The sequence below is a fragment of the Podarcis vaucheri genome, assembly GCF_965113315.1.
Source record: "Podarcis vaucheri genome assembly, chromosome: 5".
NCBI classification, from domain to species: Eukaryota; Metazoa; Chordata; class Lepidosauria; order Squamata; family Lacertidae; genus Podarcis; species Podarcis vaucheri.
In genome coordinates this window covers 2,556,088-2,628,176 of record NC_138763.1, presented here as the reverse complement: position 1 = coordinate 2,628,176, position 72,089 = coordinate 2,556,088, and the positions used below count along the sequence as shown (strand labels likewise).

The 72,089-nt window shown below is 46.4% G+C and overlaps 1 long non-coding RNA gene across 1 annotated transcript; it reads left to right on the top strand.

The window, feature by feature from the left end:
* Positions 1–37,877: 37,877 nt before the first annotated feature.
* On the top strand, positions 37,878–68,297 carry LOC309533347. Its single transcript, XR_014220150.1, has 3 exons — positions 37,878–38,488; positions 65,524–65,655; positions 68,171–68,297. It is a non-coding gene; the product is annotated as an uncharacterized lncRNA (long non-coding RNA).
* Positions 68,298–72,089: the final 3,792 nt, after the last annotated feature.

The following is a 72,089-nucleotide window of genomic DNA, read 5'->3' as shown; positions in this document are numbered from 1 at the left end:
TAAAGCGGGATATCAAATCCAAACTCCTCTTCTTCTAGTTGTGTTGCAGAGAGTTGGCCATGTTAAGGAGCTTGCGTCATTTGTAGCCTGCAAATGCACCCCACATTTGTAAGAAATCAATATTTTAGTATGGCAGCACCTGCACCTTGGAACTCCCTGCCCATTGACATCAGGCAGGTGTCTTCCCTGTACGCTTTCTGACGTCTGCTAAGAACATGTTCGCTTCGACAAGCCTGCCTGGATGCTTAGAAAGCTGAGACTAGTCACTGCCTCTCAGCTTAATTTATCCCACAGGGTTCTTGTGGGGATTAAATGGAATGGAAGAGAACCATTTGCAGCACCCTGACCTCCTTGGAGAAAAAGATGGGATTGAAAAGATGGGAAAAGAAATAAGCAACACCCAATGGGATATTCTTGTTTTATTTTCTCATAAACTGCTTGGATTTTTATTTTATTTTTTAAAAAAGGACTGTATACATTTTATGAAACAAGTTTTCGCAAGAGGAGCACATCAGAGCCAGGAGGGGAAAGCTACGCTGATTTTCCTAGGGAGAAACTGCTGTGCAGTGGTACCTCTGGTTGAGAACGGGATCCATTCCAGAGGCCTGTTCGCAACATGAAAAGAGTGCAACCCACTGTGGCACGTCTGCGCACTCGCCACTTCTGTGCATACGCATGACATCATTTTGCGCTTCTGCGCATGTGGCAAAGCCCGGAGGTAACCCTTTCCAGTACTTCCGGGTTGCCGCGGGACGTAACCTGAAAGAACGTAACATGAGGCAAACGTAACATGAGGTATGACTGTACTCAGGACTTGCAGAATAAAACTGTGTCCAAGATTCACTATGCAATTCATTCTCTATGAGGATGTAGCTGTGGATTTTGTTAATCAAACAGCTAACCAGAGGAAAGGCCCCCAACACTACTTTGCAGGCCTTTTTTGCACACGATATCCTAAGCGTTGCTTTGCATTTTGCGGATACAGACTGCAGCTGGAGCAAACTGACTCCCACCTCCCTGCAGAAGAATGATAATCATAAAGGGACAAAGAGAGAGAGAGTCACGGAACGGCATTTTCCCAAGGAAATAAGAAGAGGCAGAGCGAGAGAGGGAAGGCGATATAAATCCGTTAACGGTTGTGCAATCAAGTAATTAATTCTCCACGGGCGTAGTCACATGCCATTCCTCTGGCTTTAGATTTAATTAAGCAAAAGGGCTGATTAGGACTGAGAGGAAGAAGGCAGAGAAATTTAGAACACTTGCAACAAACATTCCCTTCTGCTTATATATCTCCGTTCGTCCAAGCCAGTGCAGTGGGGAATGAAAGCCAAGCTACAGGGAACAACTGGGTGTGTTTTCTGCTGAAGTGCCTGTGTTTCCATAGGATTCTGGAGTTGGAACAGAAGGGACCCCCAAAGACCATCCAGTCCAACCCCCTGCAATGCGGGAATCACAGCCAAGAATCCCTGACAGACAGCTTTAAAATTTCCAAGGATGGAGAGTCCACCACCTTCCAAGGTTATCTTAACACTCAGAAAGTTCTTCCTAATCTCATTCGTTTGTTTGTTTTGAATTTTATTTATAAATCTCAAAGGTTTGCACGTTTAATACATCTTGATAGTTTTCAATTAACACGTGACTTTCCCTCCACTCCTCCCTGGTTTCCCCATAATTTCTAATACTGCTCCACATTAATCCCCAATGCTTATTTTACTGCTGCTCATTATTCAAATCCTACTTGGGTTTTAACGTATTTACAATAACTCTCTATATATTCTGCAAAAATAAAATAAAAATCCGATCCTCCTTAAACCAGGACATGTGACAGTTCTTCAGATATAGGAAGACGGCTCTCAGCCTTCTCTTCTCTGACTCCCTTCACTATTTCGCTTTAGTTTCTTTCTTTGCAGCTGCGGGGGTGCAGATATGGATCAGGACCCTGGCGTGTGGGTCAGGGCTGTGGGGCGATCTCCTTCCTCCGTGCTGTGGTCACAATGGAACTGCCACCGCAGCTACAATTTCCCCCAAGTGGCCTTTTGAACCAAGTCCCAAATGCCTTGGCCGGCTCTCGGTGCATCTGCTCTGCGTTGCTTATCAAGATGATGCTCTTATGGTCCCTTACTGTTTATCTTGATTTACGAAGGCCGGATTGCAGCAATGAAAGGTGCAGCTGCCCTGGGCACCGTCAGCTGCTTGCTTCTCCAAGGCCAGAGGTGTCCGCTCCAGCTGGTGACAGCTCTCCAAGGCCTCAGGCTGAGAAGGGGGTCAATTTCCAAGATTCTTGTAACTGGAGAATGAATGCAGGGCCAGCATTCGGAATACGGAGAGATGCACACAGCTTCCAGGGTGCAACGTGGAGGCAGTGTTGTTTGGCGCTGTCACGGTCCAGTCTACGGGCGATCAAAGTCCCAGCAGAGGACGTCAGGACCGGGGGCAAGACGGCGGGGTGGGAGCAGGAATGAGAGTCCAGAAGCCAGGGGTCCGAGAGTCAGGAAGCAGGGAGTCACGAAGTCAACTGAGGGCTGAGAAGCAAGAAGTCAAGAAGCCGAGGTCTGAGGATGAGGAAGCAAGAAGCCAAACAGAGCAAGGAGGAAATGAGTTGCTATGGCAGAGCCAAAGGGAAAGACTGACCTTATATCCCTTCCTGGCTTTTGCCACCAGGTGCAGTGAGTTACCAAGCAGCCTCACCTGTGCGGCCGCACCTTGCCTCTCCAGAACAAACTTAGGAAGGCCCCAGGCCTGCAAAGCCCTACTGGTCACAGGGCCTGGCTCCTGCACACACTCCTGACAGGCGCTCCCGCTGAAACCTCAATGGTGACCCGGAAACTACAACTAATCCAGAATGCGGCAGCTAGACTGGTGACTGGGAGCGGCTGCCGAGACCACATAACACCAGTCCTGAAAGACGTACATTCAGTGGCGTAGCGTGGGGGGTGCCAGGGGTGCCGGCTGCACCGGGCGCAACATCTGGGGGGGGCGCGCTCGCTGCCTCCGGAGTCGCCGAAGAGCCTCCGGCGCAGGCTGTAGCAGAGCCCCATGTCTCGCGGAACCGACGAGCTGTGCGCGCGCCCGGGCTGAAGGTGTCCGGCAGGCAGCGGCTCTCAGCCCCGCGCGTCAGGGCCGCGGAGGACGCGCCAGGCAGCCCCTCCTCACAGCCCCGCCTCCGCCGCTGCTGCTGCAGCGGCTGGGCCATGTTGCATTTTCCTCGCCTCTCTGCCCCCCTCCTCCTCCGGGCAAGCGGCGTGGTTTGGGCGGCAGCGCCAGCGGCAACTCGCCTCAGATCGGCAGGTTAGGGGTTAGGGGGGGCGCAAATTACTTGCCTTGCCCCGGGTGCTGACAACTCATGCTACGCCGCTGCCTACATTGGCTCCCAGTACGTTTCCGGGCACAATTCAAAGTGTTGGTGCTGACCTTTAAAGCCCCAAACAGCCTCGGCCCAGTAGACCTGAAGGAGCTTCTCCATCCCCATCGTTCTACCCGGACACTGAGGTCCAGCTCTGAGGGCCTTCTGGCAGTTCCCTCCCTGTGAGAAGTCAAGTTACAGGGAACCAGGCAGAGGACCTTCTCGGTAGTGGCACCCGCCCTGTGTCACGCCCTCCCACCAGATGTTAACGAGAAAAACAGCTACCAGACTTTTAGAAGACATCTGAAGGCAGCCCTTTTTAGGGAAGCTTGTAATGTTTGATGGATTATTGTATTTTAATATTTTGTTGGAAGCTGCCCAGATGGCTGGGGAAGCCCAGCCAGATGGGCGGGGTATAAATAAATTATTATTATTATTATTATTATTATTATTATTATTATTATTATTAGCGGGTTGCGAAACCACTATTCTGAGCCATGCTTTTTTACAGGGTTGGGGGTGTTGGGGTGAGCTTATGCAACCTAGGAAGCGGGGGCCAGGAAAAGTTTGGGGACCACTGATTTCATAGAAGTGATTGAACTGTAGAGTTGGAAGGGACCTTGAGGATCATTTAGTTCAAGCCTCTACAAGGCAGGATTTTGCAGCTACCTTATGTGGGGATCTAACCTGCGATCTTGGCACCCTAACCAACTTATCAGGATATTTAAGGTGGCTTGCAAAGACTTAGAAATGCGGGTTTGTTTCCGGGGATATGACATTGTGCACTGATGACAGCCCTTCCCCTTTCTCCCTCTCTCCCTCCCCATTAAGGGCACAGAGCTCTTGCTGCTTACTCAGTGTCTGGGCTCGGCCGAGGTCACTTGGATGCGAGGAAGTCAACTGGGGCTGAATCCATAACAAGAACAAGAGGTGCTTTTAGTGGGCTGGCCTTCCGACTTGGGAGAGAATAAAAGGCATGTCCATCACAGCTGAGAGGTCCAGACAGGCCCAAGAATGTTAGGAGATTCTGGACAAAGAGGAGTATTTCTTCACACGGCGCAGTGTGAAACTATGGAACTCATTGCCACTGGAGGCAGTGGAGAACACAAACCTGGATGACTTGAAAAGAGGATTGGACCAGTTCATGGAGAAGGCTTGGGATGGCTGCTGGCCAAGATGACTCTGCCCCGCTTCCAAGGTTGGGGGTAGCAATGATTCTGAATATCACTTGCTGGAAACTGTAGGAGGGGAGAAGGCTCTGATGCTTGGATCCTGCTTCCAGGTTTCCCATTAAGGCATATGGGTAACCACTGGGAGAACAGGATGCCGGACTAGATGGGCTTGATCCAGCAGCCAGAGACGTTCATGGCTGGGAGTCCTTGAAGACCTGCTCCCTGCCTTGCAGGCCTTTTCCACCTGACCTGGGAGGGCGGGGCCTGGACTGACTCCAGCTACAAAAGCAGAAGCTGTTGAACAGATTCCTGGACTAGAGTATTTTTTCAGAGGTTTCGTTGGGGGCTTTTGTTGCTGCTCTTTTCACACCTGATCTCCGTGGAAACTGTTCAGTTTGGTTGTGTACTTTCGTTGTGTTTTATTTGTTGTTTACGATTACTTTTGTTATGCTTGTAAACGTTTAAACTCTTTTCATCTTGTAAGTCTCCCTGAACAGGGCTTTAACTACGGAAAAGTGGCAGACAGATAATATGAAGATAGTAAATTCCATTGCTCAGGCCGGAGTTTCAGAACATCATGTGCCAATCATTAGAGAAAAAGCAATAAATCATTGAATCATAGAACTGGCCTCAACCAGAGCCAGGGCTTTTTCGGTCGTGGGCCCGATCTGGTGGAATGCTCTGTCACATGAGACTAGGGCCCTGTGGGACTTGACATCTTTCCGCAGGGCCTGCAAGATGGAGCTGTTCCACCAGGCCTTTGGCCAAGGCACAGTCTGACCCCCTCTCTCCTTCTGTAATCCTCATAGACCTCTAGCCTAATGGTTGCCACTGAATTGATTTTAGAAGGAATTGATTTTGGAATGTATTTCAATTCATTGTTTGTGATTTTATGTAAACTGTGTTACTTTTACTGTTGTTAGCGGCTTCAGCTGGGGAGGGCGGAATATAAATAAATTATTATTATTATTATTATTAACTGTAGAGTTGGGAGGGATCCCCTGGGGTCATCTAGTCCAACCCTCCGCAATGCAGGGATCTCAAAGCATCCATGGCAAATGGCCGCCCAACCTCTGCTTAAAATCTACAATGGAGGTGAGTCCACCACCTGTATTGGCCACCTGAGCGATCCTAACCAGTTAGAGATCTCGCTAAAACTGGGCATCTCTGAGCCTCTTTGCAATGCCCCCTCTCCCGCCCCGACCTGGCCACAGTGATCCATGCGACTGTCATCTCCAGTCTTGATTACTGTAATTCACTCTACGCGGGGCTGCCCTTGAAGCTGTCCCTGAAACTCCAGCGGGTGCAGAATGCTGCAGCGAGGCTCCTCACGGGGTCTCTGCCATGGGAGCATATTCACCCAGCGCTTTTCCAGCTGCACTGGCTCCCGGTGGAGGACAGGGTCAGATTTAAGGTGCTGGTTTTGACCTTTAAAGCCCTTCACGGCCTAGGACCCTCGTACCTACGGGACCGCCTCTCCCGGTCTGCCCCACGGAGAGCCTCAAGGTCCATAAATAGCAACACCCTCGAGGTCCCGGGCCCTAAGGAAGTCAGATTAGCCTCAACCAGAGCCAGGGCCTTTTCGACACTGGCTCCAGCCTGGTGGAACGCTCTGCCTCATGAGACCAGGGCCCTGCAGGATCTGATTTCTTTCCGCAGGGCCTGTAAGACAGAGTTGTTCCGCCTGGCCTTTGGCTTAGAGCCAATTTGATTCCCTCCCTCTCTTTCTTTTTTCTTTTCCTTCTCCTGCGATGAGGCTACATTTTAATATTGTAATGTTTCAATATTTTAATACTGTATTTTAATTTTGTCTTTAAGTTGTAATCATTCAAATTGTTTTTATTATTGCTTGTAAGCCGCTCTGAGCCCGGCCTTGGCTGGGGAGGGCGGGGTATAAATAAAAAATATTATTATTATTATGCCTCACTGAGGGGAGATTGTTGTCTGTAAGCGCTATGAAAGCGCATTGCAATGTAGGTGCACTGAATCGGAAAGTGCTTTCCAATCGGAATCAGATGCCTGTTGCAAATGTAAAGAAAAAGAAGGTACTTTATCCACATGTGGTGGCTATGTAAGACAGTAAAAGCTTTCTGGGAAATGATTTAAAATGAGTTGGGGGAAAAGGGATGAAGATAACTTTTGTAAAAAAAAGCAGAAGCTTTGCTTTTATGTATAATTGCTGGAGAAGCAGCTACTGAACAGGAAAAAATATGTTTATGTATGCACCATGGTTCCTCAATTGATTTATACCCAAAGATGGAAGGAAGAAACAGTTCCGACAAAGGAAGATTGGCAATTAAAATTAACGGAATATGTAGAAACGGCGAAACTCACCAGAAGAATAAGAAATCAAGAAGAGAGACTTTTTAAAATAGAATGGGGAATATTTATTGACTATTTGAAGACACATTGCACACAAATTGAAGCATTAGTGGGACTGATATAAAGATAAGGGGAAATTTGTAAACATATTCGAATTGGATATGCAGTAATAAAAAGATATGAAGTAAATAACCACAGAAAGGAGGGGAGGGAAGTTGAGGGGAAGGTAAATTAGATTTGCACAGGTTTTGCTTTTCTCGTTAAAATATTTGTAAAAGTGGGAAATGAAAAATAAAATTTTACATGTATATATAAAGAAAGAAACTGATTTCCAAGTAGCAGCAGACTGGGTGTTGGTCCAGGGATCAGAGTGATCCCCTGTGAGATCTCCCCTTTCAGCTCCAAGAACCACCCAGTCCCACAAAGCTCCTGGATCAAAAGAGAGCGGCTGGAATGCTTTCTGCTCTAAGTCTAACTCATCCTGCACGCTGCCTGGAGCAACGCAGCAACTGCTTAGTCTGCACTCTTCCCTCCTCGCTCTGCATCAGACCCTCGTATCCCCAGGGCGCGCGCAGAGGGTGATTCCACCCTCCTCCCAGGTGTTGCGCTCTCACACTCAGCCACCGGCTCCCAATGTGCCTAATTTGCAAAAGATGAAACAACAGAGAAATATCCCAAACCACGCCTGGCTGCCTGAGACCGCCTTGCTCAGTGCTGCAAAATGGTTTTCTAAGGTGTCCAACCGAACATCAAAGCCACACAGATTCTGACCCCAAAGGATGTTGAACCGGCGATGGGAGTGACTCCCCTGTGCAGAAATGCTGCAGCGTTTAGGAAAAAGGGGAAGAGAAATTTATAAAACTATTCACGGCATAGAGAAAGCGCATGGGGTGAAAAACATCACTCCTAATGGTAGAACATGTGAACACACCAATGAAGCCAGATTCAGGTAGGTAGCCTGAATCTGCGTGTTGGTCTGGCGCAGTCAAAATAAATAAAAAAATTGTCCAGTAGCACATTTGTTATTGTTGTTTAGTCGTTTAGTCGTGTCCGCCTCTTCGTGACCCCCTGGACCAGAGCACGCCAGGCACTCCTGTCTTCCACTGCCTCTCGCAGTTGGTCAAACTCATGCTGGTAGCTTCCAGAACACTGTCCAACCATCTCGTCCTCCGTCGTCCCCTTCTCCTTGTGCCCCCCATCTTTCCCAACATCAGGGTCTTTTCCAGGGAGTCTTCTCTTCTCATGAGGTGGCCAAAGTCTTGGAGCCTCAGCTTCAGGATCTGTCCTTCCAGTGAGCACTCAGGGCTGATTTCCTGAAGAATGGATAGGTTTGTTCTTCTTGGAGTCCATGGGACTCTCAAGAAAGTCAAATCTCTCACTGCCTCCACGGACAAAGACAACAGGCATATAAAAATAGCACCTTAGAGACCAACTAAGTTTGATAATAATAATAATAATAATAATAATAATAATAATAATAATAATAATAATAATAAATTGTATCTATATCCTGCCCTCCCCAGCCAAAGCCGATCTCAGAGCGGCTAACAACAGTAAAAATAAAATAGTTTACATAAAATCATAATCAATTAATTGAAATACATTCTAAACTCAATTCATTCTAAAATCAATTCAGAGTCAAATTAATGGCAACCATTGGGCAAGAGTTCTGTGAGGATTACCAAAGGAGGGGGTCAGACCGTGCCTTGGCCAAAGGCCTGGTGGAACAGCTCCGTCTTGCAGGCCCTGCGGAAAGATGTCAAGTCCTGCAGGGCCCTAGTCTCTTGGGACAGAGCGTTCCACCAGATCGGGGCCACGGCCGAAAAAGCCCTGGCTCTGGTGGAGGCCAGCCTCACCTCCCTGTGGCCCGGGACCTCCAAGATGTTTTTATTTGAAGACCGTAAGTTCCTCCGTGGGACATACCAGGAGAGGCGGTCCCGTAGGTTTTAAAGTCCTAGGCCATATAGGGCTTTAAAAATTCTGGGTATAAGCTTTCGTGTGCATTCACACTTCAATCTCTGCTTAAAAACCTCCAAGGAAGGAGATGCCACCACCTTTCAAGGGAGACTATTCCACAATCAATCAGCTTTTGCTGTCAGAAGGTTTCTTCCTAATGTTGAATCGGAATCTTCAATCTTGTAACTTGAAGCCACGGGTTCAAGTCCTACCCTCCGGAGCAGGAGAAAACAAGCTTGCTCCATCTTCCATGTGACAGCCCTTCAGATATTTGAAGACGGCTCTCATATCCCTTCTTTTTCCAGGCTAAACATACCCAGCTCCTTCCACCCTTCCTCATCAGGCTTGGTTTCCAGACCCTAGATAAAAGAAAGCATTTTTTTATGTTTCAAACTATGGAACTCACTGCCACAGGATGCTGGGATAGATGGGCTATTTGCTTGATCCAGCAGGCAGGCTCCTCGGTTTCTCATAGAGCCTCCCAATCCATAGGCAGTCTATCTTGGTTTCTAGGTTCTTAGGGGTATTTGGCCTCTGTGAGTATAGGACGCTGGGATAGATGGGCTGTTGGCCTGATCCAGGAGGCCTCATTTTAGGTTCTTAGGTTCTCCCTCCCACCCCCATCGCACGGGAGAAGGTGCCTTTCAGAGGGGTGTCCTGATGCACTGCGCCAGGGAGGCAAAATTCCCTCCAAAGACGGATGCCCTTTCTCCTCTCCATCCCACTAACTGGCAGCCTTGGCTTTCCCTTCGAGGATGTAGGTGTTTGCTCTAGGCTACGATGACAGGAGAAATAGTTTTGCAAGGCGAGGCCTGGGCGTAGTTGGGCGTGACGCAGAGGAAGTCAGCGCACGGGGATTTGCTTGTGTATGTGTGCTGGAGAGGGAGAAAAACCCTATTCATTTTAATTATACCTGGGCTGGTAACTCGCTGTCTTCTCTTTTATATATTTTGATTATTAATCACTGGTTAGCATCTCCTTTCTTGGCTAAGCCAGGGGAGATTTCACCTATAATTTTGCAGAGTCCGGGATTTACGAGAGGCACGTACAGAGGCTGGTAGCCAAGAATACCTGCCAGGAAGGGGCTGGCGTGCGGAACGGGCAGCAAAATTTTACTGGCAATTTGCAGGAGGTGCAAACTGGCAGCCCCAAGAACTTGCTGCCTTCGAGGGCAGATTGCAAATGAGCTTTCCCTAATCTGGTGCAACTTTCAGCTGTTTTGGACCACAATTCCCATCACCCCAGGAGGGCATCCATTTGGGGTCGAATCCTGACCAGCAGCAGGGAGCTTATACTAGTGAAGATCATGGCACTCACACTGAAAGCGAAATTGGGGGATATATATTGCAAATGAGCGTCTTTCCTGCAAGCCACTTTCCCCCTTTCCCTGTCTAATGTGAAATCTTGAAGCGGGCTTCCTTTCAAAAAGCAGGGACCATTTTGGTAGCTATAGTTCCAAAGCTGGAAAGTTTCCCAAAATGAATTAAAAAAGGAACAGCAGCAAATTTCTAGACATGAATGCAAATCTCTTTGGTGCAGAATTCCCAAAATGTTTCAAACTTTTAAAAAAAGAGACACAAGATATATTATATATATAATGAGTTTTAATCTGTTTTTAGCCTATTGTTATTTGAAGTGTTTGAACATTTTAAATAATTGTAATTTTGTTGTTAACTTTATCTGTTCTGTAAACTGCTTTTTTAAAAACAACAACATCCAAGTCAGGCTGCAATAAGGCGTGACTGGTTTAGAGAGGTGCTGATACGATTTCTAATAAACTTTCAGAAGTGAACTAAAGTAAAGATCGAGAGAGGGGAATCCTGTTTTCTACTTTGACATTTGGTTGGCCACTATGAGATACTGGACTGGGTGGATTCCCTATGGTCTGATCCCACAGACCTTTTCTTATTAATGATGTCACCAGGCCAGAAGGCCAGATATGTGGTCATCACGATGACATCATCAACCCATATGACATCCCCCTCTAAGCATGCTGGCGTCTCTTTAGGGCTGACAGTCTTTTGGAGTCTCTGCACTGTTCAGACCCTTTTGAAGGAACTGTGATGACCGATTTACTTCTGCATTGCAGGGGGCTGGACTACAATTCTATGATTCTGTGGGCTGGATATTGCTTTGCACCAGGAATGCAACTTCAAAAAAAAAAGAGAGATGTGATCATTAGCATCATCAGCATCAGAGAGCAGGCTAAAATAGGATGTTGGTGTGTGATAGCCAATAGGCACACCACACCTCCACTTCCATCAGATCGCCTCAATGGGAGAGGCGGGAAGAGGGACAATTTCTTTAGCTTTGCTGAAGGTCCAGCTCCTCCGGGCACTTCCTTGCCTCTGAACTGGTCAACAGAGCAGCAGCAAATTGTTGCCCGAATTTGGATTCTGATTTTTCCTCTTCCCTCCCTGTCCCCTTTCCCTTGCATGCTGTGTCTTTCTTAGATGATAAGCCTGCAGATGGGGACTTGTTCTGATGGCATGTAAGCTGCTCCAGGAGCCTTTTGGGCTGAACGGTGGGGTACAAATATCCCAAATAAAGACATAAATTTCAGAGGAAACAATATGTTCAGTTCCTCTCAGCTTTCCTGCCCCATTCAAAGGCAGCACTGGGTGAGAATATAAGTATATAAGCCACTCCAGTCCTCCTTACACAAGACCCACAGTAGTAGTGGCAGTTGTTGTTGTTGTTGTTGTTGTTGTTGTTGTTGTTGTTGTTGTTGTTGTTGTTGTTTGTATACGGCCCTATATGCACAATTGGGGTGCTGCACCAATGTAGTACAAAAGAAAAGGTGCAGGCAGTAAATGCTTCTTGATTAAGGGGAATAATTTTCAAGCACTCAAATTTGTGTTTGCATCATTCAGAATTATGTTTTCCTAATGTGCTGTGGGTTAAACCACACAGCCTAGGACTTGCTGATCAGTTCGAATCCCCACGACAGGGTGAGCTCCCGTTGCTCGGTCCCTGCTCCTGCCAACCTAGCAGTTCAAAAGCACGCCCCCAAAGTGCAAGTAGATCAATAGGTACCACTCCGGCGGGAAGGTAAACGGCATTTCCGTGTGCTTCTCTGGTTCACCAGAAGTGGCTTAGTCCTGCTGGCCACATGACCCAGAAGTTGTACACCGGCTCCCTCGGCCAATAAAGCGAGATGAGGGCCACAACTTCAGAGTCGGTCAAGACTGGACCTGATGGTCAGGGGACCCTTTACCTTTTAATGCCACACTATTATTTTGGCTGTGAGTTGTTGGTGGTGTTGATGATGCTGTGTATTGAAGAGGGTTTCAAAATTCAGGCTGGCGAAGTTCTGAGTTAGGCTAAAGAATAAATGAATTGAAAACTGGATTTGCACTTTACGAAAACTCACCAGCAGGGCTTTCCGGTCAAATCGAACTTTAAGTAACACCGTTGGATGTTTAAGGCATCAAATGGACTACACCAACTAAATTCAGTTTTTGGTTCACATTTTTAAACCAACCCCACCCCTTACAAATTATGAACTTGTTAACATTTCTGACTGGAAAGGTTTTGGAAACCTGGCCCAAGTTCAGATTTGGTTAAAAGTTCCCTTTCCTTTTGGGTGAGAGCGAAGGGTTCTGCGTGGCTGAGACAGGAGAACAGCCCAACTCTCCTCATTGTGCTTTGACACCAGCGCCTGGTGAAGAATCCTTCATCTCCCTGTCACCAGGCTTTGCAAACAATGCTTAAGTCAACACAGACAGCAATGACAGCTAATATAAGCCACGGAGAGCAGCTAAAATGGCTGAAATAACCAGCTTTCAAAAGTAACGAGGTTGTGACTCACTGGCTTCTTGGAACCAAAGCTTCCCTTTCTTTCTCTTTCTAAAGGCATACAAAAGAAAGTACTTATTCACACGGAACAACCCGTGAAACCTGTGGACAGAAGATGGGCAGCTTAGGGCTCATCCTTCTTCTTCCTGCCGGGGGAAAATCTCTCTTTAGTTTCAGCTTTCCGGTGTCCAATCCAGTTTTTTACATTCCCACAGCAAATTACGATTTCAAAAATGAAACGAAAAGTCGCGAATACCCGCCAGCGTTTTAGCGCGAATTTTCCCCATGTGTGCGTATTTTTGCATGCAGTTCACCCAAAAGCACATTTTTACAAAGCAATGTCCCATAATAATAATAATAATAATAATAATAATAATAATAATAATAATTTTTATTTATATCCCACCCTCCCCAGCCGAAGCCGGGCTCAGGGCGGCTAACAACATTAAAATAATACAACATTCTAAAATCATTTCATTATAAAATTAATTCAAATCAAATTGATGGCAACCATTGGGCTAGGGTGGAGATTGCCAAAGGAGGGAGTCAGGCTGTGCCTTGGCCAAAGGCCTGGTGGAACAGCTCCGTCTTGCAGGCCTTGCAGAAAGATATCAAGTCCCGCAGGGCCCTAGTCTCTTGGGACAGAGCGTTCCACCAGATCGGAGCCATAGCTGAAAAAGCACTGGCTCTAGTTGAGGCCAGCCTAACCTCTCTGTGGCCTGGGACCTCCAAGACAGTTTGCTGCATTATTTTTTTTAATGCACCTGTTACCCAAAGATTTTAGGGGCACGTCACATGGCTAGAGAAGAGCATCGCAAAATTCAGAGAAGTGCAGATTTCAGAGGATCCTAGAATCACAGACTCATTGAATCATAGAGCTAGCCTCGCCTTCTTGCAAGAGAAATTGTTAAGAGGAGAGACGTCAAGAAGTTCCTTTTGTGTGTTTTGTCTCCATGCCACCCTGCCTCCAAGGAGCTGTGTTTCTGATCTTGGCTCACCCCACTTTTCCCCTCCTGACCACCTTGTTAGGTACGCTGGACACGCAGTGAGTGATAGGCCCAAAGTCACAGAATCTTAAAGTTGGAAGGGGAAGCCAAGGGACATCTAGTAGACCTGAAGGAGCATCTCCACCCCCATCATTCTACCCAGACACTGAGGTCCAGCTCCGAGGGCCTTCTGGCGGTTCCCTCGCTGCGAGAAGCCAAGTTACAGGGAACCAGGCAGAGGGCCTTCTCGGTGGTGGCACCCGCCCTGTGGAACGCCCTCCCACCAGATGTCAAAGAGATAAACAACTACCTGACATCATTCAGAAGACATCTTAAGGCAGCCCTGTTTAGGGAAGCTTTTAATGTTTAATAGACTATTGTATTTTAATATTCTGTTGGAATGGGACGCGGGTGGCGCTGTGGGCTAAAGCCTCAGCGCCTAGGGCTTGCCGATCGAAAGGTCGGCGGTTCGAATCCCCGCGGCGGGGTGCGCTCCCGCTGCTCGGTCCCAGCGCCTGCCCACCTAGCAGTTCGAAAGCACCCCCGGGGGCAAGTAGATAAATAGGTACCGCTTACCAGCGGGAAGGTAAACGGCGTTCCGTGTGCGGCTCTGGCTCGCCAGAGCAGCGTTGTCACGCTGGCCACGTGACCCGGAAGTGTCTTCGGACAGCGCTGGCCCCCGGCCAATAGATGTGAGATGGGCGCACAAACCCCAGAGTCTGTCAAGACTGGCCCGTTCGGGCAGGGGTACCTTTACCTTTATTCTGTTGGAAGCTGCCCAGAGTGGCTGGGGAAACCTAGCCAGATGGGCGGGGTATACATAATAAGAAGGCCCTCTGCCTGGTTCACTGTAACCTCACTTCTCACAGTGAGGGAACCACCAGAAGACCCTCAGAGCTGGACCTCAGTGTCTGGGTAGAACAATAGGGGGTGGAGAAGCTCCTTCAGGTCTACTGGGCTGGGGCCGTTTAGGGCTTTCAAGGTCAGCACCAACACTTTGAATTGTGCCCGGAAACGTACTGGGAGCCAATGTGGATCTTTGAAGATGGACTCCGAAGCCAGATTCTGGAAAGGCTAATTTCTCGTGTAGCCCATGGATCTTAAGAAAAAGCTACCCAGCAAACCATAGATACATAGTGTACAGGAAAGCAAAGTACAGAAACTTTATTATTGTTGTTGTTGTTTAGTCATTTAGTCATGTCCGACTCTGATGATGATGATGATGATTATAGTGCCCTATACGAGCTGCTCTCAGGGTGGCTCACGTGGTGAAACTGCAATATAAAAACACGGAATACATAATCAAAATAAAAACAGAAATAACAAAATAACCCACCCACCCCGAAAAAAAAAATTAAAAGGGCACTGAGTGACAATAGAGCAACACAAGGCTTCGTGGGGGGGGGGGGGTCTGCTGTGAGTCAGGATGCTTTGCTGACATTGCTTTCTGATATGCTGAATGGTACCTTGAATCATCTCATTTCCCCTTGCTATTTAGTTAATTTGGGCCAGATTCACCTGAATCACAGGATTGTAGAGGCGGAGGGCCCCCCGAAAGGTTGGCCATCTAGTCCAACCCCCTTCAGTGATGAAAAGAGGAGGGCAAGTCCTGCTGGTGCAACGAGGCAAAGGTTTAGGGCACAATCCCGACTCCAAGAAGCAAATGCCACTCATTTTTTTTAAAAAAGATTTTTATTGAAGTTTCACAAATTATATAATAACAAACAAGACATTAATACAAACAAAGAAAGAAACAAAAACAAGTATAATTTCAATCCCTTATTTTCTTGTAACTTACTTCCCCGACTTCCTCATACCTCCCCTTTCTGTATTCCAATTTCCAATTATTAATTCAGCAAATCCTCTCCCTTATTATCCATTTAAATTTTTAGACTTTCTTTTCTTTTTACTTAATCATTACAGCTAGAAACCACATAATTTCTAAACCCGCGTCATTCTAACATTCAATAATTTTACAATGTTTCCTAAGATAGTCCTTACATTTCTTCCAGTCTTCTTCCGTTGTCTCTCTTCCCTGGTCTCGGGTTCTGCCAGTCATCTCTGCCAGTCCCATATAGTCTATCACCTTCATCTGCCATTCTTCCAAGGTGGGTAGATCTTGTGTCTTCCAATACTTTGCGATGAGTATTCTTGCTGCTGTTGTAGCATACATAAAAAATGTTCTGTCTTTCTTTAGCACCAATTGGCCGGCCATACCCAAAAGAAAAGCCTCTGGTTTCTTCAAGAAGGTATATTTAAATACCTTTTTCAATTCATTATATATCATTTCCCAGAAAGCCTTAATCTTTGGGCATGTCCACCAAAGGTGAAAGAATGTACCTTCAGGAAGCAAATACCATTCAGTGGGGTTTACTCGCAGGTAAATTAGCCATAGGCTTCCAACCTTCCGCTGCAATTCTCTGCTGTTATTCGGAAGCAAGTTTTGCTCTATTTCGCAGGTCTTACTCGTTTTTTAAACTATAACTAGTAAAGCAGAATGAATATAATACTAAAGGGAAATTTTATGATAGCCAGACACTGCTGCTAACCTGTAGGCATTAAATCACATAGATTTTTGGGATTAGTTGTTATTATTATTATTATTATTATTATTATTATTATTATTATTATTATTAATTTATACCCCGCCCATCTGGCTGGGTTTCCCCAGCCACTCTGGGCAGCTTTCAACAGAATATTAAAATACAATAATATTTTACGGTGTATAATAATTTAATAACCGATTAAACATTAAAACCTTCCTTTATATATTTGCATAAATGCCCACCAACACAGAGCAGAAGTTTGACTCGGGCTTTTCATGGTTTTCGACAGACCTGCAGCAAACAATACGAAACAACATACATTATACTTACCAGTATTGAAAAATGTGCCCACTTTTGTGTGTGTGTGTGTAGTTCTGCTGAGTTATACTTTAAGCTGCATATTCAGGGGGGGGGGGACGGGACTATATTGCAAACCAATAAAGGATATATATATATATATATATATGCTTTCGTACATTGGACAAACAAACAGACGAATAAATGCACGTATCGCAGAACACAAGAATGCCGTCAAAAAAGAAGAAAAAACTTCCTCTCTTTTCCAACACATGAAAGAAACAGGACACGAAATTAATTTTGCAGATTCCAAATTGCTCTTTAACATGGAACATCACCACAAGAGAATAATCATGGAAGCCATCGAGATAGAGAAACACCCTCACAACATGAACAAGCGTGACGACACGTCCCGCCTGCCAGACATCTGGAAATTAGCCCTCCCCACAAAAACCGACACCAGAACCAGAGGCACACAGAACGCCGTCACCAATCAACCACACCAGACCCAAACCCAGACCCTCTCCACAGACATATTACAGACTCCATCCAGTAGCCAAACTATAGTGGCACCTCCGGATGCTGCACCCCCCTGCAATCCCTACACAGATCTGGCTGGCACAAGGCACAAAACCACAGCTCGCCCCTATACACGAAGCCAAGCCAGAGCACAACTAAATGCAGCACAGCCATCTTCTCAGAAAAACTCTTCACAAGCTCAAGAGGTCAAGACACAAAAGCTTTAGCAACTAATCTACACTTAATGACCCACCCAGTGGTATTCAGAATATCACTCATGAAATCACTCAAGATATCCCTCAAGTAATTAAGGAACAAAAGAAGAAAAGGCACACTAATCTAGGAACTTCCTCTCTGCCCAGAACGTTGGAGGCTATACACCACACCCCTCAACAGTATTTATAGGAACTCAAACACCAGATTCTGCTCTGTTCCAGTAACAAGAAGCCGAAAGCACCAGCCTGAAGATGACGAGTGAGACCTCGTCGAAACGTCGCACAGACACCCCGACTCTTACACGGGAAGACACCCGAAGACACCAAAACCTGCATATATATATATATATATATATATATATATATATATATTTGCTTTCGTAGATTTTCACGGGTACAGGAATGCAGGTTTTGGTGTCTTCGGGTGTCTTCCCGTGTAAGAGTCGGGGTGTCTGTGCGACGTTTCGACGAGGTCTCACTCGTCATCTTCAGGCTGGTGCTTTCGGCTTCTTGTTACTGGAACTAGTAACAAGACCTGCATATATATATATATATATATATGAATGAGAGAATGACTCCTTCCTGGGTCTTCCCGCCCATTCTTGTTTGAGCACCTGGTCTTAAGCGAATATTGGGATTTAAGGCTCTGAAGATGACAAACCGACCTGAGGCTCACTTCAGAAAACGTCTTAAGCAAAGAAAGGCGGAGATTAGGCTTTCATCGTTCTGCGGCTTGACTCAGAGAGGCAAAGGGCTGGCCTGAGTGTGTGCGCACCGTTTTCCGTGACCTCGGTGATGACTCCAGGTGAATTCCAGAGAAGTGGCTCAGATCACGGATGCATTAAATCTGCCACTGTCAAATGCGCTCTGGCTCCGGGGCAAAAGGAGGGGAGGCAGTCTTACCCCACCATGGCAAGAACAGCCCTACAGGCACACCCTAGCTCCCATTTAAGACAGTGGGGCTTACTCCTGAGTAGTTGGGTGCAAGACTACACTACGGTAAAAAGGTAAAGGGACCTCTGACCATTAGGTCCAGTTGTGACCGACTCTGGGGTTGCGGCGCTCATCTTGCTTTACTGGCCGAGGGAGTCGGTGTACAGCTTCCGGGTCATGTGGCCAGCAGAACTAAGCCGCTTCTGGCGAACCAGAGCAGCGCACGGAAACGCCGTTTACCTTCCCGCTGGAGCGGTACCTATTTATCTCCTTGCACATTGACGTGCTTTCGAACTGCTAGGTTGGCAGGAGCAGGGACCGAGCAACAGGAGCTCATCCCGTTGCGGGGATTCGAACCGCTGACCTTCTGATCAGCAAGTCCTAGGCTCTGTGGTTTAACCCAAAGCGCCACCCATGTCCCTCAGATAACATAGTAAATAATAATAAATAATACATTTTTATTTGTACCCCGCCCTCCCCGGCCGGGCTCAGAGCAGCTAACATCATATAAATAATACAATATGCATAAAAACAAGCAATCAAACGATTCCCCCCACCCTCCATTGGAAAAATACCATCAGAGTTGGAGTGGCAACAAACATTAATGGAATACACAGAGCTGGCTAAATTAACAGAAAGAACGAGTGACCATACAGGACAAACATTTATTAATAAATGGGGTTTGCTTAAAAGGCACCTGAAAGACTGTTGTAACAGTATGATGTCTGCGGCAGCCTTCGAATAACTTCTGCAATATAGTGGATAAGTATAAGAAAGTACAATCATTCTGATAATTAACAACCAAAAACTGTGCTAGGTAAATGAACATTTCAAGGCATAAGGAGTTGGTGGGAAGTCTTTGGAACCTTAAGAAGATTGTGATAAGGTGTAACAGATATTAGGAATTTTTTTGTTTTTCTGTGGATTTTATGTTACGTTTTTCTAAGTTCAATAAAGCATTTATCTTTTTTTTAAAAAAGGATTTCCCCCACCCTCCAGGCTGGAGACGGAGAACTTTGGCCAGGGGTGCAAGACACTCCTATGAACATGATTTATGTCTTTGACTGTAGGGAGACGATAAAGAGAGAGCCAGGGTGATTTAGGCGGCATTCCAAGTGCTGAACATCCCCACCCATTCCAGGAAGGCTCCACCTTCCTGACTCATACTGAAAGCGAAATTGGGGAACATATATTGCAAACGAGCGTCTTTCCTGCAAGCCGCTTTGCCCCTTTTGCTGTCTGATGTGAAATCTCGAAGCGGGCTTCCTTTCAGAAAGAGGGGGACCATGTGAAACAACTTTGGTATCTCTATTTCCAAAGTTGAAAAGTTTCCCAAAATAATGGGGGGGGGGGAGGAACAGCAGCACATTTCTACAAATGAATGCAAATTTATTTGGTGCAAAATTCCCCAAACGTCTCAAACGTTAAAAAAGATATGAGATTTCATACATACAATGAGTTTTAATCTGTTTTTAGCCTATTGTTATTTGAAGTTTTTGAACATTTTAAATAGTTGTAATTTTCTCTGGTTGGTAACTTTATCAGTTCTGTAAACTGCTTTGAGGTTCTTTTCTTTTTCATGCAATCAAGCGGTATATAAGGTTTTATGAAATAAATTAAAGAAATAAGAGGCTTCCTGCAGGGATGAATTACATGCTTTAAAAAAATTACTCTATAAAGGCAGCGGGGACTGAGAGTTGTCATGTCTCCGGAGGCTCAAACTTTGAAAAACTAAAGGGGAGGAGCCTAATTGCTAAGGGGTGGTGCCTGTCAGGTGGGGGTGGAGCCTTGTGGGTGGGTGGAGCCTAGTTCAGAGGTCTCCCTGCACCCTGTACCACCTGGATGAGATTCCCCCAAGCCCTTATCCTGCCACTTTTTTTACACTAGTTTCTTAGGAAAAAGAGGATCTTGTCTATGTACAGCTGAAGGCATCTGAAGGCAGCCCTGTTTAGGGAAGTTTTTAATGTCTAATGCTGTATTGTGTTTTTAATGTTTGGTTGGTTGCTGACCAGAGTGGATGGGGAAACCCAGCCAGATGGGCGGGGTATAAATTATTATTATTATTATTATTATTATTATTATTATTATCTGGAGTTTGATGGGAAATACAGTAACGCCCCCTGGAGTCAGTGCAATTACCTGGGGGTGCTAAAAGTAATGGGGTGGCAAGGGGTGTAAATGAATATAGGACTTTGAAAGGCTGGTTTCCCTGGATCGAATTCATCCATTTGTGGATTTAGAGGAAATGCCTCTCATTGGATTTTGAATGAATGCACAACCGATTGTCACTGTTCTGAATTTTGTTGTGTTTTATCTTCCTTAGTGGGTTATTCTGAATAACACTTTTTATAGAGTGGACAGCACTGTGGATGACTTCGTGGAACCAAGGGGCCTGTGACTCAAAAGAGTTGGGGAATCCCTGGTTTAAATCAGAACGAACCCTTCTAAATTTGCATCTATACATATGCATTAGGAAATGTGAATTTTATGCAGATCAGAGCCTCCTGCAATGGCCACCCTACTGATCCATCACTCCTGCCCTAAGTAAATCTCCATTTCAGGCTCTTTCTTTCTTTCTTTCTTTCTTTCTTTCTTTCTTTCTTTCAACATCTTTACTGAAAGTTCAAAAAGTACATAACCATACACGCAGCAAACACGGTGAGACGCAAACCAAAAAGAGAAAAAGTGCCGAAGGGAAAACAAAGGGGGAGGGGACCCAAAACTGTATATTTTACAAAGTTGTTATTGTACAACTTCACCAGATCTTAATCTATTGCAGTATTTGTAAGAATGGATTCCAAATATCATTGAATTTGTCCATGGCAGGTCTGCGTTTATATGCAAGTTGTTCGTATGTTGCGAGTTTGTATTTGCATATTCAGACTCAGAAAGCACCCCCCTAAATAAATTCACACTTGACTCAAATTTTGGTTTTGGTTTTTGGCAAAATTTAGGCCACAACTTTATTGATTACAGAAAATGATTGGTTGCATAGGCTCTGGTTCGACTAGCTCCCTGCACCCTTGCAGGTAGCGCTGAGCCAGGGTTCCAGCATAGGTCAGCCAAGGGTGAACACCTGGATAAGTGGAAAGCCCGGAACAGGCTATCTCCACCACCCAAATGTCCCCCTGGACTCTGGCATGGGCACAACCCCCTCACAGGGTTGACCAAACCATTGAGTCCCTGGATTCCTTTAACGGAATGCCCTTCACATAGGGATCGCGAGAGCATTCCCCCATCCCTGTCACCTGAATCAGAGCCTTTCCGCAACCTTGCAAGTTGTGACAATTTGCTACGCAGCAAGCGAAACCCAAATGGCAACAGCCAATCAGCCAAGTGGGGAAAATTCCTGCCTTGCCCCTATCCCAACGACAGACGACACACGACGGCATAGCAAGGTCAAGCGCAAAGCCCTAAAAGTAGGGAGAGGAGGGCGGGGGTTCCCAATGCACGCGCTGAAAGAGGAAGCTCTGGGTCACGTCCATGGGCATATATAGGTCCCTCAAACCATTTGAACTGTGTCACATTGGCCAAATTGCACCCCGCTTCGAGGGACCTACCAATTGGGTGTTGTGGCTGACCAGCAGAACCCATCCACAACACAGGGTGTTGGCTATCCAGGTTTCACCGCAATACGTGCCCTCTTTAAGGGAGGACCCGATAAGTCTTCAATTGTGGAAAGGAGCCAGCACATTTTTTTCTCTCCAATTCATCAGTATCATGAATTATCATAGAATCATAGAATCACAGAGTTGGAAGAGACCACAAGGGCCATCGAGTCCAACCCCCTGCCAAGCAGGAAACACCATCAGAGCACTCCTGACATATGGTTGTCAAGCCTCTGCTTAAAGACCTCCAAAGTAGGAGACTCCACCACACTCCTTGGCAGCAAATTCCACTGTCGAACAGCTCTTACTGTCAGGAAGTTCTTCCTAATGTTTAGGTGGAATCTTCTTTCTTGTAGTTTGGATCCATTGCTCCGTGTCCGCTTCTCTGGAGCAGCAGAAAACAACCTTTCTCCCTCCTCTATGTGAAATCCTTTTATATATTTGAACATGGCTATCATATCACCCCTTAACCTCCTCTTCTCCAGGCTAAACATGCCCAGCTCCCTTAGCCGTTCCTCATAAGGCATCGTTTCCAGGCCTTTGACCATTTTGGTTGCCCTCCTCTGGACACGTTCCACTTTGTCAGTGTCCTTCTTGAACTGTGGTGCCCAGAACTGGACACAGTACTCCAGGTGAGGTCTGACCAGAGCAGAATACAGTGGCACTATTACTTCCCTTGATCTAGATGCTATACTCCTATTGATGCAGCCCAGAATTGCATTGGCTTTTTTAGCTGCCGCGTCACACTGTTGGCTCATGTCAAGTTTGTGGTCAACCAAGACTCCTAGATCCTTTTCACATGTACTGCTCTCAAGCCAGGTGTCACCCATCTTGTATTTGTGCCTCTCATTTTTTTTGCCCAAGTGCAATACTTTACATTTCTCCCTGTTAAAGTTCATCTTGTTTGTTTTGGCCCAGTTCTCTAATCTGTCAAGGTCATTTTGAAGTATGATCCTGTGATTATTGTACTGTATTTTAACATTTTGCTGGAAGCTGCCCAGAGTCGCTGGGGAAACCCAGCCAGATGGGCAGGGTATAAATAAATTGTTGTTGTTGTTGTTGTTGTTGTTGTTGTTGTTGTTGTTGTCTTTTTGCTGCATAAAGGGTGTGGAGAGTCCACTCGTATTGTCCTTTCATAAGGTTCCATATGCTGGGTATGTAATTCAAGAGGACATTTTGGTCTGTAAATGTGAGGTTCTTCCATACAGTTCTGCTGATGGTTTCAGTTACCTGCTGATAATATACCCAAATTTCAGGCAGTTTCTTAATACAGTAAAATCAGTATTGCCTCAGCCGCTCCCAGCACCATCACCGGATGCTAATGAACACTGTGGCTTCTTCCCTGTTGGTGGATTCCAGACATATTGCAATGGTGTTTTCTGCTGCACCAGCAAAAGCTGCCAGGCACCTGGTGAACTGTTGACTCAGAGAGAGGTGACTCAGTTTCCCCCCAACCTCTTGACAACAAATCCATCTCGGAAGCAGGCAGGGGGAACGATCCGAGGGATGGACTGACTGCTCCACGAGGAAAGAAGTCAGTGGAAAAAAGACAATCATGGAACCAAGAAATTATTTAAAGGAGCCAAGCAGTAGTAATAAGAAATTGAGGACTCAGCTGTAAAAACTCTAGTATTGCCTTTACAAAAAGGTTTAAAAAGAACTTACAAAGAAAAAAGAGATAAGCTGTTTTAGATTTTAAACAAACTCAAAAACAGGGCTGAAATGCAGTCCAGACTGCTGATGTTCCAGACTGATAATCTTGAATAGGGCTATGTCTAAAACTTGAGGTTTTCATACCTTTTTTGTAAACTCAGGGAAGCGTTTCAGCCCTGCTCTTGAGTTTGTTTAAAATCATTTAAGGTTTATGATTTCTTTATTTCCTTCTGAGGAAACCGATTAGCTCAGTGAAACGAGTTTTGTAGCCGGCATCTTGTTAATTCTAGGTTAATTTTTCCCCCTTAAACTTTTTGATTTTTGTTATTTAGTTTAACTCTATAGTCGATTACTTCTCGTTTCAGGGATTTTCACGGCTTTTCATTTGTTTTGTGTAATTCCATGAGGAAAGATGGCGGAGTTTGGGACCTTCACCTTCAGAGAAAGGACAAGAGGTGATGGGATAGAAGATTATAAAATTATAGCACTGATAAAAGAGAATAAATTTAGAATATTTTAAAGAAGACTAGAAATCTAGACTAGAAAGAAGTCCGCCTCTTCGTGAGTATTGGAGTATTGGAAAGTCTTGGAGCCTCAGCTTCAGGATCTGTCCTTCCAGTGAGCACTCAGGACTGATTTCCTTCAGAACGGAGAGGTTGGATCTTCTTGAGAGTCCTTCATGGATCACTGCCTTGCCATGGCGAAGGGGCTTGAATAACTCAGAGAAGCTATGAACTATGCCGGGCAGGGCACCCAAGATGGACAGGTCATAGTGGAGAGTTTTGACTAAATGTGCAGCAGGAACCGGCAAGCCACTCCAGTATCCCTGCCAAGAAAACTCCATGGACAAAGACAACAGGGATATGAGGTCCATAAATTACCATATAGAATATATTCAACACAAAAAAGTGACAATTTGTTGTTGGCAAAGGACAGCGGGACATAGAAAGGGTCCCATTACCTTCAGGAGCTGAGGGCCTCATCAAACCTCAATCCGGCCCTGACTGTGAGGACAGGAAGCTGGACAAGGTGGGGCTGTGGCCTGATCCAGTAGGACTCTTCTTGTCTTCTCTCCCCCGCCTTCCCCAACCATGGGCTTTCCTGGCTCTGGATAAATGTTCATGGCCACCCATGAACCCATGTTCCCATGGCAGATGAAAGTGATGGACTACATGGAATTGGCGGAAATGACTGGTAGAATCCGAGACCAGGGAGAAGAGTTGGTGGAAGAAGATTGGAAGAAATTTAAAGATTATTTACAGAAATATTGCAAAATTAATGAATGTTAGAATGATGTTTGATTGAAGTTAAGTGGTTTCTAGCTGTAATGATATAAAAGATTATGGAAAATTGGATTTCTAAATAGGTAAAAATTTAATGTTACAATATATTAAGATTAAAGATCAGGATAATAAGGAGGGAAAGAAATTTCTGAATTAATTAATTGAATTAGAACACAAAAAAGGGAGGTATGAGGAGGTCAGGGAAACAAGGATATGAATGTAAGATATGGAAATATTGATTTTTTATTTTCCTTTTTTTCCTTTTTTCTGTAAGTGTACTTACTTTTTTATTCTGTATTTTTCTTGTATTTTTATTTTTGTCTTTTACTTTTGTATTTTTTGTTTTTATGTAATTCCCCTTTCTGAAACTTTAATAAATATTATATATATATATATATATATATGCAGGTTTTGGTGTCTTCGGGTGTCTTCCCGTGTAAGAGTCGGGGTGTCTGGGCGACGTTTCGACGAGGTCTCACTCGTCATCTTCAGGCTGGAGCTTTCGGCTTCTTGTTACTGGAACAGAGCAGAATCTGGTGTTTGAGTTCCTATAAATACTGTTGAGGGGTGTGGTGTATAGCCTCCAACGTTCTGGGCAGAGAGGAAATGCAGCACAGCCATCTTCTCAGAAAAACTCTTCACAAGCTCAAGAGGTCAAGACACGAAAGCTTTACCACTAATCTACACTTAATGACCCACCCAGTGGTATTCAGAATATCACTCATGAAATCACTCAAGATATCCCTCAAGTAATTAAGGAACAAAAGAAGAAAAGGCACACTAATCTAGGAACTTCCTCTCTGCCCAGAACGTTGGAGGCTATACACCACACCCCTCAACAGTATTTATAGGAACTCAAACACCAGATTCTGCTCTGTTCCAGTAACAAGAAGCCGAAAGCTCCAGCCTGAAGATGACGAGTGAGACCTCGTCGAAACGTCGCCCAGACACCCCGACTCTTACACGGGAAGACACCCGAAGACACCAAAACCTGCATTCCTGTACCCGTGAAAATCTACGAAAGCATATATATATATATATATATATATATATATATATATGCAGGTTTTGGTGTCTTCGGGTGTCTTCCCGTGTAAGAGTCGGGGTGTCTGTGCGACGTTTCGACGAGGTCTCACTCGTCATCTTCAGGCTGGTGCTTTCGGCAAGCCGAAAGCACCAGCCTGAAGATGACGAGTGAGACCTCGTCGAAACATCGCACAGACACCCCGACTCTTACACGGGAAGACACCCGAAGACACCAAAACCTGCATTCCTGTACCCGTGAAAATCTACGAAAGCATATATATATATATATATATATATATATATATATATATATATATATATATATATATTTGCTTTATATATATATAAAATGAACCCATGTTCCCATGAACCACCCAGGAACCCAGGAACCCATGTTCAAGACCTATCCCTTTGAGTCTCAGGGCTGAGTCATTCCAGCTACTCTCAGTATTAATACGAGACTCGGCTGCATCACGGTCTCCTCGCACAGGAAAAACCCAGAAAACCTGCAGAGAGGAAATGTGTGCGAAGCGTCATCAGCATCCGAAAGCAACTCCACGTTGTCAGAAAGAGAAGGATTTTGCACCAGACTGCTGCGATGCTCTTTAAAAACTATCAAAAATAAATCGCCAGAACTGCTTTTAGATCATGCAAAGTTTAACTGGAAAAGACTGTTATTCTGGCTCACGCAATGCAGAATGACTGACAGGATATAAGTCAAGGCACATACTTTGGAACTCCCTGCCTGTTGACATCAAACAGGCGCCTTCCCTGTATCAGACAGGGATGACTCTGGCCACCTCATGAGAAGAGAAGACTCCCTGGGAAAGACCCTGATGTTGGGAAAGATGGAGGGCACAAGGAGAAGGGGACAACAGAGGACGAGATGGTGGGACAGTGTTCTTGAAGCTACCAGCATGAGTTTGACCAAACTGCGGGAGGCAGTGGAAGACAGGAGTGCCTGGCGTGCTCTGGTCCAGGGGGTCACCAAGAGTCGGACACGACTAAACAGCTAAACAACAACAATGCCACACTGTCAGGGAACTGCCATCGGAGCCAGAGGGACAGGGAGGGCTCCAGAGGGGTTCTGGACAGCGTCCCGGGAGGGAGAGAAGCAGCACATCTTCTGGGGAAGGAAATCAGCGTAGCACCAGTGGAGAAGGGGGGCAGATGGGGGAATCGGCGAGGAGGCTCCATGACTCCTTGCAGGGGACCAGCGGGGAGAGCAAGGGTCCTCCGCTGCCCACACCCTCCCTGCGCAGAAGGCTTCCGTGCAGGGAGACTAGGCGGAGACTAGGCGTCAAAGAGCTTCTTTGCTGGAAGAAGTTCAAGAAACACCCACTGACGGATTCTGCCAGCGATTGAGACAGCCACGGGCGCGTGGCTGTCCAGACAGAAAGGGTTCACTCCTGCAACGCAGCCAGGTATAGCACCGATTTACACACGAGCAACCCCTAGAACCATTACACACACTATTATTTTGGCTGTGAGTTGGTGGTGTTGATGGTGCTGTGTATTGAAGAGGGTTTCAAAATTCAGGCTGGTGAAGTTCTGAGTTCGGCTAAAGAATAAATGAATTGAAAACTGGATTTGCAAATTACAAAAACTCACCAGCAGGGCTTTCCGGTCAAATTGAACTTTAAATAACACCGTTGGATGTTTAAGGCATCAAATGGACTACACAAACTAAATTCAGTTTTCGGTTTACATTTTTAAGCCAACCCCACCCCTTACAAGCTACCAACATGAGTTTGACCAAACTGTGGGAGGCAGTGGAAGACAGGAGTGCCTGGCGTGCTCTGGTCCAGGGGGTCACGAAGAGGCGGACATAACTAAACGACTCAACAACAACAACAACATTTCATATCAATCCAGGCTGAGGAGAGCCTGTTGAAATCAGGGCCACTGAAAGTGGGTTTGGGTCTCAGTAAAAAACACCCCCCCTTCTCCTTCTGGGCTGGAGAAGGAGGCAAAGCCCTTTTCTCTATTCACACCACAAACATAATTGGAGAGTGCTTTGTCCTATCTGCTTTTCCTCGCTTGATCTGGGCTCCGACCCCTCATTTGAAGAACCCAGGGATCAAGAGTTTGGCCAAGCAGGGCAAACCAGTGAGGGGTTTCTCTGCCTCGCATTGGCACACAGACAACTGCGACCAGTTCGAAAGACGCCACCGAAACTTCTCTGTTCCTGCCCAGCACGCGTTGTCTTTGAGGAGGGCTCTCAGGAATTTCCCACTGACCTGCTGCTCTTGAAACTGCTGGGGGAAAATCACAAGCGCCCAGCAGTGAAGCGGGTTGGGTTTAAAAAATAATAATAATGACATACTCAAGAAGAGAATCGTAGAGCTGGAAGGGACCACGAGGGTCATCCAGACCAACCCCCTGCAACAGAGGAATCTTTTACCCAACACGGGACTCGAATCCACAACCCTGAGATGAAGAGTCCCATGCTCTCTTGGCTGAGCTATCCCACTAGTCAGTAGCTAAGCAAGAGAACAAGTTCTTAGAATGATGGGAGCTTTTCATAAGCTATTGGAATGGAAGAGTCAAATGGGGAACATCTATCCTTATAAACTATTTTCAATTATCTGGCTATCTCTCCTCTGCAAAATACACAGACACATTTTTTTCCTGCCCCCTCCCCTCTTCCACTCTTTCCCCATTTTCTCTTCTCCCCCCCCCCTTTTTCCTTCTATGTGATTCCTGCATTGAAGGCGGTTGGACTACATGACCCTTCCAATTCATTTTTTAAAAAAATTAAGCATCTGCAAGTTATTTTTAACTGGGCTGAGAGGTAGTGCTGGTTATGGAAAGAGAGACAGGTTGTTGGTTTTTTTTAGATCAGGACACTCTGCAATAATAAACAGCAACAAATTGCTTCTGTTAACCAGTGTCACCTCAGTGGTCCTGGAGATCTTCCATCCCCAGCTGTAGCTCTTTAAGGGTTTGCTCATTTTTCTTTTCCCTCCCCAAACCTATTTCCTTTCCTGCTGCACCTTTGGGAGTGTAATGCTGAGGGTAGGGAGGCACTGCCTCGACGCGGGTGGCGCTGTGGATTAAACCACAGAGCCTAGGACTTGCTGATCAGAAGGTCGGCGGTTCAAATCCCCGTGACGGGGTGACCTCCCGTTGCTCGGTCCCTGCTCCTGCCAACCTAGCAGTTTGAAAGCACCTCAAAGTGCAAGTAGATAAATAGGTACCGCTCTGGTAGGTTTCCGTGCGCTGTTCTGGTTTGCCAGAAGTGGCTTAGTCCTGCTGGCCACATGACCTGGAAGCTGTACGCCGGCTCCCTCGACCAATAAAGTGAGATGAGCACCACAACCCCAGAGTCGGTCACGACTGGACCTAATGGTGAGGAGTCCCTTTACCTTTACCTTTATGATGCTCTACAAACATTTTGTGCTGAAGGGCAGAGTAAAAACTGACCAAGCCTTCCTCGAATTTGGTACTTTCCAGATGTTATGAACTACAACTCCCATCAGCCACGGACAACACGTACCGGCTTTGGCTAATGGAAGTTGTATCTGAAAAGCACCAAGCAAGAATGGCAAATGAAGATGTTGGACTTTTTGGAGCTGGCCGACCTGACTGATAGAATCCGCGACCAGAAAGAGGAGGACTACCAAGAAGACTGGAAGAAATTTAAAGATTATTTAGCCAAATATTATAGCATAAGATAATTAGAATTAACTTGGAAGTATCAAATAGGCTTAGGATTAAAATAAGAATTTATTGTAAAGTATTAAGGATTAGAATAGAGAAAAGAGAAGAGGATAGTAAACTGAAGAAGTAAATTATATTAGAAATCTGATTTTGGAGAACTGTTACAAAGTGATACAATGAAATTCAGTTAGGGGGGATGTGAGGAAGTCAGTTAACAATGAAAGTTAAATTAGGTTTTAGAAGGAAGAAGTGTCTTTCTTTCTTTTTTCTTTGTTTTTATTTAGTATTGTAATGTGTTTTCTTTTGTATATTTTGTATGCTATTTCTGTTATAAATGTGGAAAACTAATAAAAAAAATTGGGGGAAAAAAGCACCAAACAGACAACAGTTTAGGGAAGGCTTACAGCTCAGTTGTCAGAGCATAAGATGATGATGATGATGATGATGATGATAATAATAATAATAATAATAATAATAATAATAATAATAATAATTTATTGCTTATACCCTGTCCATCTGGCTTGGTTTCCCCAGCCACTCTGGGCAGCTTCCAACAAAAGATTAAAAATAAATTATCTGAGGGTCAAGGGTTCAAGCCTCATGTTGGGCGAAAGATTCATGCATTGCAGGGGGGCTGGACTAGATGACCCTTGTGGTCTTTTCTGACATTACAGTTCAATGATTCAAAGCCCCTTTCTGTAAAGAACACCAGTAGTCAATGGCTTAGGAATCTCCTGGCTAGAGGGCAAGTCAAGGAAATGACTTCTTTCCATTAGAGCTGAGAGAAAACGAAAAGGAAGCAGCTATGGGCATCAACTTGGAGAGCTTTAAAATGGTTCATTTATTTATTTCATTTATTTCATGCAATCTATATCCTGACTGATTATCAAAAGAGAAACCTCACCAACTTGGGGAGCTTAAGAGGGTTTCCTTTATTCACTTCCGTTATTTCATTAAAGTTAGGCACTGCTTGATGGTAAAAAGAAAACCTCAAAGTGATACATAGAAAGGTAAAACAAGAAGATTGGGGAAACTAAGAAGATGAGAGAGGAAGTGGAAGATAAAAGGAACCATGCAAGAAGAAGAAGGGAAGTCTGTCAACGACTGCTGCTGCTGCTGCTGTTTTGAATGTAATAGAATATGTAATATGTAATTTTCTTTTTCCTATTTCTTTTACTTTTTGGGGGGTTGTTGTTCTTTTCCTTGTGCTGAAATGTATCAGAAATAAATTTTAAAAAGTAAAAAAAAGAATATCAAAGGGGAGGGAATCACAGCAATGCTTTAAAACGTACAAAAAGTTAAATTCACTTGGACTTTCTAAGCATCTGGTTTGGCTCATCTAAAAAAGGATGTTTTTAACTAGCACTTCCACAAGACGTGGTGATAAATAGCGGCTCGGGTGGCTTTAAAAAGAAATTAGGCAAATTTGGAAAGGCTTAGGTATGCTTACTGACCATGATTGCAAATGCCATTTGTAAGACATCTGGTCTGCGCAAACCAGCAGTTGAGGTTTTACAATGTTCATTTTATGAACTTGCAAAGGAATGGAGGACTCCATGCGACCCTCTGACCTCTCCTAGCAACTCCAGTTTTGCAATGCCCATTTTGAAGCAAGAGAGTCTTACAGATTGTTTTGCTTTGCAAAAGCTGGAGTCTGATGGGGTGACATCTTTAATCATGAGAATTTTTGTTGTTGTTTTTCAGCGGCAAAACATTTGCACTGGATATCCTCTCCATTTCATGTATGTAGTTCAAATTTCTGGAAAATATCGATACAATTCCAGGAGGGGGATTCATCAGACCCCTTTGGGGTTCCCGGTCAGGCCCCACTTTGTCACACCCCCCTTAAACTTCTTCGGATGGGAGGACTCTAACCAATGGATTCAAATTTCAGGAAAGGAGATTCCTACTAGGGAGAATTTTCTGAGGGTAAGAGCTGTACGACAGCAGAACAGACCACCTCAGGTGATGGACTCTCCTTCATTGGAGATTTTCAAACGGATGTTGGATGGGCATCTCTCTGCTGTGATTCCCGCATTGAAGGGCTGGCCTTGATGAAACCCTTGGGGTCCCACCCAACTACAAATCTGTGGTTTGGTATGGAAGCCTCTTCGGAACTGGGAAGACTAAATGCTTTCCATCAGCAAAATGGTGGGGCGAGCCATAGCCTTCCCTGCTTGCCAAAGCTCCGACCTCTCCTCAATTCCATGCAAGTTAGCAGCAGAGGTGTCAAGGTTTGTTGAGTTCTGGGGTCACTGCAGCAGCATAGCGTGAGTTGTCAGCACCCGGGGCAACGCAAGTAATTTGCGCCCCCTAACCCGGGGCAAGGCAAGTAATTTGCGCCCCCCTAACCCCTAACCTGCGAGTTGCCGCTGGCGCTGCCGCCCAAACGACGCCGCTTGCCCAGAGGAGGAGGGGGGCAGAGAGGCGAGGAAAATGCAACGGCCCAGCAGCTGCAGCAGCACCGGCGGAGGCGGAGGCGGGGCTGTGAGGAGGGGCTGCCTGGCGCTGAGAGCTGCTGCCTGCCGGACGCCTTCAGCACGGGCGCGCGCACAGCTCGTCGGTTCCGCGAGACATGCGGCTCCGCTACAGCCTGCGCCTGAGGCTCTTCGGCGACTCCGGAGGCAGCGAGCACGTGCCCACCAGATGTTGCGCCCGGTGCGGCCGGCACCCCTGGCACCCCCCACGCTACGCCACTGGGTCACTGCCCCAACCAACTTTGGATGACAGGGATGTTTAGGCAAGCAAGGAAGAGGAGGACAGCTGCTTGGTCCTGCGAGAAGATTTCAGAGGTTGGGGCAGGGGGGAAGGCGGAAGTTGCAGGCTCCAGTCTAGTAGGTAGGGTGGCAAAGACAGTAAAGGTAAAGGAATCCCTGACCATTAGGTCCAGTCGAGACCGACTCTGGGGTTGCGGCGCTCATCTCGCTTTACTGGCTGAGGGAGCTGGCGTACAGTTTCCGGGTCACGTGGCCAGCATGACTAAGCCCCTTCTGGCGAACCAGAGCAGCGCACGGAAACGGCGTTTACCTTCCCGCCGGAGCGGTACCTATTTATCTACTTGCACTTTGATGTGCTTTTGAACTGCTAGGTTGTCAGGAGCTGGGACCGAGCAACGGGAGCTCACCCTGTCGTGGGGATTCAAACCGCCGACCTTCTGATCAGCAAGTCCTAGGCTCTGTGGTTTAACCCACAGTGCCACCCGCGTCCCGGCAAAGGCAGTGGGGGGTGGCAATTTCAGCTGGGGAGTGGATATCAGGGAGTTAACCAGCAACAAATCACACAGAGTACAGGAACTCTTTATTAGCAGAAACAAGGTCTGGCCAGAGGAGTCACAACAACCTTCTCAGTAGGCCTTGCCCCTTTGAGGCAGTTGTGGAGACCAAAGGTCCCCACCTTCCTACAGCTGCATAAATCTCCTCCTCCCCATAGTCTTCCTCAAGCAATCTGAGACGCTGTCTCCTTGTCTGTCTTTGCTCCACCCTCTTCATACCTCTTCTGGTTCTGGAAGGCCAGCGGCGACGGGATCTGGTGGCAGCAGGAGCAGAAGACCCCCTGGCTCCCTCACCAGCTTGACTCATCTCTGCCTCTTGGCCACCTTCCTCTCCTGCATCAGCTCCAACTCTTGCTTCTGGACTTCTCTCTGCCACAGACTCTTCCTGCTCACTAAACCCTGTTTCCTCTTCAACTTCTGTTGCCTCCTCTTCTGCCTGTGGCCACTCATTGTTGTCCCACTACCAATCCCCGGGCTCTGAGCCAACCACTGACCAGAACTGCAGCCCTAAAGGCAACAAGAACACCAAGCAGCTCTCGATATTTTGCCGAAACAGCCTAAAACAATCCCATTCAGTTTAAGGCCAAGTGTGTGTTTCTATCTAAGGCCTGCAGTCAGTTGTTTTGCAGAGTATTTTTGGCTGAAGAGACTTAAAGACCTAAGGAGCGGCTGTGACGCTCAATCCCGTCCTCGTTTGCATCTTATTTCACAAGTGTTTTTGGAACTAATTGATTTGCTGCCGTAGCTGTTTTGTACTCTTGCTTTTGCTCTATCTCCTTGCGATCTGAACACCCAGTACTGGTTCTGCTGGTCTTGTATAAGATGGTTCACACCTGCCTCTTAAACGGCTGAACTTCCCCTCTTTTGCACCATCTGTGATTAATCCAAACCTCTATTTTGTCCATCTACCCCACGTTTTAAGAAGGCGTCAGTAATCACATTTGCTTCAGTTAAAATCTTATAAAGCTTCTGGTTGTAGCCCAGCATTCATCAGGGGTGCAAGCATGCGCCCCCAGGTAAAGAAAAAAGCAAAAAAGAATCTCAACCAGGAGACACAGCCATGCTCAATGCGACCTGGATTCCTGATTCTATGGGAGTTTCCCATTGCTGGCATCTGGCAAGCCACTGAGGTCAGGATTCTGGACTTAATGGGCCATTGGGCCTCCGGACTGATGAGGGCGGGGTGGGGGGAAGCTGGGGGGCCCAGTCTGGAAGGGGCCCCGGGCCCCAATTATCTTGCGTATGTTTTCATCTTTCTTAGTACTACGATTACTTCTGTACTGTAAAAGTCAGTGAATTCCACCAAGTGCTTCTGACTCCCTGCAAAAGCTATTTCATAAAAGCTATGCACTGTTTGGTTGTAAAAACAACCAGCACCTCAAAGTGGTTAAAAAAAATATAAAATGGGAAAATTGAGAAAAAACGTGCAAGAATAGTTTAAAGCATACAAGAAGTCAACATAGTAATACAGGTTAAAATTCACGTCCATTTTCAAAGTACCTGAACGGGGCAGAACAGGAATTATTTTAGTGGGTGCTGCAAAGGATGCATGGAAAGCGCTTGACTGATTTCAATAGGCAGGGAGTTCCAAGGTGCAGGTGCTGCCGCACTAAAAGATTGGATCCTTACAAATTAGCTCAGCCAGTAGAGCATGAGACTCTTAAGCTCAGGGTCGTGTGTTCGAAATCCACATTGGGAAAAAGATTCCTGCATCGCAGGGGGTTGGACTGGATGACCCCGTGGGGTCCCTTCCAAGTCTACAGTTTTATGATTCTATGAAATGTAGAATGGGTACCCTGTGTGGCACCTGTAGCAGTGGCAATTCTGCCAGTCAAAGTGGTCGAGTGGGCGCATGTGGAATAAGGCAGTCTTCTGAGACACTGCCATCTCCTCGTATGATGCACGGCTGCATTTGTGAACACCATGCGAAAACAACAACAACAACTAATAATAATAATAATTTGTTATTTATACCCCACCCATCTGGCTGGGTTTCCCCAGTGGTTGTGCGGTGCCCATTCCTTTGTGTTACACAGACAAGTTCAACGCTCAACGTTCAAAATGTCCTCTTCTTCTTCTTTGGTGATCCCTTGTAGCAGAGTAAGATTGCCTTCCATAAACACGGTTTTAACAGTGAGTCCGTAAGTGACCGTGGAGACCAAATCTGGATCCACACATCCTTCCACAGTGGGGACATAGGTTTCTGGGGTGGTGGGAGTCACGTTGTGGATTTGCCAAGTGTGCCTTCCTCTTAGCATGTTTCTCCCTTGCGTCCTGAATTCGAGTGTCTTCAAAGCCCATGACACCTTTGGCAAAGGCTGTTCTCCAACTGGGGCACTCGCTGGCCAGTGTTTCCCAGTTGTTGGTGTTTATACTACCTTTTTTTTTACCGCCTTGAGATAGTCTTTAAACCTCTTTTGTTGACCACCAGCATTACGCTTTCCATTTTTAAGTTCAGAATAAGTAGTTGCTTTGGAAGATGATCATCAGGCATCTGCACAACATGACCAGTCCAACAAAGTTGATGTTGAAGAATCATTCCTTCGACACTGGGGATCTTTGCTTCTTCCAGTACACTGGTATTAGTTCCCCAAAATGTATGCTTAGTTCAGTAGTAATCGTGGGGCTGATTATATTATCAAAATTAGCCATTTGGATCTTAACCTTCTCAACAGGAACTAACATTTACATATTTATCATTAACATAAAAGTGAGATCACACATCTATTTGATATCCTGTGTAAATAATTTTAGCTGCTCCGTGCTTGCTGGGGGAAGACCCTGCTTTCTCCACTGGGACTTGAATCTGTTCTTGGCATCCCTGTGGGCCTGATTCTGCGGCAGATCTTTCATTAGGTTCTTTGATGCGTCGCAAGTGGTGTCACCAACAGGACACAGAAGCCCAGAGCAGGAACAGTTCAGTTTTTCTAGTTTTGTTTTCAAAGGAACACAGTGAGATATAGATTTTGACGCTTGATCTATTAGCTGTTCTGTTCGGTGGTATAAAAACAGGCAGCCTTGGAGAATGGTAAAGAAATTATCATTTCTTTAGGATGGCAGCTAGGATGGGAACCAGCCATTAATCAGAGATTGGACTGTCCTCTGTCATGTTTGATGTAGTCGAGATCCTTGCATTGCAGGGGGTTGGTTCTAGAAAACCCTCAGTAACCCTGCCAGGTCTACAGTTCTGTTTTTCTAACCATTTACTGTGAATTGACATTTGTTTGTATCATATTTCTATCCCACCTTTCCCCCCAAAGGAGCTCCCCATTTAATCCCTACACAACTACCCTACCAGATAGGTTAGGCTGAGAGGCTGCAGCTGTCACTCAAGGTCACCCAGTGAGCTCAGCTGCGGCCGAGTGGGGAGATTCGAACCCTGGCCTCTCCCAGCTCCTGGTCCGACTCTCTAACCACTACACCACCGCTGCCTCTTTTTACGCACACTCTTCTCTGGCCCGGTTCTGTCACCTCTCTCTCCTCTTTCTCTAGCACAACTAGAGAATCGACTGCATTGAGCGTGGGGGGGGGGGGTATTTTCAATTGCCCGGATTCCCCTCCCAGGAAATATTCACCATGAAGATGGAGACGGTGTTGCGTGGGAACAGTTGGGCCACCATAACACCCCTTCCAACTTGCCGCCCTGCTTTTGTCTGCTTCCCTCGGACTTAAAAACGGCAACGGCAAATGAGTCACTGCATTTTGAGTCCACCTACACACATTCTCCAGACATAGCTGCTGGAGCCACCTGAATATTGTGGGTCCCCAGAGTCTCTGAGCTCTAAATCCTCCTGCTCAGATGTTTGTGGCCGGCACATCTCTGCCCTCAGCTGTCAGGGGGATCCCCAAACCCCACAGCCAAGCGGAGAGGCTCAGACCTCACTGAATAGCTCTCGTGTCGTATAAGGATTGCAATTCCGCTTCGATCGGTGGAACGGGCACCCATACATGTGCCATGTAATACCCATTGCACGTTTTAAAGAACTGCGGGACTCCCTGCCACTTGACATAACCAGGCAGCTTCACTGTGCTCTGTCCGGTCCATGCTCAAAACATCTTTATTTAGACAAGTCTGTCCAGGGACTTAAGAAAGTTGAATTTAATAATAATAATAAAAAATTATTTATACCCTGCCCTCCCTGGCCAGGGCTGGGCTCAGGGTGGCTAACACCAAACATAAATTACAATAAAATGTAACAGAAAGGGGGGAAAAAACCAGTTGCTTAAAATACGGCTTAAAATGCAGTCTCATTCTAGTAGCCCATAAATCAAGACCATAAAGGGAGGAAACATCAGATATTCACCTGAGCCAGCTATCCATGCTGGTCCTACATGGGCCAGGAAAAAAGCCAAGGGAAAATTTATATACCAAATCCCATATAAGGGGTCAGAGTGAGTCCAAGCCAAAGGTCAGGGGGAACAGCTCCATCTTGCAGGCCCTGCGGAAAGATGTCAAGTCCCGCAGGGCCCTGGTCTCTTGGGACAGAGCGTTCCACCAAGTCGGGGCCAGTACTGAAAAGGCCCTGGCTCTAGTTGAGAGTTTCAATCTGTTTTTAGTCTATTGCTGTGTTAACCTTTCAAATGTATTCAATCATTGTTGCTAATTCTTCTTAGTGATAATTTTATTGTTTCATCTTTCATGTAATCTGCTATTTTGTTTGTTTGTTTGTTAAAATCAAGCGGAATATAAATTTCACGAAATGAAATGGAATGAAATAAGCAACAAAACGAATTGCCTTTCTGCACACAAGGAGCTAAGCTAACCTCAGCATGCTCAAGGATTGAAGAGGGTTGTGTAACATCAGCCCCTGTCATTGGCAGGTAGTATAAAGTGTCTTGATTGGCCAGGCCTGTTGTCACTCCAAGGGAATCTTGCCTTACTCTGGTTAACATTGGGAGGGATGGAGGAGAAGGATGGAGGAGAATTTTCATCTGATCTACCTATTGAAGCAAAACCTACTTTTAAAAACTTTTTTTTTACACCACCCAGCCTAATAGACCGACTGGAAATGAATCATCCTTCAGAGTTCGTGCTTTATCTGAATTTTGTGATGCAGTCCTTGGCTCTGAAAAATGCACCCTGTGAGGTCCCTGCGAGGATTTGCGGGGAGGGAACCCAAAGGATGATCTTCTCCGTTAGAGGTGCATCTGTCTCTGTTATGTACTGAGTTGAATAGGATCCAAATGCAGCAGTCTGATTGGTCCAAGAACAATAGGATTCAGAATGCAGCAGTCTGATTGGTCCTAGAACAGTAGGATTCAGAATGCAGCAGTCTGATTGGTCCTAGAACAATAGGATCCAGAATGCAGCAGTCTGATTGGTCCTAGAACAATAGGATTCAGAATGCAGCAGCCTGATTGGTCCTAGAACAATAGGATTCAGAATGCAGCAGTCTGATTGGTCCTAGAACAATAGGATTCAGAATGCAGGAGTCTGATTGGTCCTAGAACAATAGGATTCAGAATGCAGCAGTCTGATTGGTCCACAGGAGCCACCCAATCCAGCTCCAGGTGGAAGTGAATCAGCAACCTGATTGTCCTACAGGAGAATCCCGGAATTAGCCAATCACGTGGGGCCCATTGTGTAAATAATGTATATAAAGCAGACATTCTGGGGGAACTTCTATTCCTCCTCACTACTATGAGCTGAAGAAAGAGCATGAAATCCACTCTCGACTCTGAGCATATTTCAGTCTCCAACATGGTTGGTCTTCTGGTGTCGGACGTAGTCTTTTTTATGCTCCCAGGTTTTCAGGGATAACCACTCTCCTGGGGAAAATAACAGCAAAACTGAAATGAGCAAAAGGAACGAAAACGTGAAGACACTTTTGCCGGAGCATGGGTGGAACTTTATAATGTGCACCAGCATCCAAGGAAATGAAAGGCCAGCCCCAGAGGTAATTGCCAACTTGTGGATTTGAGTAACAAATAGTCTTCCTTGTTTCTTGGACCCGGACCAAAGGAGAGCATTTCTCTCCCCTCCCTTTCCTTGAGTCCACAATTCACAGATGCTGAGGACTCATCAGAGACAGGGGTGGGCGGTGGAGAATGTCAAGTTTTTAAATAGCTTCCTCCTGCCACTCAGGCGCAAGCGGCAGAGGGTATTTTATTCCTCGCCCTGGTCTTCCAAGCAAGGAACTGGGAAGACACCTCCTCTCGCGGTGCTTCCACAGAAAGAGAGAGTAGAGGGATGATGAGTTGCTGGAAACATCGTGCGGCGTGTTGACATAGGCTTTAATCTGTTTTCAGTTGATTGCTGATTTTATTTTTCATCCTTTAACCATACCAGCTGGTAATTTTATAATGTTATTCCCTTTGCAAACTGCTTCACGGAATTTATTTTCATTTGAGTATAACCAAGCGGTGTATAAATTTTAGGAAATGAAAGTTCTCGGGTGGCGCATGAGTGTGCGAGCAAAGGATTTGCAGGCCTGCATGGCATTGTCTTCTGTGGAGCGTAGGCATGTAGTCACCGTCTGGCTACCCCTCCCTCTCCGGAATCCATTTTAATTTAGCTCCTGATTAATACCCCGTTCATTCCTCAAAACCACAAAGTAGTCTAGGTTTGCAGCCTGCCCTACTGAGCGAGACGAGGAGGAACTTAATCGGTTACATCTGCCCTGAGAAAGGGGCATTGTAAAACTTGTTTTCTTCTTGATGTTGATCGGATCTATTTATATCTCTCTCTCTTCTTCTCTCTCTGTCAAGGCTCAGTTTTCTACTGCAGAGGTTGGTGGCGTCTCAGCCGCCCCTCTGATAACCAGGGAGATCAGGTCCGCTGAGGGACTGATTTCCCTCTCTGCATTCACAGTTCTCTCCTTCAGAATTGCTTTAAAAATACCTGTGTATCCAAAGTGGAATCATATTTCCACCAAGGGCTGATTCACAAGCAGAGACTGCAAGGTGGTGCCAAACCCTCCTTCTCTCCTTCCTTCCCCTTATCTCATATTCAGAGGTATAGTGCTTTGGTGGCTGGAGGTTCCATTTTGCTGTGAAGGGTGAGCAGAAAAAAGGGCTATAGAGACCTCCTTGAGATCTTTCTAATAGGTGCTTGGGTCTAATAGATGATTAAGATGGACCAGGCTTGTTTTCTCCTGCTCTGGAGGGTAGGACTCGAACCCGTGGCTTCAAGTTACAAGAAAGAGGATTCCGACTCAACATCAGAAAAAAACTTTCTGTTGGACAGTGGAACAAACCCCCTCAGGAGGTGGTGGACTCTCCTTCCTTGGAGGTTTGTAAACAGAGGTTGGGTGGCCATCTGCCATGGCTGCTTGAGCTGAGATTCCTACATTCCAGCGGGTTGGACTAGATGACCTTTGGGCTTCCTTCCAACTGTACGATTCTTTGAGTCTATGGTTCTATGGCAGACTGGTGGTGCTTGAGTCCCTGGGCTTTTTATGAGAGAGAGAGAGAGAAACTACCCAGTGGGATTTCCCTAAGTTTGCTTTTAAAACCACTGCCTGCAACTGCAAAATAACGGACCAGCGATATTAGAAAGATCCTTTAGCTCAGAGTTTCCCGCAGAGGCAGCTGAACCTGAAAGTTGCGAAGCTCTGTGGGGGACTGATTTGAGGTGCAGTTGCTCCGTATTTCCAGGATTACGCCCTGATATCATCTGTCGGAAACAGCCAACCAGCGTTGAGATCAGAAGTTCAGCGATGGCCTGGACCACTTTCCAAGATCCCGGTCTTGTGGGCTGTCAGTGGCTATTCTGTGTCCTGCAGGCAGAAGGGAGGGAGGGTGAGAAACTTTTGCAGAGAGAGAGAGAGGGGAGATGCTTGGTTTGGGGAGAGTGACACTTTGCAAGGCTGGCACCGGGGGGGGGGGGGTTGCCACTGGACGGATCCCATTGGCCAGGCCCCCGGACGGCCCCACCCCTCTGCAAGTGTAAAAGAAACCTTCGGAAAACCCTATCTCCAAATGCCTCTTGACCCCATCGCGCTTTGCCGGCTGACCTTATTATACACCCAGAAATATTTATTTATTTGGCTTGGTTGACACCCAGAGAGGACATCCTGGGAGGAAATGACTTTTGAAGCAGCCCCGTATCCCACCTTGCCATGCTGCCCTGACGCCTACCTCCAGCGGTGAGTCTCCTTCTTTCTTCTTCTTGTCAGCCTGCATTTGCTGTGCAATTTTTTTTTTATCTCTTCTGCTATCAGATGGTGGCAGCTGGCTGGGCCGGGCTCCCTGCACGCCTGTCTGTGCTGTGTGTCTCCGAAGAAATATACCACTTGCTTCACGCTCTGCAAGGCTGATTATTATTTTTGGCCGCCCAGTTAGTTATTGTTCCATTGGAGGCAACCCTCTGTTTTGGCAGTAAATAAAGAGGGGAGGATAGGCAGAAAAGCCTGCCCGGAGGACAGATCGCTTGACAAGTGTCACACAGAGTGACTGAAGACGAGAAAGGACCTTGGGTCCTGCCAGCAGAGTAAAAGAAATAATAATATCTATATCTGTGTCAATCTGTATGTTGACATCTGCAGGAGACCCAGAGAAGATGCAGCAAGCAAATGTAGCTGAGCGTGTTCCTAGCTAAATAAATAGTTCCAGAATTCCATGTGCATTCCAGCATGTGCGTACACTGAGAGAGAGCACCCTGAGCATCTCATTCAGGGGAGAAAAAGGCAATCTTTGGATGCAAAGGAATGTGTGTGCTTCAGAATGAACAGGGCAGGTCCCAATATCTGAGATGCTTGAATGCTGTGGATAGTTCCTAAGAGCTTCAATTGCTGGGCTGCATCAGAACAGCTCCCAGGGTTTAACTACTATGAAACTAATGGAGCTTAACCTTCGGGGACCTTAATCCCAGCAGGACCCCAAAAGTGCCTTTTATCCACATTGCAGACCCTCCAAGAGTCCCTATTTTCCAGAGAGAGTCCCAGATTTACAGAAGCCGTCCCAGTTTCTGATTTTTGCTCCTGGAATGCCCCGCTTTCCCTTAGGACATCCTTATTTTCACCAGAGAAATGTTGGAGGGAATGGCACGGCTTTAAAATTTTGGGTCTAGTAGAATCAATCTGTGTCGCATGACTCAAACTGATAACTTTTTTTGGGGTATATTTCAACAAGCCCCAAGTTCGAGATGTTGTAAATGTAGGAAAATTCCTGACGTGGCCTGGTTTTGGGGTGTAAAAATGTTGCCGGGGGGAATTTTGCTGAATTGGCAAAATGTAAGGGGAAACTCGGGTGTATGGCGACAAGATGGAAAAAGCAACGATAGGAGGAAATCACTATCTGGGGGTGGGCTTCCTAAAAAAGAATATAACAGTGGTTACCTGGACCTCTTTCCTGGTTGTGAAGAAGCCCCCATAACAGTTCAAGCTTCAAGTTTGTTTTCAAGAAAGAATGGTTCACAAGCAGAGCATGCTAAACGCTGGTAAACCTTCTTCTCTCCTTTGTTTCATATATCTGGCATTCAGAGATATGTTACATAGGTACCATTTTGCTCCGATGGCCATTGCCCGCACGCTCCACCTTGCCCGCTATCCTGTTTTCAAACCATCTAGTCACCTCTGCCCCCCACATCTTGTGCCTGGGGGTTGCAGAAGTTAATGTCCCGCTGCTTGAACAGCCGCTTGCTCAGCTTTCAGTGTTTTAGCTTAATCGCATCAACACGAGGACAGTTGCATAGACATAGGCTTTGGTTTCGATGGCTTTTCCAGATGTTGTGATGGCTTTTCCAGGTTGTGGTGAGCTGGGGATGACAGAAGACACTTTGCATGTGCTCAGAGGCATCCATACTTATAATGGCTGAAATCCCACTCACCTGGGAGGAAGTCCTATTGAATTCTGTGGGTTTTACCTTTGAGTATACATGGCTAGGATTGCAGTCCCTATTATCCTGCCCTGGATTTGAACTAGGTCTCAGTTCCTAGGAAACCACCTGCTTCTGGATCTATATATTGGTCCTTGCCATTTCTGACGGATGTCTGGTTGTGTCAAGCTCTCAGTTATTGGGTTCTGATTTGCTTGCTTGGAAATCTGATCTTCGGAGACTGTGGTTCAGTGATCGAGTGTTTGCACTGCGTGCAGAAGATCTCAGGTTCAGCCTCCGATGGCATCTCAAGGCACGGCTGGAAGACAACCCTGCCTGAAATCTCAGAGAGCTGCACCAGTCCATTTAGACAATACAGATCTGACTTACTATAAAGCAGCTTCCAATGTTTGTTTTGACCCGGAAGGCATTCCTCACCCAGTCTTATGTGTGCAGAGGCTGGGAAGCATGAGGAAGAAAAGGACTCGGCATATGCTCAGAGGTGGGCTGTTCTGTGCTACCCTTGCTGCAAAGCTTTAGTCTGACATTGGGAGGAGGAAATGGTTTGGGAACATGCAGAGCCAAGTCGAGCTCTGCTATAGGCTTAATACTACTAAAGAAAGTGTGCCTCTGAGTATGTGCAGTGTATATTCTTTTTTGCTATTAGGTATGTGGCATTAGTAAGCAGAGCTTCCCAGCTAGATGAAATGTGATGTTAAGACTGGTTTTTGGAATTTCACCCATCCATGGCAAAGTCAGGTTTCCTTTCAAGACCTCTTGCATTGCCTAAGAAATGGACTGAGGCTGAAATCCTAACCATGTTGACCCAGAAATAAGTCCTACTGAATTCAGAGGGGCTCTCCGCCAGGTTAGGTGGTAGACTCCCTTTCAGTGGAGGTTTTCAAGTAGAGGTTACATGGTCATCTGTCCGGGATTCTTGAACTGTGATTCCTGCATTGCAGGGGGTTAGGCTAGATGACCCTTGGGGATCCCTTCCAACTCTACAATTCTGTGATTCTCAGTGTGGTTACGACTGCAGTCTTGGGCACTTCATTGTGCCTGGGTCTCTTTCATTGCTGGTGCAAATATCACAGGGATGTACAGACATATAGCATTTGACTGGGTAGGGTGGTCATGCTGTTTAAGGTAGATAGGAAGATTCAAGGTACAGTGGTACCTCGGGTTAAGTACTTAATTCGTTCCGGAGGTCCATTCTTAACTCAAACTGTTCTTAACCTGAAGCACCACTTTAGCTAATGGGGCCTCCTGCTGCTGCCGTGCCTCCGGAGCACGATTTCTGTTCTCATCCTGAAAAAAAGTTCTTAACCTGAGGTGCTATTTCTGGGTTAGCGGAGTCTGTAACCTGAAGCGTACATAACCTGAAGTGTATGTAACCCAAGGTACCACTGTACCTGCACCAAATCTCTGTTGTCCATATGATATTATCCTCCAAATCTCTGTGTTTCCACACTTTCCCCTCCCTCAATCTGAGTTTTTTTTCATACACTTTCTCCCTTTTGGAGTTCCTTTGCTCTGAAAATGTTGGACTGAGAGAGGGGAAAGTGTGGGAAGGCACTGATTTGGAGGAGAGCCAGTGTGGTGTAGTGGTTAGAGTATCAGACTGGCGGACCAGGGTTCAAATCCTCCACTCCGTCATGAAGCTCTCTGGGTGACCTTGGGCCACTCACTGCCTCTCAGCCAAACCTCCCTCCCAGGGTTGTTGTTTGGGGGATTAAATGATGACGGGGGAGAAAACCACGTACGCCACCTTGAGCTCCTTGGGGAGAAAAGTGGAACAGAAATGCAATATAAATAAGATAAGATAAATACGGACAATGGAGAATTAATGGATGTATATAAAAAAGCGTGGGTGAGCCCCCTCTTTCTTTAGCTTAATGGGATTTGTTCTTGCATGGTGGTCTTCTTTAATCTGCTCGGCTCTCTTTGCTATGTTCCTCTTCACTGCCCCGTTTGGCAGGCCTGTGCAAAAAGGAGAGGGCCAGCTCCATCGAGCAGGGAACTTGCGGTGTGAAATTGCAACCAGCTCTTGTACTTCAGCTGGCAAGGCTTGGGGAATGTGGAATCCAGCCCAGGAAAGGGGTGGCATGGAGGAGATAAGATGGGAGTAGAAGGCAGGTCTGTTTTGCTTCTGAAATCATCCACGGCAACAGACGGTGCCTTACCAGTTTCTGGTTGTAAGGAAAGCTCTTTTTTTAAAAAAAAATTATTAAAAGTTTTTAAGATATAACAAGAAAAAAGAAAAATAAACATACAAAATAAAAACAGTTAAAAACACACATTAATTTTCAATAACATAACTTCCATACACTTATTTCCTCGGACCTCCTCATACCTCCCTTCTTTGTATTCCAGTTCGATTTGTTAGTTCAGCAAATCCTTACCATTAAACTTTTACCCATTTGTGAAACCTCTTTTTTTTCATATCTCTTAAAGCATTACAGCTGGAAACCACTTAGTTTCTATCCAACATCCTTCTAACATTCATTAATTTTACAATGTTTCTGTAAGTAGTCTTTGAATTTCTTCCAGTCTTCTTTCACCGACTCTTCTCCCTGGTCTCGGATTCTGCCAGTCATTTCTGCCAATTCCATGTAGTCAATCACCTTCATCTGCCATTCTTCCAGAGTGGGTAGATCTTGTGTCTTCCAATACTTTGCGATGAGTATTCTTGCTGCTGTTGTTGCATACATAAAAAAAGTTCTGTCCTTCTTTGGCACCAATTGGCCGACAATGCCCATCTGGTTGTAAGGAAATCTCAGCAGCACAGCTGCCTGACTGAAGGGGGCTCTCTGGGTTTGGACAGTGATGGGAAATGGAGAGGGGGTAGTTGAGATTCCTGCATCGCAGCGGGTTGGGCTGGATGACCCCTGGGATCCCTTCCAACACAACAATTCTATGATTCTGTGACATGTTACTGGGAGGCGGAATTATGTGCCTTCCCAGAAATGTCTCTTTCCCGCCGCTGAGATGGAAAGCAACCACAGCCAAGTCCACGATGGCTCTGTAATTGCGATCAAAGGCTCAATGCTCCCAGCTATGCAATTACACCCCCCGCCCCACCAGAGATTAGACAGGGGGAGGGTTGTTTGTAGACCAGCCACTCCCATTTCGGAAATGACAGCCAGACGATGCTACAGCTCCGAGGTGTAGGGGCTCGGATTAAGGGCGGCTTTGAAAATGTTGCACCTGTTCCCTCTGAAACACGGCGCTTTCTGCTCCATCCCTCCCTGCCCCCAGCGCCTTCGCCCGGTGCTAAAAGTCCTCGACACAAAACCGCCATCAGCCGCGAATGTCTGTATAATTCTTCCTACCACATTGGCTGCTAAGTGGGTGGCGTGAAGAGGCCTGTAGGACCGCTGGCAGCAGGTGGCTCGAGTGAGTGAGCCTGGCCGGAGGGCAACAGAAAGGGGGAGCAGGCTCTGAGTTCAAGGCTTTCCTATTAGTATATTATAGCTCTTAACAACTTGGAACCAGCATCCCTGTGAGATCGCCATCCCTGTCGGTGCCTATTCGACCCCTTTGATCAGCAGAACTGGCAAAGTTACAGATACCACATAATGCCCATTCCACATTTGTAAGAAATCAATATTTTAGGGCATCAGGACCTAAACATTGGAACTCCCTGCCTATTGACATCAGGCATTCACTTTTGCTGCACTCTTTTCAGTGCTTCCTAAAAATATTCTGCCTACCCAGTCTACTGATATTTCAAAAAAAGATTTTTTTTAAAAAAACATCTCTCCTTTTTGTAGTTTTGCTTGTTGTTTGGGTTTCTTTAAAAAAAACCAATAAAAACACACCACTTTGAGAATTGTTGCTTAGTCGTTTAGTCGTGTCCGCCTCTTCGTGACCCCTGGACCAGAGCACACCAGGCCCTCCTGTCTTCCACTGCCTCCCGCAGTTTGGTCAAACTCATGCTGGTAGCTTCGAGAACACTGTCCCACCATCTCATCCTCTGTCGTCCCCTTCTCCTTGTGCCCTCCATCTTTCCCAACATCAGGGTCTTTTCCAGGGAGTCTTCTCTTCTCATGAGGTGGCCAAAGTCTTGGAGCCTCAGCTTCAGGATCTGTCCTTCCAGTGAGCACTCAGGGCTGATTTCCTTCAGAATGGTTAGGTTGGATCTTAAACAACTGTAAAATCATACAAACATAGAGTTGAAAGGGATCCCGGTGGTCATCTAGTCCAACCCCCAGCAATGCAGGAATCTCAACGAAGGCATCCAGGACAGATAGTCATCCAACATCTGGTTCAAAACTTCTGAAGGAGAGTCAACACCAATCAATCAATCAATCAGTCAGTCAGTCAGTCAATCAATGTATAGCCAATGTATGTACACAGCTTTGTCCCTATGTTCAGTGCAACATGTGAACAAGCCTATGGGGTGTAATAATAATAATAATAATAATAATAATAATAATAATAATAATAATAATTTATTTATACCCCACGCATCTGGCTGGGTTTCCCCAGCCACTCTGGGCGGCTTCCAACTGAATATTAAAATACAATAGTCTATTAAACATTAAGAACTTCCCTAAACAGGGCTGCCTTCAGATGTCTTCTAAAAGTTTGGTAGTTATTTTTCTCTTTGACATCTGGTGGGAAGGCGTGACACAGGGCAGGCGCCACTAGCGAGAAGGCCCTCTGCCTGGTTCCCTGTAACTTGGCTTCTCGTAGCGAGGGCACTGCCAGAAGGCCCTCGGCGCTGGACCTCAGTGTCCGGGCAGAACGATGGAGGTGAAGATGCTCCTTCAGGTATACTGGGCCGAAGCCATTTAGGAAAGACCAGAGTTTGAATCCCCCCCTCACCAGTCAACCTTGGGCCGGCCTCTGACTCTCAGCCTCCCCTCCCTCGCAGGGTTGTTGTGATGATAAAATGGGGAGGGAGAGAAGCCATGTACGCCACCTTGAGCCCCCTGGAGGAAAGGTGTGGCGTGGATGCGATGAATGAAGCACACATATTCTCCCAGGCTCCAGCAGGCAGCCTGCAGCGGTCGGCATTGGGAAGAGCATTTCCCCCTCTTTCTGCTGCCTCGCCCCGTTCTTCCTCCCTCCTTCCTCGCGGAGATCTCACCTGCCTCCTCTTTGAGCCATCCAGGGGGCTTTAGATGTTCTAAAGGAGATTTGGAAGGAGAATAGGCTCCTAAGCTGCCTGTCTGAGAGAAGCCCAGATCCTGTCTTTTAAAGGATTACACAGGAGCTGATTCCCCCATTACTACTCTGGCTTCTTTTCTCTCCCCCCTCCAACAAAAACCACCCCCACCTAAGCCCTAAAGGGGGAGGCAAGCTAAATATTCCTGATCTTTCATGTGGTCCCTGCCTTGGAGAAAGCTGGGAATGGGAATTAAGGGCTCAATAGCCGGGTTCTTCAGATGTGCTTTGTGTTTGCGGGAAACGCTCTAAAATGGATTTCTCCCGTATCAGCCTACGGGTTCCTTCCTTAAAAGTGAAATTGCTGTGCCAATTTTGTATGCCTCTGCAGGATTTGGTGGGGTTCTGTTTGTTTGTTTGTCAAAAAGCAACAACAGCAGATTTCCCCATGGATCTCCACAATTATGGCTCCAAGTGCCTTGGAAGTCAAACAGCTTGGTTCCTGAACGTTTTGGCTCCCAAACATTGCAAACCCAGAAGTGAGTGTTCTGGTTTCCGAACACTCTTTTGGAAGCCGCACATCCGATGGGGCTTCCAATTGGCTCCGGGAGCTTCCTGCAGCCAGTCAGAAGCCACGCTTTGGAAGTCGAACGTTTTGGAAATCGAACGGACTTCTGGAACAGATTCCGTTCGACATCCAAGGTACGGCTATATGTAAAGAGATGAGGTCTGTTTCACATGAAGAAGTTTGGAGCAAGGTAGCAAATTACCGATGGAGAGAAACAGGACTGGCATGAGATATTTGGATGGCTGAGGCAAAGCACAAGGTGGTCCAAAAATGAATCTTACTTCAACATTGGAGACAGGATGCTAAGAGTCCTTGTGACAGCACAGCAGCATGTCTGAGGGCTCAGGAGGAGAAGCCATAGGGTGCCATTTCCGGCCCTGAGCATCTGTTATAGAATTGTAGAGTTGGAAGGGACCCCAGGGGGTCATCTAGTCCAACCCCCTGCATTGCAGGAATCTCACCTAAAGCATCCATAATAATAATAATGATAAAATAAAAAAATTCCTTCCAGTAGCACCTTAATGACCAACTAAGTTAGTTCTTGGTATGAGCTTTCGTGTGCATGCACACTTCTTCAGATACACACTGAAGTGTATCTGAAGAAGTGTGCATGCACACGAAAGCTCATACCAAGAACTAACTTAGTTGGTCTTTAAGGTGCTACTGGAAGGAATTTTTTTATTTTGACTATGGCAGACCAACACGGCTACCTATCTGTAATAATAATGATGATGATAATAATAATTAATAATACTAATAATAATTTTATTTATACCCCACCCTCCCCAGCCAAAGCCGGGCTTGAGCTAACACCAGTAAAATTACAATTAACAACAACAAAAAACAATTTAAAATACAGGTTAAAATATAATTTAAAATGCAGCCTTATTTTAATAATAGCCCATAGATCAAAACCATAAGGGGAGGGAAACATAAGGGTCAGACTGAGTCCAAACCAAAGGCCAGGTGGAACAACTCTGTCTTGCAGGCCCTGTGGAAAGATGTCAAGTCCCGCAGGGCCCTAGTCTCTTGGGACAGAGCCTTCCACCAAGTCGGGGCTAGTTCTGAAAAGGCCCTGGCCCTAGTTGAGACCAGTCTAGCCACCTTGCAACCTGGGACCTCCAAAATGTTGTCATTTGCGTGTCGAGGTCCCCAGGTCCACCCCAATAACTCACACATCACACAGAAGTTTTTGTTTAAGATTTTTGGCATAATTTTGGCCACAACTTTATTAAAATACAAATTTGTGAGTGGTTGCGTAGGCATTGGTTTTGACTATCTGCCCCCACCATGGGGGACAGACTGACATTCCGCACAATGCGAAAGTCAGAATGGGGGAATACACTTGGGGGTTACGCGGAGCAGGGAACCTGCCCTCACCCCAAATGCAACCAGGAGCTCATTGCTATGGCCCGAGCCCCCTTGACAGAGTGGACAAGCAATAGGTAGCCCCCAATTCCTTTAACAGAATCCCTTGCAGCAGCAGCATTAGAGGGGCATGCACAGCCAATCCATGCCCCTCAGCCAACCAAACCATAAACCAATGCCTAACCGCGAACCTTACAAGTTGTGACGATTTGCTACGCAGTAGGCAAAAACCAAATGGCCCCAGCCAATTAGCCAGACGGACAAAATTCCTACCAGGCCCCCGCTCCAAAGCAGACGACCCCATGACAGGCATAGCAAGGTCAAAGCGAACAACCCTATTCTAGGGTGGGAGGGACGGGCAATCTGATGCACGGGCGAAAAGAGGAAGCCCTAGCCTCGTGCAAGGAGTTTTACTATTTCTGGCTGTCAATCAAAAAATGGCAACATTAACTTCTTCCCAACAACAAGGGAAGCCCCAGTCGTATCAGTGGCCAACGATCAATTAGCCCGCCCCCCAACTTTGGAGTGTCCTGGCGGCCCCCACCGCAACACGTGCTCTCCATGAAGGAGAACACGCTTTGTGGACCTTAAGGTCCTCCGCGGGGCATACCAGGAGAGGCGGTCCCATAGGTACGGGGGTCCTAGGCTGCATAGGCAGATGGCAGATGGCCACCCAACCTCTGCTTACAAACCTCCAAGGAAGGAGAGTCTGCCACTGCCAGAGGGAGTTTGCTCTACTGTCAAACGACTCTTATCATCAGAAAGTTTTTCCTAACGTTTAGACAGAATCTCCTTTCTTGTAACTTGAATCCATTGGTTTATTTTAAAGGTGGGTGAACTCATCCAGGTCACCTTGGATTCACTTGGAAATGATGGGAGGACTTCCACACATGGAAAATCAGAAAATTCAGATCCAGCAAAATTCAGCTCAAGAAACAGGGTTCTAGCTTATAACTGCTGCTAAGATTAAAATGGCTAAAAATTGGAGTGTATCTCCTACTATATTCTGAATGGATGGGGGGAAATTAGCCCAAACTAATTAGGATTAAGCTAATTTATTACAAAAGAATGCATATAAATCAGCCTAACAGGTTTATGGGGAAATTGATGCTTTTTGTAATAGTTTGAACATGATCTGTGATAATGTCCAAACATAGGCTGCTTTCAACCTGCTCTGTGGTATTTTATTATCATTGTATTTATCATTGGTTTATTTTGTCTATAAATTAATTAATATCAGGAGATATCAGAATCTTTTTTGGAGATGAATAATAATATTCATCTTCAGTCTTGTGAACCTCCCTGAGACCTGTGGGTACAGGGTGGTATATAAATTTGAATAATAATAATAATAATAATAATAATAATAATAATAATAATGTCATGAAAAGCAGTTAATTGGCTAGCAACAACTCTATAATTCTATTATTCTATAGTGAAATGCCTGTGTAGGCTTGCCTAAAGGGAAAGAAATCTTTTAGCAGGCATCAAAAGCAGTACAATGAAGATGTCTGCCCGAAGAGCAGGACCTGCAAAACTAAAATATTGATTTCTTGCAAGAGCGGAACAAAATCTACCGTATGTGGCACTTGCGAAGGAGCTGGTTTTGCAGTCAAAGCAGTCCAGTGAGCCCAGAGGAGCAAGGTGACCTTCCTTTAGTTACCTCCCTTTGGTCTTGGGCGTCCGAGGGCTTTGTACCCCGATAGAAGCACAGCACAGCACCAGTGCGAATCCTGCCAGGGGTTGTTTTTATTATGTTTTCAACAGCCTCCTCGATTTCACGCCTAGGGTGAGTGGTCACAATCCCACTCCTCTGAGGCTAGCCTTCTAAATTTGAGCTCCCTGTCATTTCGTCCAGAAGGCGTCAGTTTCTGCGACAGCCTTTCTCTCTCTCTCTCTCTGAGATGGGGGGGTCCCCTCTTTAATTCCCTCCCCCCCCCAGGGAATGATGTCACCTTGGCCGGCCGTCACTCTTGCTTCTCTCACCGCGCCTGAATCTGGGGAATGTCTGCCTTGCCTGACCTATGATAGCAACCCTTTGGCACCTGCTCTCTCCAAAGCACTGCAACCCTTAGTGCAGTCATACCTCGGGTTACAGACGCATCAGGTTGTGCGTTTTTGGGTTGCGGGTGCGCTGAAACCCAGAAGTACCGGAACGGGTTACTTCCAGGTTTTGATGCTCTCGCATGCACAGAAGCACTAAATCACGCTTTGTGCATGCGCAGAAGCACCGAATTGCAACCCGCGCATGCGTAGACGCGGCACTGCGGGTTGCGGGTGCTGTGGGTAGCGAACGTGCATCCCGCACGGATCATGTTTGCAACCCGAGCGTCCACTGTACTCTCACCAGGCTGACCATCGCCAGGACCTCGAGATTTCTTGCAAGGGGGGACGGGGGGGAGAAATAGAGACATTGGAGATGGGTCTGTCAAATCTTTCGAGATCAGCTTGTTGCCGGCACTTTTTTTTCTTATAAATATTTATTAAATTTTCACAAATTTTAAAAAGACATACAATACACACAATACAAAGATATACATACAATAACAAACAAACACATATAATTTCACCTCCTTTTTTTCTTAAACTTACTTCATCGACTTCCCCATACCTCCCCTTTCTGCATTCCAATTCCCAAAATTATTTCAGCAAATCCTTCCCCTTAATTTTATCCGACTTTTTCCTTTTCTTTTCTTTTACTTAATCTTTAACAGCTGTAATCCCTTACTTTATATAACCACAACATTTTAACATTCATTAATTTGCAATATTTCTTAAGATAAATTTTAAATTTCTTCCAATCTTCTTCCGCCGTCTCTTTCCCCTGGTCTCGGATTCTGTCAGTCATTTCAGCCAGTCCCATGTAGTCAATCACCTTCATCTGCCACTCTTCCAAGGTGGGTAGATCTTGTGTCTTCCAATACTTTGCTATGAGTATTCTTGCTGCTGTTGTAGCATACATAAAGAATGTTCTGTCCCTCTTTGACACCAATTGGCCGACAATGCCCAAGAGAAAGGCCTCTGGTTTCTTAGGAAAAGTACATTTAAGTACCTTTTTCATTTCATTATATATCATTTCCCAGAAGGCCTTAATCTTCGGGCACGTCCACCAAAGGTGAAAGAAAGTACCTTCAGTTTCTTTACATTTCCAACATTTATTATCGGGTAAATGGTAGATCTTTGCAAGCTTGACTGGGGTCATGTACCACCTGTAAATCATTTTCATAATATTCTCTCTTAAGGCATTACAATCTGTAAATTTTATACTGGTGGTCCACAACTGTTCCCAGTCGGCAAACATGATGTTATGACCAATGTCTTGTGCCCACTTTTTGGCGAGGTCCCGACTCCTGGGCCTGCTCCTGGCCAATTGAAAAGGTCCAGTCTGTGACTCCTGTAAGAGGTAGTTATTATGCATCTGATCTTGGCATTGCACCACGCCTGCAAGGCAGGCCACAGACCCATCCCTACATCTGGATAAATGACAGGACATTGTTGTTGTTTAGTCATTTAGTCATGTCCGATTCTCCGTGACCCCCTGGACCAGAGCACGCCAGGCACTCCTGTCTTCCACTGCCTCCCGCAGTTTGGTCAGACTCATGCTGGTAGCTTCGAGAACACTATCCAACCATCTCGTCCTCTGTCATCCCCTTCTCCTTGTGCCCTCCATCTTTCCCAACATCAGGGTCTTTTCCAGGGAGTCTTCTCATCTCAAGAGGTGGCCAAAGTCTTGGAGCCTCAGCTTCAGGATCTTCAAGACGAGATGGTTGGATAGTGTTCTGGAAGCTACCAGCATGAGTTTGACCAAACTGCGGGAGGCAGTGGAAGACAGAAGTGCCTGGCGTGCTCTGGTCCAGGGGGTCAGACACGACTAAACAACAACAAATATATTTGCTCCAGGATTTGTTGAGTTGAAGACTGGCTTAGAAGCATGATGAGAAATAAATACTCCGAGAGCCAGTGTGGTGAGAAATAAATACTCTGAGAGCCAGTGTGGTGTAGTGGTTAAGAGCAGTGGACTCGTAATCTGGGGAACTGGGTTCGCGTCTCCGCTCCTCCACCTGCAGCTGCTGGGTGACCTTGGGCCAGTCACACTTCTTTGAAGTCTCTCAGCCTCACTCACCTCACAGAGTGTTTGTTGTGGGGGAGGAAGGGAAAAGAGATTGTTAGCCACTTTGAGATTCATAGAATCATAGAATCATAGAATCATAGAGTTGGAAGAGACCACAAGGGCCATCGAGTCCAACCCCCTGCCAAGCAGGAAACACCATCAGAGCACTCCTGACATATGGTTGTCAAGCCTCTGCTTAAAGACCTCCAAAGTAGGAGGAGACTCCACCACACTCCTTGGCAGCAAATTCCACTGTGGAACAGCTCTTACTGTCAGGAAGTTCTTCCTAATGTTTAGGTGGAATCTTCTTTCTTGTAGTTTGGATCCATTGCTCCGTGTCCGCTTCTCTGGAGCAGCAGAAAACAACCTTTCTCCCTCCTCTATGTGACATCCGTTTATATATTTGAACATGGCTATCATATCACCCCTTAACCTCCTCTTCTCTAGGCTAAACATGCCCAGCTCCCTTAGCCGTTCCTCATAAGGCATCATTTCCAGGCCTTTGACCATTTTGGTTGCCCTCCTCTGGACACGTTCCAGTTTGTCAGTGTCCTTCTTGAACTGTGGTGCTCAGAACTGGACACAGTACTCCAGGTGAGGTCTGACCAGAGCAGAATACAGTGGCACTATTACTTCCCTTGATCTAGATGCTATACTCCTATTGATGCAGCCCAGAATTGCATTGGCTTTTTTAGCTGCCGCGTCACATTGTTGGCTCATGTCAAGTTTGTGGTCAACCAAGACTCCTAGATCCTTTTCTCATGTACTGCTCTCAAGCCAGGTGTCCCCCATCTTGTATTTGTGCCTCTCATTTTTTTCCCCAAGTGCAATACTCCTCAGGGTAGTGATAAAGTGGGATATCAAATCCAAACTCTTCTTGTCTACTCAGTTATGTTCCATGTCCCCTTGCATAAGATGTCCTGCTAAATCAAACCAAAGGCCCGTCCCAGCCTTTGGCATCTTGGCACCCCCAGGTGCTGCTGAACTACAACTCCCACCAGTACCAGGCAGTGTGGGGCAGCTGCCATCACTTGCTTTAACTCCAAATTATCAGTGCAGGATATCAGTTTATTGGAATCTCAGCATATTGTCTCCAATACAGATCAGAGTCCAGGTATTTGAGATGCAGTTGCAAAGTGCAAATACGTGCTTCAGAATTTCTCCCTGGCAAATGCGCTTCGCTTCTTGGGGTATGTTGCAAAGCAGACCAGGAGAAAAAAAAGAAAATTATAAACTACCAGACAGAAGAATGTAAAGTATTGCACAAGGATATTTCCGGGGACCATTTTGCAAGCTTGATATTTGAAGTTCAGAATTCATGTTCTGGTGCCAAGACTCTGCTGACAAATTAAACACAGTCAGAAAGAGAGATCCCCTCAAAGTGAAAGCCTGGCACACACAAAATTCACTCGCCATTTAAAAGAAATATAGATTTTTTAAAATAAAAAAAAGGTTCACACTTCGAGGTGCAGATTCCCCATGCAAACCGCAGCAACTCTTTTCTCCCCCGCTACACACACACACAAATGCATTCAGAAACAGATATCAGAATAGTCTCCAACACAACCTATTCTCCATTTACCAGGGACAGTCCCTGTAACATCACACTCAGGGTTTGTGGGTTTGGGGGATGCCCTGTTAAAATGTTTCCATTCCTCAAGTTCCAGCCCTTTCCCAGGGTCTTTAGAAGCTAAGACTGTGCCTGCGAATCTGCACCCCTTTCCCTGGGAGTAAGCGCCACTGAGCTCAATGGGGCTTTCTTCCAAGTAGAACTATACAGGATTCCACTGCAAATTTTCCCATGCATGTGAACTTGCCGCTTTCAAACCAGGGCCTCTTTTGGACAGAGTTGTCTTGGCGACTGTATTCTGAGTTCTGGTAACTTCCAAATTAGATTACTGCGATGCGCTCCCCGTGGGGCTGCTCTCAAAGACGACCCGGATACTTCAGTTGGTCCAAAACTGCAGCAGTCGGATCACAGGATGGGGTTCAACTAAGACCTCATGGAACCCTTGCTTGAAAAAAGCAGGCTTTAGATAATAAAAAGACAGGCTAATAAAAAGAAGTAAAGAACAAACATCAGGAGAGGAGGGTTGGGAAGCCAAGAAGAAACTCTGAATGTTAAAAAAGGTATATGATGCTGAATACTTTGAAATATTGTTGGAGACTTAACAAAAGTGATGTGGGGGAAAGGAAGAAAAACGCTGCACTGGTTGCTGGTTTGTTTTTGAGCCCAATTCAAGGTGGCCTCGGTCCCGTATACCTGAAGGAGCGTCTCCACCCCCATCGCTCTGCCCAGACACTGAGGTCCAGCGCTGAGGGCCTTCTAGCGGTTCCCTCATTGCGAGAAGTGAGGTTACAGGGAACCAGGCAGAGGGCCTTCTCGGTAGTGGCACCCGCCCTATGGAACGGCCTCCCACCAGATGTCAGAGCCAGTGTGGTGTAGTGGTTAAGAGTGGTAGTCACGTAATCTGGGGAACCGGGTTCGCGTCTCCGCTCCTCCACATGTAGCTGCTGGGTGACCTTGGGCCAGTCACACTTCTGTGAAGTCTCTCAGCCCCACTCACCTTGTGGGGGAGGAAGGGAAAGGAGAATGTTAGCCGCTTTGAGACTCCTGAAGGGGAGTGAAAGGCGGGATATCAAATCCAAACTCTTCTTCTTCTCTCTTCAAAGAGAAGAACAACCAGCAGACTTTTAGAAGACATCTGAAGGCAGCCCTGTTTAGGGAAGCTTTTAATGTTTGATGTGTTACTGTATTTTAATATTTGGTTGGAAGCCGCCCAGAGTGGCTGGGGAAGCCCAGCCAGATGGGCGGGGTATCAATAATAAATTATTCTTATTATTATGAAGGTTGTCAGATTGATGTTTAAAGCACTCAGTGACACACCTCAAATATCTGAAAGACTGCCTCCTTTCCTATAGACCCTCTCGGGTGCTGAGATCCACGGAGGAGACCCTCCGACATCAGCGGCTCGGGGTGATGGTGATGCAGAGCAGTGGTGGAGTAAGGGGGTGCAGTGTGTGCGTGCAGGCTATCCCAGGTGTCATCACTGGGGGGGGGTGACAAAATGGGGTGGTTTTTCTTTTTTTAAAAAAAAAATGGGCTCACGAAACTTTTTAGAAGTGACGCAATGGTTTAAACGCCTGAAATGGCAGCATGGGACTTGCGTCTACCTACTGCCTCTCCCTCAGCAGCCCTACAGCTGAGGGTGATGCGGCGGAGAGGCTCAAAACGTCGGAGAGACTCACCCGCCCCCATGGGTGGATCGCCCCGCCCCTGGCTGCAGGACACGCCCCTGCGCCAGGCACCCGAGCGGCAGGGCCTGCTCTGCGGTGGCCCCTAAGCTGTGGGTCTCCCTCTGCAGAGATGTATGCCTGGTGCCTGCATTGTCCAGCTTTCAGAGGATGTCGAAGACGCAGCAACTGAAATGCATATTTTTCTGCCCCACCTTATCTCTGTGATTGAAAGCTGTTTAAAAGTGATTTTAATTATGTGATTTAAAGGTTGTAACCTGCCTTGGGGCCTGAGGGGGTGTGTGCAAGTAACAATAACATTTATTCATTGCATTTATATGCAACCTTTCTCCCCAAATAGCTCAAGGTTCTGCTCTCCCTCTGCATTTAATCCTCAGAACAACAACCCTTTGAGGTAGCTTAGGCTGAGAGGGAGAGACTGCCCCCCCCCCAGGTCACTCAGTGGCTGAGTGGGGAGATTCGAACCCTGATCTCCCAGGTCATAGTCCGACATGCTGAGCAGTCCCTTCGTGTCACCTGCCCCGAATCTTCAAACTTTTGCTTCTATGGGATTCCCAAGAGTTCAAATACAAGAGTGCTCTCCCTTCCTGGGGATTCTAGCAATGGAAAAGATTTAAATGGAAAACGTCGTTGTCGTTGTCCCATGCCATTATTGCAATTATTGCAAGTCCCATTTGCAGTTGAGAGAGCAGAATGCAAATACTAAGTCAAATTAAAATCTGTTTCCTCCCAGGGCAGATATGGGAGGGTGGGCTCCCAGCCTGCTTTTAAGTCCCTGACTCCGTTGTCCCGGATGGCGATAGGATGGCGGAGTCAGGGGTATGTGGGGAATAAATGGGACCCTGCAGAATTAGGGGAATTCCAGATGACGGGATGCCTTGCTGGAAACTGGTTGGCCCATCCAGAAAAATCCTCTCCCTCCCTCCTTCTCCCCTTGCACAGCTGCGTGCTCCATTTCATAGCCTGCCTGCTGTCTACAAATCACCCGCGTGTTAAAATGCGGCAGAGGGGAATTCCAGCACACTGGGCGCTGCCAAGACCCTCAAGCTCTGACGTGCCTTCGCCCCCCCCCTTCTCCACCCCCTGTCAAGGGCTAAAAATATAGCAACAGAGTCCAGAGCCTGGCTGGCAATCGTGGCCGAATGGACACCCACCATCTCCCTAAGCAGCTTTCCTGACCCTGGTTCCGCCTGGAGCATCAATGGAACAAGAGGCCAGCTTCAAACTGGGAGCAGTGCTGTGCAGTGGTTAGAATAATAATGATAATAATAATAATAATAATAATAATAATAATAATAATAATAATAATAATTTATTTATTTTATTTATACCCCACCCATAATTTATTTATACCCCACCCATCTGGCAGTTTCCCCCCAGCCACTCTGGGCAGCTCCCAACAGAATATTAAAAAACACGATAAAACAGAATGTCGGGACACGGACCTGGGAGAGAGAACCTGGTTTGAATCCCTGCTCGGCCTCAAAGCTCTCACTGGGTGGCCTTGGGCCGGTCATCTCTCAGCCAAACCTACCTCATAGGGTTCTTGTGGGGGTTGAATGAGGAAGGTAGATAAATGCAATAAATAATCATTACAACCATTTCGCCCAGGGGGGTGGTCCTGGAGGCTTCGGAAATCCTGTGGCTGAGCTGCTCGAATCGCAGCTAGCAAACAGGGGCTTCGATTGCTCTCCCCAAGTCTGCAGCCTCTAACTGGGATGAGAGGAACAGCCATGTTGTTGCTGTTTAGTCGTTTAGTCGTGCCCGCCGCTTCGTGCCCCCCTGGACCAGAGCACGCCAGGCACTCCTGTGTTCCACTGCCTCCTGCAGTTTGATCAAACTCATGTTGGCACCTTCAAGAACACTGCCCCACCATCTTGTCCTTCTCCTTGTGCCCTCCATCTTTCCCAACATCAGGGTCTTTTCCAGGGAGTCTTTTCTTCTCATGAGGAGGCCAAAGTTTTGGAGCCTCAGCTTCAGGATCCGTCCTTCCAGTGAGCACTCAGGGCTGATTTCCTTCAGAATGGAGAGGTCTGATATTCTTGCAGTCCATGGGACTCTCAAGAGTCTCCTCCAGCACCAGAATTTAAAAGCATCCAATCTTTGGCGATCAGCCTTCTTTATGGTCCAGCTCTCACTTCCATACATCACTACTGGGAAAACCAGAGCTTTAACTATATGGACCTTTGTCAGCAAGAGGAACAGCCAAAGAATGATGGAATTGTTGAGTTGGAAGGGACCCTGAGGGTCATCCAGTCCAGCCCCCTGCAATGCAGGAATCTCAGCTAAAGCATCCATGACAGATGTCCATCCAGCCTCTGCTTAAAAACCTACAAGGAAGGAGAGTCCACCACCTTCCAAGGGAGTCCGGTTCTTACTGTCAAGAAGTTCTACTTGATGTTGAGTCAGAATCTCCTTTGTAACTTGAAGCCCTTGGTTCAAGTCCTGCCCTATTGCTATCATACCTATAACCCCGTACTGCCATTCCCAACTGCAGTCCTGCCAACACAGAACTCTTTTGCAATCTTCTTCTGTTCTTTGGTGATCCCTCGTAGCCGAGTAAGATGGTCTTCCATAAACACGGTTTTAACCGTGAGTCCGTAAGTGACTGTGGAGGCCGATTCTGGATCCACACATCCTTCCGCAGTGGGGACATTGGTTTCCGGGTGGGAGTTGATCACGGTGTGGATTTGCCAAGTGTGCCTTCCTCTTAGCACATTTCTCCCTTTCATCCTGAGTCTGAGCGTCTTCAAAGCCCATGACACCTTGGGTCAAGGCTGTTCTCCAACTGGAGCGCTCACAGGCCAGTGTTTCCCAATTGTTGGTGCTTATGCTACATTTCTTTAGATTGAGAGAGTCTTTCAACCTCCTTTGTTGACCACCAGCATTACACTTTCCATTTTTATGTTTGGAATAGAGTGGTTGCTTTGGAAGACGATCATCAGGCATCTGCACAACATGACCAGTCCAACGAAGTTGATGTTGAAGAATCATTGCTTCAACACTGGTGCTCTTTGCTTCTTCCACTACACTGGCATTAGTTCGCTTGTCTTCACAAGTGATGTGTAAAAAATTTCAGAGACACCATTGATGGGAACTTTTGAGGAGTTGGAGATGGTGTTTATAAGTGGTCCATGTTTCACAAGCATACAGTAAAGTTGATAGTACAATAGTTTTGTAAACAAGCATTTTGGTTTCCCTGTGAATGTCCCGGTCCTCAAACCCTCTGCACTTCAATCAGGAGAAAGCCGCACTTGCAGAGCTCAGGCGATGCTGAATTTTGGCATCAATGTTGGCTCTTGTGGAAAGATAACTGCCCAACATTTTCCAGCGTTACACCGTTGAGTTGGATTTGTGGCGCTGCAAAGAGGTTATTTTGTACATGTTGGTGCAGCATGCCTGCCAACACAGAACTCTTTTGCAATAAAATGATACAGTCACAAAGACTAGTATGTTGTGTTCAGATTTCATAAACCTATAGATCTGCTTAACTGGCAGTATGTTCAGATTGGGATCCCTTCCAGCTCCTAGGAGCCAGCTCCTAGGGGTTGAGGGATCTTTGCCCCCACCCCAAAATAAAATATTTGAGGGGGCCAGGCATTGCCATTCAAATCGGTCAGGTGACCAATTATGTGTTGAAGGAGCCAATTTTGTACACTCTGAACCCCTCCAGGAGCGGAGTTTGGGCGAGGAAGCTAATGGGGAATTCTAAGTCTGCAAATAGTTTAAATGAATTTGGTGTATGTAAATAAACTCCTATGGAAGAGATGACAAAACGTGAAGGCAGTAAATCTATTGCCCCAGCAAGCAAATAGGAAAGTCCGTTTGGTAAGTTTATTTCCATTATACAAGTGGAAAAACTGAGGTCAGTTTATAAATGGTTGCATCTGGGGGGTTTTTTTTGGGGGGGTAGAAAAGGAAGCAAGGCATTTTACATATTTTTAAGCAGCTGTTTAGAGAAGGTTTGTTTGCTGAATAATAATAATAATAATAATAATAATAATAATATATTTATTTATTATTATTTATACGCCACTCATCTGGCTGAGTTTCCCCAGCCACTCTGGGCGGCTTCCAACAAAATATTCAATATCCCTCCTTCCCTCTGCGGGTCCTTTGAATATTTTAATGAACTGCATATTGTAGTTCATCCCAATTATAGTCATCCAAAATGTCCAAAGTGCTTGTAACATCTCAAGAGTTATTCAAAGCCTGCCAAAGACTTCAAGTGTTTACAGTGTTCTTTCAAATACAATCTGTATTTATCCCATTCTCTGCTGAGGTTTTGTCCTCCTGATTCCTGATTTTCCCAGTCAGTCTAGCTATCTCTGCATAGTCTAGTACAGGGGTCTGCAACCTTTAAGACAAAAAGAGCCACTTGGCCCTGCTTCTGAAGAAAAAAACAACTGGGAGCCACAAAACCATTGCGACATTTAAAACAAATATAACATGCCTTTATCCGTGGCTGGCCTACCGGGGGTCCAAAACAGGGACGTCATCTTCCTCCTCGCAGTCGTAGACCTGCATGCACGCCGCTGCCCTCCGATCTGACAGCGGGCGGGAAGGTGACGTCGGGACGGTGCATGACTGATGCACGCACTGCCCCCATGCGACGTCACAGCCAGTACAGCGCCCGCCACAGTGGGGAGTGTCGGAGCGCACAATGCGCCTCCTTCCCTCGCTAGTATCCGCCCCAGAGCCGTGGCAAAGGTGTAAAAGAGCCACATGCGGCTCCGGAGCCGCGGGTTGCAGACCCCTGGTCTAGTAGTATCATCTGCCAATCCATTTCCCCAGGCACTCTGGGCTGCTCCCAACAGAATACAATAAAACATCAGACATTAAAAGCTTCCCTAAACAGGGCTGCCTTCAGATGTCTTCTAAATGTCATATAGTTCTTTATTTCCTTGACATCTGGTGGGAGGGCGTTCCACAGGGCAGGCGCCACCACCAAGAAGGCCCTCTGCCTGGTTCCTTGTAGCTTCACTTCTCGCAAGAAGGGAACCGAATGGAGGCCCTCGGAGCTGGACCTCAGTGTCTGGGCAGAATGATGGGGGTGATCAGATTCTCCAACTACATTTCCCAGGAATCTTTTGGGTGGGGTGGGGAGGCATGGGGAGAGCCGAGACTGTGAGAAGGCTGCTGGGGCGCTTCAAACTTATCGTAATGGATGTGGCCTCAGTCGGTTTGGGAATCTGTCTGGGAAGAGTTGAAGAAGGAAGGAGAAGGAAGACGCAGCCCCGAGAAAAGAGAGTTTGGTTTATTTCATAAACTAATAAAGCTTGGGCTCCATGATCACTGCAGATGGTGACAGCAGCCACGAAATTAAAAGACACCTGCTTCATGGGAGAAAAGCAATGACAAACCTAGGCAGCGTCTTAAAAAGCAGAGACATCACCTTGCCAGCAAAGGTCCGTATAATTAAAGCTATGGTTTTCCCAGTAGTAATGTATGGAAGTGAGAGCTGGAAGTCCTGCTGGCCACGTGACTCGGAAGCTGCACGCCAGCTCCCTTGGCCAATAAAGCGAGATGAGCACCGCAACCCCAGAAGTCGGTCACGACTGGACCTAATGGTCAGGGGCCTTTACTAAATGAATATTTTAACAAGTAAAACAGAAAATTTAATAAAAAATTATACACACGAAAAAGAAAATCAACTTTGCCTCCAAACTCCATCAAGGGCCTTCTTCCCATGATACTCACAGCACAGAATCTCTGCAGTGCCGTCTACGGCTGGAATGGCAGCTGATAAATGAGGATCATCATCATCATCATTTACCGTAGTTTTTGCTCTATAAGACGCACCAGACCACAAGACGCACCTAGTTTTTGGAGGAGAAAAACAAGAAAAATCTGAATTTCAGAAGCCAGAACAGCAAGAGGGATTGCTGCGCAGTGAAAGCAGCAATCCCTCTTGCTGTTCTGGCTTCTGGGATAGCTGCGCAGCCTGCATTCGCTCCATAAGACACACACACATTTTCCCTTACTTTTTAGGAGGGAAAAAGTGAGTCTTATAGAGCAATCTGGTAATTTGTATGCCCCCATTTCCATAGTTAAAACAATGCTCATTCTGCACAGGCAAAGGGCTTCTCTCTCCTACTAATAAACCTGTTTAATCATCACCTCCCACCCCAACAACAAAGCACAGCTCTTTTCTCTCAGTTCCCCAACAGCCTTTAGCTGCATCCTGTTTTGCAGGAGCCTCTCAAATTTCGCAAATAGGCTAACGGCCCCAGAGCAAGAGGAGGGCATGCAACTCCCGGCACCGTGCAGAAATAAGGAGGGCCGTGTGCGATTTAAGCCACCCCCTTTGCAACCTCTCTTCGGTTCATCTACAGGTCAGCGCCTTCCTGCAGGCTCCAGCACCCCAATCCTGCCAGAGGTCATCGGATCTCAGTGCGCCTCCCAGAATGACATTTGCTTGCTTGCATGCATGCTTAAGTTGTGTGGCCTTCAGTGCTAGTCAGCGGCCAGGGGGAGAATGAAACTGATGGATTGATTTCATTTATCTTCTTTGGCAATCCCTCGTAGCCGAATAAGATTGTCTTCCATAAATACGGTTTTAAAAGTGAGTTCGTAAGTGACTGTGGAGGCCAATTCTGGATCCACACGTCCTTCCACAGTGGGGACAGAGGTTTCTGGGTGGAAGTTGATCCCAGTGAGGGTTTGCCAAGCGTGCCTTCCTCTTAGCACGTTTCTCCCTTGCGTCCTGAGTTTGAGTGTCTTCAAAGCCCCTGACATCTTTGGTCGAGGCTGTTCTCCAACTGGAGCGTTCACAAGCCAGTGTTTCCCAATTATTGATCTTTATACTACATTTTTTAATATTTGCCTTGAGAGAGTCTTTAAACCGTTTTTGTTGACCACCAGCATTACACTTTCCATTTTTGTGTTGGAAATAGAGTAGTTGCTTTGGAAGATGATCAGGCATCCGCACAATAAGACCAGTGCAAAGAAGTTGATGTTGAAGAATCATTACTTCAACAATGGTGATCTTTGCTTCTTCCAGTAAACTGGAATTAGTTCTCCGGTCTTCTCAAGTCATGTGTGGAAATTTTCAGAGACGCCATTGATGGAATCTTTTGAGGAGTTGGAGATGGCGTTTATAAGTAGTCCATGTTTCACAAGCATACAGTAAGGTTGGTAGTACCATAGCTTCTCTCTGCAAAGAGGGACTGGTTGTTAAACCACTGTGGGAACTGCAATCCTCAGAGGAGAATAGGGAGGTTCCTCACAACTCTCAGCGCCCTTACCAAACTACAGTTCCTGGGATAATCTGTAAGAAGACTTTCGCAAGAAAGGGATACGTCACACAGTGACTTCACCCAATGAGAGGGGAGTGTCAGAGCTCAAATGCTCCACATGTGATATGTGGTGGACTTGTAAAAGGGTAAAAGAGTATTGGGAAAGAATTTGTCATAAATTGAAAAAAATGTTTAAAAGTTCTTTTCCCAAAAAAACCCCAGAGTCCTTTTTCCTTTTCCATTCAGATGGAAATCCCCAGGTGTCAAAAAAGGTTATTTATGTATGCCACTACCACGGCCCATGTTTTGTTTGCCCCCAAATGGAAAACAAGCGAGGTCCCAACCAAAGAACAACAGCAACTAAAAATGATGGAATAAGCACAGATTGCAGACCTAACTCACAGACTAAGAGAACAGAAAGAACATACATTTAAGGAAGATTGGGAAAATGTTTATTGAATATATGGCGGGGGGCAATTGTGTACACTTGAAAACATTGGCAGCATTAAGATCAATTCAACATTGTAAATAAGTTTTGATGGATGCAATGATGGAATACTGAATTGTTTAGTTTATGTAAAATATGCAGGGATTTATGTTATGCAAAATGGAAAGAGAAGAATAAGGGAAGTCATTGATATTTTAAGGTTGTTTAAATGAATATTCTAAAATGTAAAACAGAAAAGTTTAATAAATAATTATACCCCCAAAAAGCGAAAAGGAAGAAGGCATTGATGCTTAAAGTGGTATGATAGTGCTCTAAGTGCATAGTGTGATTGTAGCTTTATTGTTGTTGTTGTTTAGTCGTTTAGTTGTGTCCGGCTCTTTGTGACCCCCTGGACCAGAGCATGCCAGGCACTCCTGTCTTCCACTGCCTCCCTCATGCTGGTAGCTTCGAGAACACTGTCCCACCATCTCGTCCTCTGTTGTCCCCTTCTCCTTGTGCCCTCCATCTTTCCCAACATCAGGGTCTTTTCCAGGGAGTCTTCTCTTCTCATGAGGTGGTCAAAGTATTGGAGCCTCAGCTTCATGATCTGTCCTTCCAGTGACCACTCAGGGCTGATTTCCTCCAGAATGGAGAGGTTTGATCTTGCAGTTCATGGGACTCTCAAGAGTCTCCTCCAACACTAGAATTCAAAAGCATCAGTTCTTCGGCGATCAGCCTTCTTTATGGTCCAGCTCTCACTTCCATACATCACTACTGGGAAAACTAGAGCTTGAACTAGGCGGACCTTTGTTGGCAAGGTGATGTCTCTGCTTTTTAAGATGCTGCCTAGGTTTGTCATGGACTTACTTCTGAGCAAATATGTTTAAGATTTCACTGCTAGATTTGTGCCTGCATGTGTTTAATCCTACCACTGTGTCTTAGATTTTAAAACTTTTAAATGACAATTCAATCATTTTTCTTTAAAATACTTTACTGGTTGCCTTTTCTTTCGCCATCCACTCTGGGGGAAAGGTGGTAAAATCTATCTATCTATCTATATATATATTTAAAAATACAATTTGGACCTTTTGTGTAGGTTTGTGGACACCCCAGGCCATTTCTCCTGGACGGAGAGTTATTACCGCTCTACCATGCCTCAAGGCTCGCAGGCGAGAGAATATGGCCATCCGGAAGTTTTCCAGCAAATCTGGGATATCCTCGATCATCAGTGAGTAGCAAGATGGATGAATCGGACGGGGGATTGTCTGGTGTGGGGGTGTGTTATGTTCAACTTCTTGAACTGGAAGGGCCTTGGAGTCCCACCCAACAGTTGCTCAATATGTTGAATAGGCAGCCAGTAAATTTCTCCATCTAGCCTAATAGTGTCTACTCTGACTGCCAGCACCTTAACTGAAGGTGCTCGGATCGTAACTCAGTGGTGGAGCACACCTGCCTTGCGTCTCCAAGTAGCAGACTCTCCAGGTGTCCCTATTTTCCAGGAACAGTCCTGGATTTACCGATGCCATCTCGGTTTCTGGTTTGAGGATGCTTTGGCCTGATCCAGCAACCAGACTCTCCTTGTGTGGGCTTCCATCTTTTTATATATATATATGATATTTATTGAAATTTTTTGAATTACAGAGAAAAAACAAAGCAGAAAAAGAAAAAATAAAGAAAAAAACAAACCACATCAAACAATACAAATTCAAAAAACAAAAATACACCGCAAACAGACAAAAATAAATCCATCATTCTCCAATCCTCAACTCTCATTACCTTCTTTCGTTGACCTCCTCCTCCTCCCTTTTTTTGTATCTGGTTAATAATTATCACAGCAAATCCTTTCCATATTTCATAATATTCTGTCATTACATTACCTTAATCTATTTTCATTTTATCTTATAGAAAACCTTAAAAACTTAAACCTTAAATCTTATTTTTACCGACTTCTCACAACCATAATATTCTTACCTAATTCTTTAAACATTTTTGCTAGAGCCAAGTAATTTCGTTCCAACATTTTTCTAACATTCATCAATTTTATAAAACAATCCTGGTAATAAAAAGAGAAATAAAAACAATCCAATCTTCATCCAGCGTCCCTTCCTCCTGGTCCCGGGTTTTGTCAGTCCTTTTTATCCCATCAATCTAGCGCATTAACCTGGTATTATATGCGAGGCCCTTAAATCTCTTCCATGTCCCTTCCGCAGCTCTTCTTCATATTCTCCTTTCACTCATGGGAACTCCAGCTTGGTGATGTTTTTGACCCTTTTCAACAAATCAGCCCCTTTTCCATACTCCAGAATCAACTCCATGTGGTATTTAAAAACATGTTTCAGAATCCCTCCAAAATTGAGAGCCCCCACAGCTCCAAACATCTCACGGCCCATTGCCACTCGGAAAGTCCAAACATCCCTGCATGGGGGGGTCTATCCAACCCCCCCATTTCCAAACCAATCCAAACTTTATCTTTCCAAATCTGGCTTTTTCCAAGTTCATTTGTCAAGTCCAAAAGCTCTTGTTCCTGCAAGGCCGCAGCTCCCTCCATCTCTGGCGCCCAAGATTCAGCAACATCCTCTTCTATCAGCTGCTCTGTTAGGACACACTCCTGATCTAATTCCTGGGTGGGCTCCACATAGTTTCCCACTGCCTGTTCAAAAATTCTGGCTGCATTAGTCATCAAATCCATCTTCTCACTTAACTGTTCCAGTAGGGCACTTGTTTTACAGAGAGCACACAACAGAGCCTCTGAATACATTGTCCTACAAGGTCACAAGTCCATTCCCACGATTGTAATCTGAGACAGCTGCAAGCTCCCTGGAATTAGTTACAGTTTCACAGTCTCCCTCTAGGGGGAGAACTTCTATTTGTTCTTGCAATAAAATATCCTTTTTGAGATATTTTGTCAATATTTGTTCCTTTAAAGTGCGAAAGGAAACAGTGGAATCACTATGTTTCTCTTCCTTTAACTATCTGTCAAAAACGTTTGTCTCTGGTCAATGAGCTTCAAACGTCAATCCTGACACCCTGCTCCAGGATCAGGACGGTGGAAAGTTACTTTACTTTAAACTCACTTCTGCAGGTTTAAACAGTCCAAAAAAGATCCCCCTTCTTCTCCTGCTGCCGAAGGGGGGTTCAACAATTTTAAATGATGAAAGCCAATCCTTTAGAAGCGATTTTCTGAGCTCTAGTTTACGTTGTCTTTGCTTTATTCTGTCTACAAAGAAATGGAAGGCTGACTTCCTGTTTAGACCTTCCCATTTCAGTACCAAATTAAAGTAAATTTTTAAGTCCAATTCCTTTCTGCTCGCAAGTCCTTATTTAAAGTCCGATTGTTCAAAGTTTTAGTACTCACGAGTGCTTATTTTAGAAGCCAAATTGTCCCAGGAAAAAGGCAGCGTTCTCCGGCAACGGCTGTGCAGCTTCGCTCCATGGAAATAGCAGTTGACTCACAGCACCGCGCCACTTCCCCCTCTTCACTTCGGAGCCCGTTAGTGGGTTCCTTTGCGGGTTGGGGGGCGCTAAGGGTGCCCGCCAAGTCCCATGGTCACAGGCTTCATCCGCCTGTGATTTTTAGCAGGGTCCCCACTTCGCCGTAGCGGAAAATACCCGTTTCACACAGAGCTAGTCCCTCCAGTTCAGAGGGAGTCCACCATTGCCGATGGCGCCACCCCGGAGGTCTCGTGGGCTTCCATCTTTGATGTCCAGTAAAACACTTTTCAGACCCCTCTCCTATTCCACAGGCCGATCTGCTCGGTCCAGCCCATTGACTTGAATTTCCTGGAGGAGCAAACGGAAAATGGCCCGGCGAACAAAATTGAGATCAGCATGGATTGCATTCGGATGCAGGATTCGGAGATCAGAGACCCAATGTGGGTGAGTAGCCAATGCCGGGATGCTGGGGTTAGGATGTTGGGCTAGGATCCAGGACGCTTGGGCCAATCACGGACGCTTATCTTAACCCGCCTCACAGGGATGTTGTGAAAATAAGATGAGTGTCTGTGTCTTGAGGAGAGAACCACACACTCTGCCTTGAACTCCTGGGACGAAAGGTGGGATATAAATAAACCGTAGTCCAGGGCATATGTGGAAAGAAAGGTTGGATTTTTTTAAAGTACCAGTTTATCATAGAAGGTAAACCTGGGTCAAAGTGGTGGTTGCATGGAAAATATCGTATGTGTGGATGTGCAATGCTTGCTCCCTGCCAAAGGTTTTGGCAAGCTGTACTTGATCATGCATTATTTTTTGGCTTTTAATTATCTGCGGCCTCTTTGAATGGGAGGGATGTTCTTATTGTGCATCTCAAAAATAGGATCGCGCTTTAGATCTTCCTTCGTTTTCTTTCATGCTGGTTTTAACGTATGTGTTTCTTGGTTGTAAGTCATGACGAGTTCCCTTGGGGAAAAAGTGATTCTTAAACTTAATAAAGCGAGAATAACACCGTGGCGGAGTTCTGTGCATCGCAGAAGCTTGCACGCGTCCTTTCAAACTTGGGTCCTAATCAAGAGGACCCCTCCGCTTTTTTTTTATCTCAACCTCAGGAGAGCTGTCTTGTTGCCCCAAACCCAAAAGTCCTGCTCAGGTTGCGGGAGAGAACGACCTTTCCTCCCCCCCCCCCGCATTGCCATGGGTTGGACTAGATGATCATCGGATCCCTTCCGACTCCTTTCCTCTCCTTTTTAGTTGAAGTTAAATCCTTTGAAGACAGAGGTCCTTTGGTTGGGTCGGGATGATATGGGACTGGGGGGGGCAACTCCCATCTCTTGTGGGGGCGCAATTAGTGCCAGCACCGTCCGTTAAAAGTTTGGGTGTAATCTTTGACACCTCCCTTTCCATGGAGGCACAGATTGCAGCTATAACAAAGGCGGCATTTTTTCATCTCTGCCAAGCTAAGCAGTTGGCTTCTTACCTCTCTCGCCCTGACCTACCACTGTGATCCACGCGACAGTCACCTCGAGACTGGATTATTGTAACTCGCTCTACATGGGGCTGCCCTTGAAACTGACCCAGAAACTCCAGCGGGTGCAGAATGCCGCGGCGAGACTCCTTGCAGGGTCTTCGCTGCAATATCACATTCATCTGGTGCTATACCAGCTGCACTGGCTCCCAGTGGAGTACAGGATCAGGTTTAAGGTGCTGGTTTTAACCTTTAAAGCCCTATACGGCCTAGGACCCTCGTACCTACAGGACCACCCAGTGGCGTAGCGTGGGGGGTGCCAAGGGTGCCGGCCGCACCGGGCGCAACATCTGGGAGGGCGCGAGTCCAGAGGGAAGGGACAAGTTCCTTCCTCCGCCGGGCTCCCCGCAGCCACCGCCAGCCTTGCGCCCTAGCGCGCGCGCCCCCCCCCCGCCGCCGCTGCGGCTGCGCTCCACTCACTGCTCGCAGGAGGAGCAGCCGCTGCAGCAGCGCCGACGCCGCCACCGGCGCCTGGCCGGCACGGGCAGCCTCCGCACCCCAACGTGCCACCGGGCCTCGCCGCGCCCTGCGCTCCCCAAAAACCTCCGAGAGGAAGCCGGTGGGCGGGCGAGGCCCGGCTAAGCCTCTCGCCAGCGGGTTAAGAGGCTTTCGGTTTCGTCAGCAAGTTTGGCGGGCTTGCTCACGAGTAAATGAGTGGTGGATCATCCCCCTAAGGGTGTGTGTGTGTGCTAAAGAAAGGCTTCCGGTTTAAGTTCTTTGTTACGCTGAATGTTTATCTTTTAAAGATACATAGTAATAATAAAAATAAATGAGAAAATCGAAAGGCGTTTGATTTTGCTGTGCATGGTGCCCTTTGGGAACTGGCAAGGTGGGTTTTGAAGCTACTGCTGCAGAGTGGCGTAGCGTGGGGGGTGCAGGGGGGCCCGGCCGCACCGCCCGCACTGGCCGCAACATCTGGGGGTTAGGGTTAGGGGCGCAAATCCACTGGTTAGGGGGCGCAAATTACTTGCCTTGCCCCGGGTGCTGACAACCCACGCTACGCCACTGGGACCACCTCTCCTGGTAGGTCCCACAGAGGACCTTATGGTCCTCAAACAAAAACACCTTGGAGGTCCCGGGGCACAGGGAGGTTAGGCTGGCCTCAGCCAGAGCCAGGGCTTTTTCGGCTGTGGCCCCGATCTGGTGGAATGCTCTGTCCCAAGAAACTAGGACCCTGAGGGACTCGACATTTTTCCACAGGTCCTGCAAGACGGAGCTGTTCCACCAAGCCTTTGGCCAAGGCACAATCTGACCCCCTCCTTCGGTAATCCACATAGAACTCTAGCCCAATGGTTGCCATGAATTTGATTTGAACTGATTTTATAATGAACTGATTTTAGAATGCTGTATTATTTTAGTGTTGTTAGCTGCCCTGAGCCCGGCTTCGGCTGGGGAGGGCGGGATATAAATAAATTATTATTATTATTATTATTATTATTATTATTATTATTATTATTATTATTCGTGAGCATTTGCTCAGCTGCTGGGAGACGTGCTCTTCCCCAGCTCTGTGCCCCGGGGCGGGCTGCCTGCTGCTGCCGCCGTCCTCCTGGGAGCGTGGGGCCTGCTCCTTCCAGGCCGCTGCCTCCGAGGCATGCCGCTCTTGCGATTCAGAGCAACTCTGGCGTGTGGCTCTAATCTGCTGTTGACTCAAGGCCCGCCGCTAAGTGCTCTCTGCCCCCGTCTTCCCTGCAGAAATATGCTGCTCTCCCGGCCCTCTGGCTCACGCCCCCTGCACCCATCCACCCAATTCATTCAGTCGCTCATTCATTCACAAAAGGCTTTTGGCGGCCACCACCGGTCTCGTTCCTCCTCCCGGGACTCTGTGCAAACAGTTTGTTCTGGAAACAGGGGAAAGTTTGTCTCTCTGCCCCCGCCCCCACTCCCCTCTTTTTTATTTATTTAATAAATTGTCAAACATCACTTGACAGGTGGCAGCCCAGCCTGGCGGAGGAGTCGGCTGTTTGCTTTGCAATTCCCCAGGAAGGCAGCGAGAGGAACCTGTCGCCCCAGGCGAGGTGTTTTGCTGCGTTTAATCAGAAATGCAGCCCTCGCCTCGGCCCTTTCTCCCCCTCCTGCTTTCCCCCTCTGCGTTGCCCCAGGCCAGGCGGACGCCCAGCACCTGCCACCGGTCTCACCCTGCGGTGCCACTTCAGAAGAGGCAACGGCCTCCCTCTCTCTATATATATCCGTAAAACTCTCTGCCAGGGCAAGGGAGGGTTGGGAAATGGGGGCAGGTAAATATATAAAGGAATGTGGAGGTGCAAAACCTTCAGGGACAGAGCTGGCGGTAAGAAAGCTCAGTTGGTAGGAGATCGAGACTCTTAATCACGGTGTCAAGGGTTTGAGCCCCACATTGGGCAAAAAGATTTCTGCATTACAGGGGGTTGGCCTAGATGACCCTCGGGGTCCCTTCCAACTCTACATTTCTATGATGTTGATGATGATGATGATGATGATGATTTATTGTTTAAACCCTGTGCATCTGGCCAGGTTTCCACAGCCACTCTGGCTCCCCACAGAATCAATGATGATGATAATAAAACAATAAAACATCAAACATTAAAAGCTTCCCTAAACAGGGCTGCCTTCAGGTGTCTTCTCAAAGTCAGATACAGTGGTACCTCAGGTTACATACGCTTCAGGTTACATACGCATCAGGTTACAGGCTCCGCTAACCCAGAAATAGTGCTTCAGGTTAAGAA